The sequence below is a fragment of the Microcaecilia unicolor genome, chromosome 1 (genome assembly GCF_901765095.1).
Source record: "Microcaecilia unicolor chromosome 1, aMicUni1.1, whole genome shotgun sequence".
NCBI classification, from domain to species: domain Eukaryota; kingdom Metazoa; phylum Chordata; class Amphibia; order Gymnophiona; family Siphonopidae; genus Microcaecilia; species Microcaecilia unicolor.
In genome coordinates, this window is record NC_044031.1 from 3829694 (window position 1) to 3901782 (window position 72089).

Genomic DNA, 72089 nt, shown 5'->3' on the forward strand with positions numbered 1-72089 from the left:
GGTGTAGCAACTCATTCATCGGGTTGCTCTGATTATTTATTTTATTAGGAACGTTATATCTCAATAAAAGTCAATTATTTTTATATATTTTTTCTTTATTAATTTTCTTGTCCCCAACCAGTCTTGATTGCATAATCCCTGCCTTACTCTTATTTATATTGTCTCAATGTACATAATAATATGAGGCAGCTACCATAAGCAATCACTTATCTGAGTCGTGCATCTGAATCTTCTTATCACGACCACATGGTGTGTTACAATATATATCCGCATTCCTCCATGTAACTGGGGATCACATTTAATCCTTCGCCTTCCCCTGAACGCGCCCAACACCACAGGTTTCACTCTTCTTTCCTCAGGGACTAGGGTTAAGGCGGCCTTCTGCTCCTCATTATTTCAAAACATCAACTGCAGTAAGAAGTGAAGCAGGGAGTCCAAAGCGAGGCTTGGCTTCAAGGACACCAAAGCAAGGCATGGCTAACAGGAAGAAGAACAGGAAATGAAGCAAAAGCAGGGAGACCAAAGCGAGGCTTGGCTTCAAGGACACCAAAGCAAGGCATGGCTAACAGGAAATGAAGCAAAAGCAGGGAGACCAAAGCGAGGCTTGGCTTCAAGGACACCAAAGCAAGGCATGGCTAACAGGAAGAACAACAACAGGAAATGAAGCAAAAGCAGGGAGACCAAAGCGAGGCTTGGCTTCAAGGACACCAAAGCAAGGCATGGCTAACAGGAAGAACAACAACAGGAAATGAAGCAAAAGCAGGGAGACCAAAGCGAGGCTTGGCTTAGAGGAAGAACAACAATAGGGAAAAAGGCAGACTGGAGAGGCCACAGAGCTAGATACAGAGAAACAGTAGGTTTGAACATAAGGGCACGGCCACAACCGTGACAATTTAACCCTTCTCTCTGTGTTCTATCCTTTAACCCTTTGGTTCCCAAACCTGGTCCTGGAGGCACCCCAGCCAGTCAGGATTTGGGGATATCCACAATGAATATTCATTAGAGACATTTGCATGCACTGCCTCCAGTGCATGCAAATCTCTCGCATGAATATTGATTGTGGATATCTCAAAAACCTACTGGCTGAGGTGCCTCCAGGATCAGGTTTGGGAACCACTGCTTTAACCAGTTTTTAATCCACAATAGAACACTACTTCCTATCCCATGACTCTCCAATTTCCTCTGGAGTCTTTCATGAGGTACTTTGTCAAACGCCTTCTGAAATTTCAGATACACAATATCAACGGCTCACCTTTATCCACATGTTTGTTCTCCCCTTCAAAGAAATGTAATAGATTGGGTGAGGCAAGATTTCCCTTCACTAAATTCATGTTGACTTTGTCTCATTAATCCATGCTTTTGAATATGCTCTGTAATTTTGTTCTTTATAATAGTCTCTACCATTTTGCCCAGCACCGACCTAAGACTCACCGGTCTATAATTTCCCAGATCCCCTCTGGAACCTTTTTTAAATATCAGTGTTACAAGGGCTACCCTCCAATCTTCCGATACCACACTCAGTTTTAAAGATAAATTACATATTACTAACAATAGCTCCACCAGTTCATTCAACATACTTTATCTACGGAAATGGAGGACAAAGATCTCAGGAGCGGTAGACGTTCTGAAGATCAGTGGCTTAACACACCTTACAGACCAGCGGCAGTTCCGAATTGCCAAGCAGCAAGCCTGCAATAGGCTTTCTGCACTTCAGTAAAATGGTCCCTTTATACATTTAGGCCCAGATGATCAAAAGCCCTGTGCTGTTCCAAACAGCGCCCTAATAATAGCGCCGGGACAGCGCAGGGCTTTTCTGCATCGATGATCAAAGATAATGCATGCAAATCTAAGCAGCGCTATTATCTTTGATCATCATGTTTTAGAGCGGGAGAATTGTGCCGAGCGCATCCCGCACTTGTTTGACAGGGGGGGCTGGAGGTTCGGTGGAGGGAATCGCTCCCTTACATGGTCTGTAGACCCGCCCACCGCATCCCAGGATGCAATGGGCAGGGCTGGGCGCCGCCATTTTGCAGCAGCGTCGACAGAAAGAGGAGGGAGGCAGGCAGGCTGCGTCCCTCCTCCAACAAAAGGTAGGGGGGCCAGCCAGGGGGGCCGGCAGAGAGGGTGGGTGACCACGGACCACCAGGGAACCAGAACGCTGGGGGGACCATGGGTTCAGAACGCTTGGGGGGGAGGAGTTGGGGTGGGCTGGAGACCCACCGAACCTCCAGCCCCCCCCCCCCCCCCCGTCGCTGAGTGGGAAGGAGGGTGGGATAGCATTTGGCCAGAGGCGGCCACCACGAGTTATGGGGGTTCGGGGGGGGCTGGAGACCCACCAGATCTCCAGCCCTCCCTGGGCATGGAGGGGCTCGGATCGTCGGGGGGACCGGAGGTCCACCGGACCTCCAGTCCCCTGTTTGCGTTTGCTTTGGGGGGAAAACGGGGGCCTGCCAGCATGCAACTGCATGCTGGACAGGGCTCACCATTCCTCCCCAATGATCCGCAAAGTCTAACGCCAGCTCAGAGCTGGCGTTGATTTTGCCGCGGCCAGCGACCCAATATTTGGCGCGCTGGCCGCTGATCATTGGGGATGAATGCTGGAAGCCCTGTTTAGCATGCATTTGCATGCTACTTGCGCTAAGAGCCCTCAAGTGCGTTGTTGCAGGCGCTCGAGGGCTCTGATCATGGGTGGTTTGCAAACTCCGGCGCTAGTATGGCGTTAACAGCCTCTAGCACCGGAGTTTGCTTTTGATCATGAAGCCCTTCCTATTTAAACCATTTTTCTATCTGGTGAGACCCTTTAGGCCATTGCAGCTGGGCTTCACTTCTTAAACATTTAGAACATTTAACTGGTTTCTCTCTTGTATGACTCATTATATACCGTTTGCATCTCGGCCTTTGTAACCAGCAGGGACTAGCCCACCGTACACTCACTGTGAGGTTTAACCTCTTCACACCACATCTGTGATGGGGAAGTCTTACCCAAAACATTCTCACACATCCAGCTGTCAAATTCAGCAAGATTCTCTTTATTTTTCTTACTTCAAGCAGCAGACAAAAGTCATAAGAAAGGGCAGAGTGCAATCAGCTACTGAAGCATAGAAGAGAAAGATTAGGAGGGGAGCTCAGCTAGGGAAGATAAGACTCCCCTCGACCTAAGGGTGGATCCCCCTTTTGTAGGTCTTCTATCTCTCTATCTGTCTTCTCCTTCTCATTTGCTTATCTGTCTTTTTCACCTATCTTCTCTCACCTAGTTTCCATCCCTCCCATATTCCATAACCCTCTTTCCCATCTTCTAACTTGTTTCTGTGTCATTTTCAGCTTTTTCTCTAAATTCATAACATTGCAGAGACAGTTTGCTCCTGGTACCTTCCTTATCTGCTTAGAATAAAGCTTAGAAGCAGTGGTAATAATGAACAGAATAAATATTAAAGGACATATCTCCATACAGGCTTCCCTTAATGGAATTCATATATGTAAGGCTAATATAATTCATATTTTTTACTGCTGAAATTGCCTTAAGACATGGAGGAGTAGCCTAGCGGTTAGTGAAACAGACTTTGATCCTGGAGAACTGGGTTCGATTTCCACTGTGCCTCCTTGTGACTCCGGACAAGTCACTTAACCCTCCAATGCCCCAGATACAAATAAGTACCTGTATATAGTATGTAAACCGTTTTGAAAGTAGTTGCAAAACCTACAGGAAGGCGGTATATCAAGTCCCATTCCCTTTCCCTAAACTATGTGACAGGACTCCACAATCCTTCTGTTCAGTTCTTCATATTGTTTGTCCAGGTCATTGGCCTGCTCTGACCTTCCTCTCTGACAGTAACACCCTGTTTTTGAAACATTTATAATATCTTGACTATTTAAATGGTTTGTCTACTGCGATTTGTTGGAGGCCGAGTCAGATCACTCTACCCTCTGAAACATTACATTCTAAACATTTAAATGGTTTCTCTCCCATATGAGTCCTTTCGTGCTTATTCAATTGGGCCTTCTTATTAAAACATTTACATTTAAATGTTTTTTCTTCCATATGACTTTTTGTGAGCTTTCACCCTAGACCTTCCTACTGAAACATTTATCACATTTGGAACACTTATGGTTTCTCTCTCGTATGAGTCTTTTTGTGAAGTATCAGGTTAGCCTTGGTTCTGAAATATTTATCACATTCTGAACATTTAAATGGTTTCTCTCCTGTATGAATCATTTCATGACGTTTTACCTCGGCCTTGGTTTTGAAACATTTATCACATTCTGAACATTTAAATGGTTTCTCTCCAGTATGATTCATTTCATGCCATCCTAACTCAACCTTGGTTCTGAAACATTTATCACATTCTGAACATTTAAATGGTCTCTCTCCTGTATGAATCATTTTGTGGCAATCCAGGTTTACCTTTTTTCTGAAACACTTATCACAATCTGAGCACTGAAATGGTTTCTCTCCTGTATGAATCATTTCATGACGTTTTACCTCGGCCTTTGTTTTGAAACATTTATCACATTCTGAACAGTTAAATGGTTTCTCTCCAGTATGAATCATTTCGTGCTGTTCTAACTCAACCTTGGTTCTGAAACATTTATCACATTCTGAACAGTTAAATGGTTTCTCTCCTGTATGGGTCACTTTATGACGTTTTACATGAGTCTTGGTTCGGAAACACTTATCACATTCTGAACATTTAAATGGTTTCTCTCCTGTATGATTCATTTCATGCTGTTCTAACTCAACCTTAGTTCTGAAACATTTATCACATTCTGAACAGTTAAATGGTTTCTCTCCTGTATGAGTCATTTTATGACGATTTACATGAGCCTTTGTTCGGAAACACTTATCACATTCTGAACATTTAAATGGTTTCTCTTCGGTATGATTCATTTTGTGCCGTTCTAACTCAGCCTTGGTTCTGAAACATTTATCACATTCTGAACAGTTAAATGGTCTCTCTCCTGTATGAATCATTTTGTGCCATTCTAGGTTTACCTTAGTTCTAAAACACTTCTCACAATCTGAACACTGAAATGGTTTCTCTCCTGTATGAATCGTTTCATGACGTTTTACCTCAACCTTTGTTCTGAAAATTTTATCACATTGTGAACATTTAAATGATTTCTCTCTATGACTCACTTCATGAAGCTTCACCTCAGCCTTGGTTCTGAAACACTTATCACATTCTGAACATTTAAATGGTTTCTCTCCAGTATGACTCATTGAGTGCCGTTGTAGCTCGACCTTGGTTCTGAAACATTTATCACATTCCGAACAGGTACATGGTCTCACTCCCGTATGAATCATTTCATGCTGTTTCAAATACTTTTTGAAGCTAAAGCATTTATCACATTCTGAACAGTTAAATGGTCTATCTCCTGTATGAATCATTTTGTGGCATTCCAGGCTTGCCTTAGTTCTAAAACACTTATCACAATTTGAACATTTAAATGATTTCTCTCTATGAGTCAATTCATGAAGCTTCACCTCAGCCTTGGTTCTGAAACACTTATCACATTCTGAACATTTAAACGGTTTCTCTCCAGTATGAATCATTTTGTGCTGTTTCAGATGCTTTTTGAAGATAAAGCATTTATCACATTGTGAACAGTTAAATGGTCTCTCTCCCATATGAATCATTTTGTGGCATTCCAGCATTGCCTTGGTTCTGAAATACTTATCACAATCTGAACCATGAAATGGTTTCTCTCCTGTATGAATCATTTCATGCCGTTTTACCTCAACCTTTGTTTTGAAATATTTATCACATTCTGAACAGTTAAATTGTTTCTCTCCTGTATGTGTCCATTCATGAGGTTTCACCTGGGCCATAGTGCTGAAACATTTATCACATTCTGAACAGTTAAACGGTTTATGTTCCATGTGACTTGTTTTATGCAGTTGTAGGCTCCTTTTCACACTGGAACATTTATCACATTCACAACGTTTACATGGTTTTTCACAGTTTCCACAGTATCCTGATGGGTCAGTTTTGTGCATACCTTGACAGTCATGAACTTCAGTCCTAAGCCCACTTATGTGGTGCTCAATAAAATTGGAGTCAGTAGTAAAGGTTTCCCAAACATCAGCACTTTTAAAATCTCTCTCACCATTGAGTCTTCCAGGTTGTACAAATCTTGGGAAAAAGCTACAGTTTCTCTTTTGTCTCTCTAATCTTTCTTCTTTCTCTGCTGCTGCTTTCTCACTGGTTGCTATTATGCCACCGATACCTGCTTCACAGTCTGCTGAAGGATATGTGCTGTCTCTGGAGGAGTCTTCGTGTTTCCATTCCTCTTTCTGCTGCTCATCACACATTCTCACTCTTTCACTCTCATTCCCAAATCCATCATCTGTTGGATAAAATAGAAGAGTACAATCATTCATTTTACAGCTACGGAAAAGGATATACTTAAGGTCGGCAAGAGCGAGGAGAATGTACTCCTACCCCAGAAAATCCACTGGAGCACCTGGGCTAGAGGTAGAACCGGGGGGGGGGGGGGGGGGGGGGGGGGGGTAGAGAAAGGATGGAACATTGTGAGGAGAGCTGGGGCGGGGGGGGGTTTGAAATTTAAAAAAAAACAAAGTTATGTGGGTGCCAGCCCGATATTCAGTAGTTCATGTCCTAAGTGAGCCAGCCGGCACCCGCATAACCCTGGGCTCCTCCTATATGCCTCCCCCTTATTTTGTGAGTGATCACAGGCAATATTCAGGGTACCGGTACTACCTGCTTTAATGCCACTGAGCATTGGGGGTTAGGCAGCCCCAGGGGATTCTTGAGAATATGGCCTAGTAAATATGAAGGGTACAGATTTACAGGCGTGAAGATATTACATACATTTCTCTTACTGTGGATTAAACAAAACACAAAAACATTCCCCTGCACTACTCAGACCAAAGCAATTAAATTACCTCAGAAGAAACCTCCCCCTTTCCCTGAGAGGAACTCGCCACCACCCTCCCTGGCTGGAACGGCCTGGGTGCGGACCGACGGCAACCACTGAGTCCAACGCTCGCAGAGGACACAGAAATGACCCGATCTTACCAACCAAAGCCAAAATCAAAGCAGTAGCAGGGGTAATTCGCAGCTGCACCCCACGACCACGGATGACCACCCAACCCGGTACCTGACTCTGAACACAGCGCCATTGGTGACTAGGCATCGCCACGAGGACAACACTGAGCCCATTCACGTGGCTTCGAGAACTGCCCCGACCACACACCAGATGCGCCCATCCGACAAGGCAGGGAGAGTACGTAAAGCCCGAACCTCCGACACCGGTGTCGACCGAGAACTTGGCGAGACGCAGCACTCCAGCGAGCCAGACCTAGCCACGTTGCCAACGACACATCCGACCACCCACCACAGTCTCAGCCACCCACTTCCTCGACTTCAGTAAGGGGAGTTGCGATCCGAAACGATCTAGCCAAAGAAACACCAAGTACAACTTAAAGGGTACTACCTATCTTCAGAGCAAATTACCACAAATCAATTCCTTCGTTCTGATGCATGCTTGTATTGAAATAACTCTCTGTATCACTTTGCCTAAACACTAAATCAGTAAGTTTTCCTCATATGCTTTTACTTATCCTTCTGCACCGCTCTGCGATGTAAGACTGCAGCCAGTTTAAACTGTCCACGTGGACTTTCTGCTTGTATTGATATAACTCCCTGAGGACTGGCGTGATCTTTGCCTACACGGGGGGGGGGGGGGGGGGCCCTAACAGCCCATACGTTGCAGCTTATACCAGCCCTGCTGCCCCAGCCTACTCCTGCCCATCTGCTCCATATTGTTCCAGTCCGCCTGATCCAAACAAGGCACCCGCAAACACCGCAGCCACTGCTCATGGGCCCCCAGTACAAATTCTTTTCCTTGCCCTGTCCCTTCCTAATCTTTTCCCCCTCTCCCTACCACTGCCTACATCAGGAACTCACTGCCCACCCAGGTCCCCTCCCATCCTGCTCACTACTTCAATACCCCACCCACCCCTCACCACCTCACCATCTCTCCTATCTCCCTCTTTCTTCCTAGCTCTCAACCTTCAACACTTCCTTCCTGCCATTAACCCATCCCCTTTCCTCCTATACGCATCCCGACTTCGTCGCCTTCGCCACCCTACCACCACCACCCTCCTCCGCACTCTCTTGCTCCTCCTCCTGCTATCCGCGGGAGACATCAATCCCAATCCAGGTCCCCAAACCTGTCCCTGCCCTATCCATGCAAATGATCCCGGGATGTCTCCAATCTCATCTCTATTCCCCTCCTCCCCCCTCTTCCCTCCCCTTCTCGTGTGCCCTGTGGAATGCCCGCTCTGTCTGCAACAAACTTCCCTTCACCCATGATCTCTTCATCTCCTGTTCCCTTCAACTGCTCACCCTAACTGAAACTTGGCTCACTCCTGACGACTCTGCATCAATCGCGGCCCTTTGCCATGGAGGTTATTTCTTCTTCCACACTCCCCGCCCAGCTGGCCGTGGAGGAGGCGTCGGGTTTCTACTCTTGCCCTCTTGTAGTTTTCAACCCCTAATCCTACTGCAGTCTCACTGCTTCTCATCCTTTGAAGTTCACTCCATCCGTCTTTTCTACCCACTGCCACTCAGAGTTGCAGTCATTTACCGCCCCCCTGACAAGTCCCTCCCTTCCTTCCTTACTGACTTCGATGCCTGGCTCTCGGTCTTTCTTGAACCCTCATCTTCATGCCTCATTCTTGGAGACTTTAACAGACATGCTGACGACCCATCCAATTCTTATGCTTCTCAGTTCCTCACTCTGACATCCTCCTTCAACCTCCAAGTGAGCTCCACCGCCCCTACTCACCATTCTGGCCATTGTCTTGACCTCGTCCTCTCCTCTTCCTGCTCACCCTCCGATTTCTGCACTTCTGCTCTTCCTCTCTCAGATCACCTTCACACTTCATCACCCCCCCTCAGTCCCGCCCATTACTAACCACCACTTCCAGAAATCTCCAGGCTGTTGATCCTCTCACCCTTTCCTCCCAAATCTCCAATCTCCTCCCATCCATCATGTCCTCCGAATCTGTCGACAAGACTGTCTCTACTTACAATGCCACTCTCTCCTCTGCTCTGGATACCCTTGGACCATCCATCTCCCGTCCCACAAGATGTACTAATCCCCAGCCCTGGCTGACCCCTTGCATCCGTTACCTTCACTCCTGCGCCCGATCTGCTGAACGCCTCTGGAGGAAATCTCGCACCCTTAGTGACTTCTGTCATTTCAAATTCATGCTATCCTCCTTCCAGTCCTCCCTGTTCCTTGCCAAACAGGAATATTACACCCAACTGACTAATTCTCTCAGCTCCAACCCTCGTCGTCTCTTCACCACCCTTAACACCCTCCTCAAAGTGCCCTCTGCTCCCACCACCCCCCCCCCCCCCCCCCCCCTCATCTCTCCTCAATCAGTAGCTGACTACTACCGCATCAAGGTGCAAAAGATCAACCTCGAATTCGCTACCAAGCCACCTGCTCCTCCTCAACCTTCAACCCACTCCCTCAACCAACCAACCCAAGCCTCCTTCTCTTTTTCTGATATCACCGAAGAGGAAACAGCCCAACTTCTCTCCTCCTCGAAATGCACCACCTGTTCCTCTGATCCCATCCCCACCAACCTACTAAACTCCATCTCTCCTACTGTCACCCCCCTCCCCCCATCTGCCACATCCTCAACCTCTCTCTCTCCACTGCAACTGTCCCTGACTCCTTCAAACATGCTGTTGTCACACCACTCCTCAAAAAACCTTCACTTGACCCTACCTGTCCTTCCAACTACCGCCCCATCTCCCTCCTACCCTTCGTCTCCAAGATACTTGAACGTGCCATTCACAGTCGCTGCCTTGATTTTCTCTCCTCTCATGCCATCCTCGACCCGCTTCAATTCGGTTTTCGCCCTCTAAACTCAACAGAAACGGCACTCACTAAAGTCTGTAATAACCTGTTCCTTGCCAAATCCAAGGGTCACTACTCCATCCTCATCCTTCTTGACCTATCCGCCGCTTTTGATACTGTTAATCATAATTTACTTCTTGATACACTATCCTCATTTGGGTTCCAGGGCTCTGTCCTCTCCTGGTTCTCCTCCTATCTCTCCCACTGTACCTTCAAAGTACACTCTCATGGATCTTCCTCCACCCTCATCCCGCTCTCTGCTGGGGTTCCTCAAGAATCAGTCCTTGGACCCCTTCTTTTCTCAATCTACACCTCCTCCCTGGGCTCACTGATCTCATCTCATGGTTTCCAATATCATCTTTATGCCGACGACACTCAGCTTTATCTCTCCACACCAGACATCACTGTGGAAACCCAGGCCAAAGTATCGGCCTGCTTATCCAACATTGCTGCCTAGATGTCCAACTGCCACCTGAAACTAAATATGGCCAAGACTGAGCTCATTGTTTTTCCACCCAAACCCACCTCTCCTCTCCCTCCACTCTCTATCTCAGTCGATGGCACCCTCATCCTCCCCATCTCATCTGCCCGCAACCTTGGAGTCATCTTCGACTCCTCCCTCTCCTTCTCTGCCCATATCCAGCAGACAGCCAAGACCTGTCGCTTCTTCCTCTACAACATCAGCAAAATTCGCCCTTTCCTCTCCGAGCACACCACCCGAACTCTCATCCACGCTCTCATTACCTCTCGCCTTGACTACTGCAACCTACTCCTCAATGGCCTCCCACTTAACCATCTATCCCCCCTTCAATCCATTCAGAACTCAGATGCGCGTCTCATCTTCCGCCTGGACCGATATACTCATATCACTCCTCTCCTCAAATCACTTCACTGGCTTCCGATCAGGTACCGCTTACAATTCAAGCTTCTCCTACTAACTTACAAATGCTCTCAATCTGCAGCCCCTCACTACTTCTCTACCCTCATCTCCCCTTACGCCCCTACCCATAACCTCCGATCACAGGGCAAATCCCTCCTCTCTGTACCCTTCTCCACCACCGCCAACTCCAGGCTCCACCCTTTCTGCCTCACCTCACCCTATGCCTGGAATAAACTCCCCGAGTCCATTCGCCAAGCACCCTCCCTATCCATCTTCAAATCCTTACTCAAAACCCACCTCTTCAATGTCGCTTTTGGTACCTAACCATTGTACCTTTTCCCAGGTAATCTAGACTGTTCCAATTTAATTGTCTGCTCTCCTTGTCCTTTAGATTGTAAGCTCCTTTGAGCAGGGACTGTCCTTCTTTGTTTTTGTACAGCGCTGCGTAACCCTAGTAGCGCTCTAGAAATGTCAAATAGTAGTAGTAGTACAGTATAATTTATGTCCACGACTAGGTTTGATCAAAGAGGGAAACAGCTAGAGAGAAGGAAGCAGGTGGCCATTGTTTCCATCAGCGCTATATTATGGCTGGAGGGTTATGGAGGGAACAGGGCAGGTGAAGTGACCTGGGTGCCTTAAGGTGAGAGAGAAAAGATGGAACAGTAAAACCAACTAGTTCCTCAGAACCATGACCCCTTACCTTCTATAAGTGCGATAAGAAGTTCTAACAAGAATGGGCCCAATTGGGTCCCAGAAAATGCATCTTTTATGTGCCTTCTCAATCAAAAATAAAATTACATTTTACAGAAAATGAGGGAGAGAAGAGACATTGCATGGGACAGAAAGAGAGAGAAAGAGACAGAAGAGGCTGGATGGCAAGGGGTATAGAGAGAGAGAAGAAGCAGCTTTACTGCAGGGGGCAGAGAGAGAGACAGAGAGTGAGAGAAGAGGCTGCATTGCAACGGGCACAGGGAGATTGAGACGAGGCTAGGGTGGAAGTGCAGAGGAAAGAAGGGGAGAAATGGGACGGGGGAGGAATGGGGACACAGAAGGCAGATATTGAACATGGGAATAGGGACAGAGACACAGAGGAAATGATGGTGGAAAAAAAAGTCAAATAGACAAGAGATCCTGGAAAGCAGAAAATGGATGAAACTGGTGTGGGGGGAGGAAGGAAGGAAGGAGCAGAAGATGGATGGGGTGGGGAGGAGCAGGAGGCAGATGGGGCTAGGGGTTGTGGGAGAGGGGGAGGGGGTTGGAACAGGAGATAGGGCTAGGGGGTGTGGGTGTGGAAGGGAACAGAGCAGAAGATGGATGGGGTGGGGAGGAGCAGGAGTTAGATGGGGCTAGGGGTAGAGGGGAAGGGAATGAAGTAGAAGATGGGACTGGGGTGGGGAAGGAGCAGTAGGTGGATGGGGCTAGAGGGTGTAGGTAGAGGGGAGGGGAACAGAGTAAAAGTGATGGGCAGACTCTTCAGGTGGCCGCAGGGTAACCCCAGGCAGGCGCTAGGTGTTTCAAGATACAGACGTACTGGTTTTGGTAAAATGGGGGAATATCTGAAGAAGGAGCTGACGGCATGGGTATAAATTCAAGTGGAAGTGCAGTGGTCCAAAGTGAAAACTGCTATAAATATGACAACTGACCTTTACACAAGGAAAGTAAACAAAAACAAGAGAAAGAGGAAGCCTATGTGGTTCTCCAAACAAGTAGCTGAGTCTGCCCAGCACTATCCCTGCCTCCCAACCACCAGTCCCGCCTCCCACCACCGGTTCTGGCACAGACCGTATAAGTCTGCCCAGCACTATCCCCACCTCCCAACCACCAGCCCCGCCTCCCACCACCGGCTCTGGCACAGACCGTATAAGTCTGCCCAGCACTATCCCCGCCTCCCAACCACCAGCCCCGCCTCCCACCACCGGCTCTGCCACCCAATCTCGGCTAAGCTCTCTTCAGTGTTCACGGAAGAAAATTCTGGAGAAGGATCATAGTCAGTTGAGGAGGGAATATCTGAGAATGGAGTGGATCCTGCGCCGTTCATAGAAGAAAGCGTTTATAAACGGCTTGAAAACCTGAAAGTGGAAAAAGCTACGGAGCCGGATAGGATACATCCCAGTGAGGGAGTGTTTTCTGCCTTTATGTCACTCCCTCCCTCACAGCCCACTATAATTAACCCTGATCAGGTAGGATTTATTACTGGACGGCAACACCAGATGGTAGAACAGTACTTTCCATCTATGAAGGGTGAAACACAAAAGAGGTGTATAGACTCTTTGCTTTCGTATCAGACTGCTAAAATAGACAAGGAAATTTCTTCCTGGATAGTTCAGGCATCAAGCTCAAAATATGAACATATCAGGAAATGAACATATCAGTTTTAATTCATGATAATGTTATGCTGTAACTTCTGGTTTGTCTAGTCTCGTTTTGTATGTAACCCTCATAGAACTGCGAGGTATTGTGGACTATAAAAACAAAGTGTTATTGTCATGGAACGCCTAGCGCCTGCCTGGGGTTAACCTTGTGGCCACCTGGAGGGTCTGTCTCCAACATTGCTCAGGACTGCCTGCACCTGGACATGTGCTCTATACTAGCACCCTCCTCCCACCGACTGTGTCCTGCTTGCCTCTGAGCTAGTCTCCCGCTCTCAGATTATTTATTTTTATTTTTCTTACATTTGTACTCCGCGCTTTCCCACTCATAGCAGGTTCAATGTGGCTTACATATTATATACAGCTACTTATTTGTACCTGGGGCAATGGAGGGTTAAGTGACTTGCCCTCTGGTGATTTCTAGGACACTGGGGCCACACTCCAGGAGTCCCACAGTTTCTAGCAAGCAAACCCAAAAACATAAACCAGGATTCTTAGTCAGTCCAGGATGGCAGAACTAATAAACTATAGGTTTATTATCATGATAAAGAACAGTGAATGTTTGAAAAACCAGATGAAAAAGTACAGCAAGCAATAACAGATAACCACAAAAACAAGGCCAACAGTAAAACTATCTAACACTTATTACTACCTGGGTAGCACCTGGGGAGTTCAGGAACTTAACTGATCACAAGAATTGAACAGGATCTCAGGACAGAGACGTTCCTCCTCTGTACCCCCACACTGAGAATAAAGAAAAATCCAGTACCTCCTGGCTAGTTTGAAGTCCAGGGCTAATCAGAGCCCCAGGACATCAACTTTGAAAGTATCTGGCCAATGATTGCAGATTGCCTTTCCATAAGCTTAAACTGGAAAAGAGAAAGCATTTTTTTTCTGCTAAAGCTTTAAAACTCAAAACAAGAGCCATCTGCTGGCCAACTAGTAGAAAAACAACCTAACCTGGCCTCCTTCTCCTCCTTCCCTGAGATCACCGAGGAGGAAACTGCTCGCCTTCTTTCTTCCTCTAAGTGCACCACCTGTTCCTCTGATCCCATTCCCACCAATCTGCTTAACAACATCTCTCCTACAGTTATCCCCTCAATCTGTCATATCCTCAACCTCTCTCTCTCTCCACTGCTACTGTCCCTGACACCTTCAAGCACGCTGTAGTCACACCACTTCTCAAAAAACCTTCACTTGACCCCACCTGTCCCTCCAACTACCGCCCCATCTCTCTTCTACCCTTCCTCTCCAAATTACTCGAACGCGCTGTTCATAGCCGCTGCCTTGATTTCCTCTCCTCTCAGGCCGTCCTCGATCCGCTTCAATCCGGCTTTCGCCCACTACACTCGAAAGAAACAGCACTCTCTAAAGTCTGCAATGACCTGTTCCTTGCTAAATCCAAAGGTCACTATTCCATCCTCATCCTCCTCGACCTATCTGCCGCCTTTGACACCGTCAATCATAATTTACTTCTTGACACACTGTCCTCATTCAGGTTCCAGGGCCCCATCCTCTCCTGGTTCTCTTTGTATCTTTCCCAATGCACCTTCAGAGTATTTTCTAATGGCTCTTCTTCCACCCCCATCCCGCTCTCTGTTGGGGTTCCTCAAGGATCTGTCCTTGGACCACTTCTTTTCTCGATCTACACCTCTTCCCTGGGCTTGCTGATCTCATCACATGGTTTCCAGTACCATCTCTATGCTGATGACACCCAGCTTTATCTCTCCACTCCCGACATCACAGTCGAAACTCAGGCCAAAGTTTCGGCCTGCCTCTCTGACATCGCTGCCTGGATGTCCAACCGGCATCTGAAACTGAACATGGCAAAAACTGAACTCCTTGTCTTTCCACCCAAACCCTCTTCTCCTCTTCCCTCACTTTCCGTCTCTGTTGACAATGCCCTCATCCTCCCCGTCTCTTCAGCCCGCAATCTCGGAGTCATCTTTGACTCCTCCCTCTCCTTCTCTACCCATATCCAGCAGACAGCTAAGACCTGTCGCTTCTTCCTCTATAATATTAGCAAAATGCGCCCATTCCTCTCTGAACAGACCACCCGAACCCTCGTCCACTCGCTCGTTACCTCTCGTCTTGACTATTGCAACCTTCTTCTCGCTGGCCTCCCGCTTAGCCACCTATCCCTCCTTCAATCTGTCCAAAATTCTGCCGCACGGCTTATCTACCGTGTGAACCGATACTCTCATATCACCCCTCTCCTCAAGTCGCTTCACTGGCTCCCGATCCGCTACCGTATACAGTTCAAGCTTCTCCTATTGACCTTCAGGTGCACTCAATCTGCAGCCCCCCATTACCTCTCTACCCTCCTCTCCCCGTATGTTCCCACCCTTAACCTTCGCTCTCAGGACAAATCACTCTTATCTGTACCCTTCTCCACCACCGCTAACTCCAGACTCCGCCCCTTCTGCCTCGCATCACCTTATGCCTGGAACAGACTTCCAGAGCCTATACGTCATGCGCCCTCCCTCCCCATTTTCGTCCTTACTCAAAGCCCATCTATTCTCCCTTGCTTTTGGCGCCTAACCACCCTCCCCATTCATGTTACCTACACTGACTACATAGTTTGTAACCTTTAGATTGTAAGCTCTTTCGAGCAGGGACTGTCTTTCCCCATGTTAAACTTGTACAGTGCTGCGTAACCCTGGCAGCGCTATAGAAATGCTAAGTAGTAGTAGTAGTAAAAACATTTCATGAAATAATAGTTTTCAGGCTTAGAAATCCAGTGTTTCATCACAGTTATGTTATCTTTTGGAAGGCACATCAAGAGTGGATACCTATGATAGCAGTAGCAGTGTCGCCCCTGTTGCTTACCTTGGTGGTAGAACCTCTGGCACAAAAGTTTAGGGGAATTAAAGGACTTATAATAGGAGATAAGGATCATAGAGTCTCCTTGTTTGCAGATGATCTTTTGATATTGACTCAAGGTACAGAAAAAGCCCAAATGGCAGAATATGGAAGCTTGTTGGGATTCAGAGCTAACCCCACTAAGACAGAGATTTTGAATATATCCCTTCCAAAAGGGGAGGAGACGAATCTTAGGAAATGTTTTCCCTTTCAATGGGTTTAGTATTTCGGTATCAAACTTGGGGAAGACTAGGAGACATCTGTAGTTGGTACCGAGATTTAGAGAGGTGGGATTAATTAATACTGTCCAGGATAGGAAGGATGGAGGCAGTGAAAATGATGGTTCTCCTTAAATTTTTATATTTATTCCAAGTTCTCCCTGCTGAACTACCTCATAGAAAGATATTTTGCTTTATATAGGGAAGGAAGAGATCCAGAGTAGCCCGGGAGGCTGTGTTCCAGTCTAAAGGGAATGGGGGGATGGGTATACCCAATCTGGAAAAATACTACCAAGATGCACAACCTAAGGCAGTGTTAGAGTAGCAGTTACCCCCAACCCAACCCAAACAATGGGTGCTAGCAGAACAAGAGGCTAGTACGTTTCAGTTGAAGTTTCTCTCCTGGGCAGCTAGCATGCTCAAAAACACTCAAGAGGTCCAAAACCCGTTTATGAGGGCCACTAAGAATAAGACATGGGACATACGGATAAGTTTGTACCTGAGCTAGGCAATAGCTTGTTTCAAAGATGGAAAGACATGGTCTTCTCTATTTTGGTCAATTTATAGGAGATGACCAAATTCTACATTTTGGAACGTTACAAGTTCATTATCAACTGGTAGCTAGAGATGTTATTTCCTTACCTTCAAGATAAACATTTCATTCAGGTAGAACAACAAATAGCAGGGGGTGGAGGCCTTAAGTCAGCTTTTGAAACTTTAGTGGGTGGACAAGTTGGTAGGGGTTATATATCTTTTGTTTATGGGATCCTCAACACCTTAGATAAATGGAAGGCTACCTACAGGGGGGCATGGGAGAGGGATCAAGAGAGTTTTCTGACGAGGAATGGGAAAATGTCTCAATGCGATCTCATAAATTGTCACATGCACCTCAGATTATTGAGACCAGTCTTAAGGTACTGGTGAGATGGCATTACTCTCCATCTAGACTGCAAGCCATTATGAGGAAAGGGGATGGTTTATGTTGGAGAGGGTGTAGCCGGAGGGGGACGTCTGGTGGGAATGTCCTAAGGTCCAGAAATTATGGAGGTATCTGCATATGGGCAACAGTTACTTGAGACTCGTATAGCGTGTACTACGGAAAATGCCCTACTAAGTGGGAGAGTGGAAGGGATAACAGGAGCTATGGATAAATTAATGCTATTGGTTTTTACAGCAACCCGGCCGCTGATTGCCTCACATTGGCATACACGGGCCATGCCAAACCAAGCTGTATATTATATGCAAACGATATAGACTGACTACCTTAAAATCTAATAAATGCAAATATCAAGAAATGTGAGGCGATTTCTCCAATTGGAAGGACAATCTGAGTTTTGGGGAGGGGAGTGAGGGGAAGGGGAGAGGTAAGAGATGATGGGGAGGGTCTACTTTTAGTTTTTCATTATTTGAGGTGGCAGTTTGTTGTGTAACACAATGTACACTTGTTCTTAATTTTTTCTGTTGAGAGATGCTGTCAGTTACTTTGCTAGAAAATTAATAAACATAAAGTTAGAAATGGCAGTTGCGACTTCCCATGGCAGCCAGCAGGAGGTTGTGGCCGCCATTTTGGAATTGGGAATGGCATGAGTAGGATGCCATTTTGGAATTGGGAATGGCATGAGCAGGGTGCCATTTTGGAATTGGGAATGGCATCATTACGATAAACTGCATTATGTACTGTGATTTGCATTAACCTATCAGAAACACAAAATGTCCATGACTAAGTCAAACTGTACCATGAACATCAGTCACGTTCCTCCACAACAGTGCAACCCTCCATCTCCGGAAGCAGAGACAAGCCCGGGCAAGCCCAGAAGAGGAGAGAGGGAGCTGCAGATTGAATCCCCTGGAGGGGGAAGGGAGAGAGAGAGCCCTTGTGTACAAAGGTTCAATGGCAAAAAATGGCCGACAAGTAAGGAGCTCCGGAACAAGCAAGCTCCGAGAGCCCGAGGAGGAGGGCTTGCCTGAGCCATCCAGGACCCACCAGAACTGAACCAGAGTGAACCGGAGCTAGAGGTGAGCCGACTGGAGAAACATCAACAGACCGGGAGGATCGAGAGAGCGATCTGCCTCGTGGCTGCGGTGGGTCCAGACCACGAGTGGCTTGTTCGGGTCAGGCCACCCTGGTCCAAGTCGAAGTGCTGAACCCGACTGGCAAGGAATCGGTGGACGAGATTGACCGACCTTACCAGCCAACGACCTCGCAGAAGACCGCTGCGAGTCTGACCACTCGGATCCACATCAGAGGGCTGGAAAGGGGCCCTCGGAGATCGCGCGCACCCGGAAGGGGCGCGACGTGAAGAGATGCCGAATCGAACCAAAGTGGAGGGAGCATTGCATGGTCGGCCACACGGGATCGCGGGCCCGAGACAGACGGGAACTGATGGTGGACCGCCCAGACGCGGCGGTCCATTACGGGAGTACTCGAGATAAGTGCCCGGGGAGTTGTGTTGCCATCGAGCTACTTGCGACCTGCTGCTTGCGTGCAGTCAGGATGCATACCATTCTATTCCCTCACCTTGGGAGCTCTGTGATGAGGGATACGCGGAGACCCGAAGAAGACTACTGATGCTAGGCTACCGATGAAGATTGCTGCAGATGAGACCCTGCTTGGGCACTGCTCCAGCGACCCAGAACACACTGCACTTTGTCTGTTCTGTCTACTTGCCTGTTTGGTATGCTTGCTCTACCTAGACTGCTGCTGCTGCTGAAGATTGCTGTCGAAGAGACCCTACTCGGGCACAGCCCCAGCGACCTAGAGCACACTGCAGTCTGTCTGTTATGTCTATTTACCTGTTTGCATGCTTGATCTGCCTGAATGCCATGTAGGATCACAGTGATAGGTGAAGTCCATTTTCTTACTTATCTAATCTCTGACCAGTATCGCCACTCTGCTCTCTAATTATAGGACACTGCTTTATTTTGTGGGGCACTACTGCAGCGACCCAGAGCACACCTGCAATTGATTTATCCTTATCTATATGACGTCTAGCATCCTTGCTCTGCCTGATCTAATCATTACTATATGTCCATTGCATGCCCATGCTGTACTAATTAGTGTTGCAGCAAAACAAGAACTAGCTTGATCTGCCTGAGGACATTGATCACAATACAAAAGACTCTGTTTGTTTAATCGCTAGATCTGCTTGCTACTCTGCCTGAGTGCAAAGTAAGCTCATATTGTTAGTCACAGTTCTATCTTTACATGTCTCAATTGCACTGCTTTAGCGTCTACTTATAATTGTTTCTAAATGTATTGCTTTTAATGCTTGATTATAACTGTCTCTAAGTGCACTGCATTATAAATATGAATAACAACAAACTACTGAAAATAATCTACCTCATTCCCATAATCTACCACGCATGGACCACCCCCAACATCAACAACAACCCAACCACAACTCACCAACTCTATGTACAACCTAACAACAACTCACCAGACCAAAAACACAATAACCAACCGAAAGGAAAACCCCCCACATACGAACACCACCAACAGAAAGAGAAAAAAAGAAAAACCAATAATGACAAATTCAACCGCAGAGAAAACAGACAATTATTAAAGATAAAAACATCTAACCTCCCTATAGAACCATACCGCTCAATCCGAATAACATAGTAACATAGTAGATGACGGCAGAAAAAGACCTGCACGGTCCATCCAGTCTGCCCAACAAGATAACTCATATGTAATACTTTTTGTGTATACCCTACTTTGAGTTGTATCTGTGCTCTTCAGGGCACAGACCATATAAGTCTGCCCAGCACTATCCCCGCCTCCCAACCACCGGCTCTAGCACAGACCGTATAAGTCTGCCCAGCACTATCCTCGCCTCCCAACCACCGGCTCTGGCACAGACCGTACAAGTCTGCCCAGCACTATCCCCGCCTCCCAACCACCAGTCCCGCTTCCCACCACCGGCTCTGGCACAGACCGTATAAGTCTGCCCAGCACTATCCTCACCTCCCAACCACCGGCTCTGGCACAGACCGCATAAGTCTGCCCAGCACTATCCCTGCCTCCCAACCACCAGCCCCGCCTCCCGATCTTGACTAAGCTCCTGAGGATCCATTCCTTCTGCACAGGATTCCTTTATGCTTATCCCACACATGTTTGAATTCTGTTACCGTTTTCATTTCCACCACCTCCCGCGAGAGGGCATTCCAAGCATCCACCACTCTCTCCGTGAAAAAATACTGACATTTTTCTTGAGTCTGCCCCCCTTCAATCTCATTTCATGTCCTCTCGTTCTACTGCCTTCCCATCTCCGGAAAAGGTTCGTTTGCGGATTAATACCTTTCAAATATTTGAACGTCTGTATCATATCACCCCTGTTTCTCCTTTCCTCCAGAGTATACATATCTCTCCACTCTCATCTCTCCCTACATTCCTCCCCAGGAACTCCGTTCAGTGGGTAAATCTCTCTTATCTGCACCCTTCTCCTCCACCGCTAACTCCAGACTCCGTTCCTTTTATCTTACTGCACCATATGCCTGGAATAGACTTCCTGAGCCAGTATGTCAAGCACCATCTCTGGCCGTCTTCAAATCTAAGCTAAAAGCCCACCTTTTTGATGCTGCTTTTAACTCCTAACCCTTATTCACTTGTTCAAAACCCTTATTTTATCATCCTCACTTTAATATTCCCTTATCTTTTGTTTGTCCTGTTTGTCTGTCCTAATTAGATTGTAAGCTCTGTTGAGGCGGCACTACCGAATGCCTTAAAAACAACGCACGATCTGACAGCCTTCCAGAAGTTACTGAAGACTAACTTATTCAATAAGACTTATAAAAAGAATCCTTCATAAAAGACTTACCATCAAAACTGTACCAGAACTAGTCAACATTGAACTCTTTAATTTGGTTACTTTAATCACATTGTTATTATTGAACGTTATACTTTATCCTAGATCTCACCATAGGATACATCAACGCGAGATCAGCAGTAAGCAACTCAGTAGACATACTAGACTGGATCACCACAGATAATCTAGACCTTTTATTCATCACGGAAACATGGTTCCACAGCCCTACAGACCCCGCCATCATAGAGACATGCCCACCAGAATACAAAATAACCCACTGGACAAGAAATGGAAAAAGAGGTGGCGGAATAGCCATAATTTATAAATCCGAATTCACCATCACAACCACTGGCGAATCCACCTCACCACAACTCGAAATCGTCTCGACAAAAATCAATCATCCAAACCTACAAGGACACCTCAGTGCAATCCTATTCTACAGACCACCAGGAAAATGGAAAGACTCCCAAACGCAACTCATGGACTTTATCTCGAGTACATGTGTCTCTGCATCAAACATCCTCATAATAGGAGATATCAACCTACACCTCGAAGACGACACCTCAACAGGCACACAAGAATGCAAAGAATTCTTAAAACTTTGGGATTTACACACACCTAATACTCAGCCAACGCACGCCAAGGGACACACACTAGATATCATCACACACAAATTCGACTCAGACTCAACTCTCCAACTTACAGACACAAGATGGACACCCGCAGTATGGACAGACCACCACAAAGCACATGTCTCCCTCCACTGGCGAAAAATGCACAAAAACGCAATCAACAAACATGAACAAACAACATACACCACGAGAGGAAAAATAGACCCCACAACATTCTGGCAGCAGGTTTACCAAAATGAATGGTCAACAAATACAGACACCATCCAATTCCTCCAAGGATGGGACGACATATGCAAAACAACATTGGACACAATTGCCCCAATCCAAACCAGAACATCACGCAGGAAAAAATCAAATCCATGGTTCACCGAAGAGCTGAAAAAACTCAAAACACAAGTCAGAAAGCTATAACGCGCATAGAACAAAAAGAAAGATGAACACACACTAAATGACTGGAAATCACTTCGGAGGAAATACAAATATACCATAAAACAGACTAAAAGACTACACTACAAAACAATAATTGGACCAAACTATAAAGACACACACAAACTCTTCTACCTTGTAAACAAATTGCTAGACACCACACCAGTTACTAACAATAGCAAAGATACACCAGGGGTCGACGACCTTGCTAAATACTTCAAGGAAAAAATTATACAATTATGACTCAAAATACCCACCAGCCCTACTGAATACGCCACATTCCTAAACTGTCTAGACCCAGAAGACGGAATATACCCAGCAGACAGGATCTGGACCGAATTCGAACCACTGTCAGAGGACCTCATCTCTAAAACGCTCAAAAGATTCGCCAAATCCCATTGCAAACTAGATATCTGCCCAAACAACCTCATGAAATCAGCTCCTCAACAATTCATAATAGACCTAACGAACCACGTGAATCTCATGCTACAAAAAGGACTTTTCCCAAAAGAAAAAGGGAAAATTTTACTCACCCCAATACCCAAAGACACAAAGAAAAACGCAAGTGAAATAACAAATTACAGACCAGTAGCATCTATATCACTAATAACAAAAATAACCAAAGGGATGGTAACAAAACAACTCACAAATTATCTCAACAAGTTCTCAATACTGCATGATGCCCAATCAGGATTCCGGTCAAATCACAGCACAGAAACAGTACTAATCACCCTTATGAACAAATTCAAACAAATGATTGCTACAGGCACCAACATACTCCTCTTACAATTTGACATGTCAAGTGCCTTTGATATGGTTGACCACGGAATCCTATTACACATACTTGAATATTTTGGCATCGGAGGCAATGTCCTAAACTGGTTTAAGGGATTCCTAACCTTGCGCTCATACCAAGTCACATCAAATTCAATAACGTCTGCTGCATGGACACCGGAATGTGGAGTACCGCAGGGATCCCCCCTCTCACCAACTATCTTCAACCTAATGATGATCCCCTTGGCAAAACTATTATCAAATCATAACCTTCACCCTTACATATACGCAGATGATGTAACGATATATATTCCTTTCAAACAAGTCATTAACGAAATCTCCAACGAAATCAACCAAAGTCTACACATCATGAATACTTGGGCAGCTGCATTCCGACTGAAACTGAATGCAGAAAAAACTCAATGCCTCATACTCACCTCCCAATACAACACGAAAAAATTTACCGCTATCAGCACACCTAAACTACAACTGCCAATCTCCGAAACGTTAAAAATCCTTGGAGTCACTATCGACCGCCACCTAACACTTGAGACTCACGCAAACAACACAACCAAAAAGATGTTCTACTCCATGTGGAAACTGAAAAGAATAAGACCATTCTTTCCAAGATCTGTCTTCCGCAACCTAGTGCAATCACTCGTACTCAGTCATCTAGACTACTGTAACTCACTATACGCAGGCTGCAAAGAACAAATACTGAGGAAACTTCAAACAGCTCAGAATACAGCAGCCAGACTCATCTTCGGAAAACCAAAATACGAAAGTGCAAAACCCTTACGTGAGAAACTACACTGGCTCCCACTCAAGGAACGTATCACCTTTATGTTTCAACAATTTTTTATTGATGAGGTCACATGGTATACAATTCCATCTCAGTCAATATAAATCGTATAATAGAAAAGTCTAGTACATATTACTAAACCTGAAATGTCCATCATCAATGTTTTCCAAACTTTTCTCCCCTATCCCTTCCTTCTTGTCTACTCCTATATCTATAATGTGTACATGTATAATTACTGTACAATGCGTAACTATTAACAATAAACTTTTATATGAAATTCCAATATTTATAACTCGTGTTTTACTCAGTGTATTATCCCAACAGGATTTACTGGCGGGTCCTCTTAATGTGCTCCTTCAAAGGATTGTTCTCCTATCTAATAATACACATGTCCCTCTATTATGCATTGAACATTACCCTTCCCACTCCTATATGGAACGTATCACCTTTAAATTATGCACCTTAGTCCACAAAATAATCCACGGTGAAGCCCCTGCATACATGTCTGACTTAATAGTCCTGCCACCCAGAAACGCTAAAAGATCATCCCGAACTTTCCTCAATCTCCACTTTCCTAACTGCAAAGGCATAAAATACAAAGTACTGCACGCGTCAACCTTCTCTTATATGAGCACGCAACTCTGGAATACACTACCACGCAACCTGAAAACGATCTACGAACTAACGGACTTCCGCAAACGATTAAAGACTTATCTCTTCGAGAAAATTTACTGCAAGGATCAAAACATATGAAGTCCACACACACTAACAGAAATGCATCAACACACCCTCTTCTGAATTCTCCTACCCGTATCTTTACCACAATTAATACCCCACCCACTTATAAAATTGCTACACCCTAAGGTTGTCATGCTATTGTTATATTGCCCTATCTTTTCCCCATTGTAACATTCTACTGTTTATACATTCTAAATGTTGTTTTGACTTGACTTTGTCTTCCCACAACTCCTCATAATGTAACCCATAATCGTACTGTAACAAATTGTATTTCCATCATTCACAATGTATTGTAAGCCACACTGAGCCCGCAAATAGGTGGGAAAATGTGGGATACAAATGCAATAAAATAAAATAAATAAATAAATAAAATAAGACACTCTACGATGAAGGGTTTTGCAGACCTGATCCCACCCCTGGGATACCCACCTCTATCAGTGCCTCCTCCATCTCCACAGACAGTTTAATCTGTCCAGACAGAGGGAGGAGAAGAGGAGATGACAACCTTTTATCCCATCAGCGCTGAATTCCTGAATTGTCCCAGCTGACTTCAGTAAAGATGTGAAGGAATTTTATACTTACTTGTTACAGAAGGACGAATCTGTTCAGACATCTCTGATTCAGGATTTTCTACTGAGGGGACATCTTCCTCTTGCTTAATACTCAGTGACAACACAGATGTTACAACTGGAAGGTCTGTGATGAGAAAACACATTCACAAGGATTCACAATATCTGATAATACTATATTAGGAAACTGATTTTAAGTGTCCGAATGTTCGATGTGAATGACCCATCTCCTGTCATCTAAAAATGCAAAGCCCATTAAATCCAAAACATTTACTTACTGTTGGTGGAGTCATTTGGATTTTCTTTTCCCTCCCACTCAAATTGTTGAGTGAAATATTTCTCATCTTCCATTTTAATCTTGAATATAACATCAGGATTAAGAATTGAATAACCTGTTGATAAGAAGTAGGAAAATTACACTGAAATTGTATTTGTTGAATCCCTCGGGAGGTTCCCTCTGCTTCATATTTTGATGGAGCAGTGCGTGATTTGTGCATGGAGGTCTGTGTATAGGTATCTTGGGGTATGTGTATTTGTCTGACAAAGCTTGGAGAGAAGAGGCAGCAGTGGTCCGACACTTGATTAAGATTATATCATAGAGGTTTTTTGGTATAGAGAATTCTTTTCATTTCCCTCCTAGGTGGAGGAATTGCAGGAGTCAATCTTCTGGTTACCATTTAGAGGGGTTACATGTTGTACAGTATAGTTGACTTGTGTGCAACTGATATGTCATGACATTATGCAGAAGTCGCAGAGGAAATCTGATAGGTAAATCCTCTCTCTTTTCTTCTGTGCCAAAATATTTTGTATAGGAATGGGAGAGAGATTCCAGGTGGTGTTGTGTGAAGCCTCTAGTTTAAGGTCTACATTTTATGTTACAACAGAGAGCAGCATCTTTTGCAGATCCTGTAGCAGTGGAGTCTTTCACAGGCTCCTATTGAATATGGGATGGCATCAGAAGCCAAGATCTAAATTTCAGGTGCCCATGGTATCTAGTTCCTGTGATTTTTATGTGCTTGTTTGGTAGATGACAGAGAAACATATTTACCTCGTGAGATGAGGATGTCATGAATCTCCTTGATGACCTTCTTGTACAGCTCCTTCTGCCGTTCTCCCAGAAGGTCCCAGTCCACGTCCAAGAAATAAGCAGCAACATCCTTGAATGTGACCAAGGCCTAGAACAGCAAACAGGACACCCTACATCAAAGTGTCATTATTTCTTCATTTCATTTTATTAACTATACACCTATCAACATAATTCTAGATGGTTTACAACAAACATATGTAATAGTTCACATAAAAAGAAATAATAGAAACAGAAAATCATTCAAAATAAAATTGTTAAGCAGACGAAAACAGTGAAGGCTTGATTTTTTTTCCAACTGTTCCAGCTGTGTAACATAGTAACATAGTAGATGACGGCAGAAAAAGACCTGCATGGTCCATCCAGTCTGCCCAAGACAAACTCATATCTGTATACCTTACCTTGAATTTATACCTGTCCTTTTCAGGGCACAGACCATATAAGTCTGCCCAGCAGTATTTCCCACCTCCCAACCACCAGTCCCGTCTCCCATCACCGGCTCGTCTGCCCTCCACTATCCCCTATCATAGTGAAAACACACACTGTCTCATGGAAGTTATATAAACCACAGCGCTGCTAAGGGTGATTGAAAGGAGAGGCAGGCAGCAGCTGAACAGGTGGGGGAGAGACAAGCTGGTCGAATACTGTCTAAAGGCAGGAAAGTGGAGAGTGCTGGGATCAGCCCTGAGGAAAAGAGAGCAAGTGTAATTTATTTGCAGTTCAGTGAGAAACAAACATAACATAAAAGCATAAAATATACCAAATAATCTTAGGTACCCCTACTCTCTTAGCGTGGTTTTTTTATTTTGTTACATTTATACCCCTCACTTTCCCACTCATGGCAGGCTCAATGCGGCTTACATGGGGCAACGGAGGGTTTGAATAACTAAACAACTCACCAATACTAAGATGCAGACAGTGGTCCTCAGAAGCTTAGCTTAGCTACAATTGGGTGGCAGAGCAGGTGGGGGGAAGAGGGGTTGGTGGTTGGGAGGCGAGGATAGGGGAGGGCAGACTTATACGGTCTGTGCCCTGAGAAAGACAGGTACAAATCAAGGTAAGGTATACACATGAGTTTATCTTGGGCAGACTGGATGGACCATGCAGGTCTTTTTCTGCCGTCATCTACTATGTTACTATGGTCTAATAGCAAGATGGGTGCTATCCAGTCTTTTGAATTAAGGGGAAAGGGAAGGGAAATGGGACTTGATATACTGCCTTTCTGAGGTTTTTACAACTATATTCAAAGCGGTTTACATATATTCAGGTACTTATTTTGTACCAGGGGCAATGGAGGGTTAAGTGACTTGCCCAGAGTCACAAGGAGCTACAGTGGGAATCGAACTCAGTTCCCCAGGATCAAAGTCCACTGCACTAACCACTAGGCTACTCCATGTGTATGCTTATCTCCCAGTTGGTGAGAGATCATATGTGTGTACTCAGTGCAAAGAGCTCCTGGTTCTCAAAGACCGAGTCTGATTTGTCAAGGATAGAATACCAGATTTGGAAGCACTGAAGCAGACAGAGAGTTATATAGAGGAGCCCAACGGGGACATAGTAGAGAAGTCCCATCTCTAGTCTGGCAGCCTCTGTGCTGTCTTGGAGGTCAGATCACATAAAAGGGAAGCATCATTTTGGTCAGGCAGGAAGTGATCCAATACCCAGGATCTAGCCTCCAAAGGAAGTAATATCCTCACGTACTGAGCGTGTGTTTCCAGGACTTCTGCTATGGAGAGAAGGGAAAGGATGGGATGAAGGTGGCAACCCTCACACTGTGGGAGCAAAAGGGTCCTTCATGAAATATTATAGCACTGTGCAACAATTCATTCAAAAAGGCAGTAAATAAATCCTAATAAATAAAACCTGACATCAGAAATATAGGCTCTGGCTAACATCATTTTTCATGCTGAGGCCGGCTGCCTGAATAGGCTTCAAGCTTACATGCAGCCACAGAAGAACATCGCTAAACATGGCCAAGGCTACAAGAGAATGAGAATGACAACAACACTTTTTTTTTTAACTGGAACAGTGCATGTCATGGTTAGATTGACTTTGCTACACGGCTCTTGTGAACTAGTGTTATGGTTCCCTAAGCTACAAACTTGCTGTTCCAGACTTTGAGGCTTGAGTCACCCAAGAAATGGTATAAGAAGCCTCTAAAGAAACATGAGGTTATCTGGAGTAGTTATCCGAGAAACTGCCGTCAGTAAACCAGGTAACTACTACTACTACTACTACTACTTAGCATTTCTATAGCGCTGCCAGGGTTACGCAGCGCTGTACAAGTTTAAACATGGGGAAGGACAGTCCCTGCTCAAGAGAGCTTACAATCTAAAGGTAAAAACTAGGTAACAGCCCTGATCCGAGCTGGTCACACCACAAACACATCTAAAGCTCATTAAACATGGTCTGCTGCCTGCCTGCTGGTTGCCTACGGACCCTGCCCATCCTCTTGAGAGACAGCACTTAACAGCTCCCTGATTGCCCCTGCCTCAATTGTCCATGAGAGTGAGACAGCCCTCCTTCACCTGTCAGGTTGTAAACTGCTGAGGAGTTTTCAGGGCTTAGGGTTTATAGTGTGGGTTCTCATTCTCACTATCCCTGGTCCAGAGGAGGCACCTTTCTTATAAGAAAACTTTGTATCACCTCATTACTAGCTTTAATCGTAGCTTCATCACATGCTTCAGGCAGTTCCTCACATCTGCCTGTTGTGGTCAGATTTCCTGTTTCCTCAGATCCCTGAGGCTCAGTTCTGAATCCTTTTTGCTCAAATTGGATTAAAATGTCAGGCCTGACATTGTGAGAGTCTATGAAAAGATAAAGATAGTACAATTAGTTTAAAAACACAGTTAACACAGAGTCTATAAGGGTGCAGAATTGTATTGTTTTCACAGGCTTGCCAACTGGTACAGAACCAAAAACAGAAGGGTACTGCTGTACTGATCATCATCAGAAATGTATTCCAGAAATACTTTTCTCAACAGCTAGAAACAGCGTCACCTAGATAGGATTTTAGATAGTGCTGGGGATGAGTCGGCTGTCTTGGTACATGTGGGATAGAGGTTCTGGAAGCCAAATTTACGCTCTTAGGTAGAAAGCTCAAATCCAGATCCTCTAGGGTAGCATTTTCTGAAATGCTACCTGTTCCACGTGCAGGGCCCAAGAGACAGGCAGAGCTCCAGAGTCTCAATGCGTGGATGAGACGATGGTGCAGGGAGGAGGGTTTTAGATTTGTTAGGAACTGGGCAACATTCTGGGGAAGGGGGAGCCTATTCCGAAAGGATGGGCTCCACCTTAACCAGGGTGGGACCAGGCTGCTGGCATTGGCATTTATAAAGGAGATAGAGCAGCTTTTAAACTAGAAATGGGGGGAAGGCCGACAGTCACTCAAAAGCGCATGGTTCGGGAAAAGGTATCTTGCAAAGATACCTCACAAACAGGGAAGATAGGGTTTCTGGATAGTGAGGTTGCACAACAGACCGTGGTAGGCCAGGTGCCCTTAAATACAACTAAAGATCAGACAAAAGATGTCAAATCAATAGTGTCAGGTACTAAGCATCATGCAAATAAGAACAACAAACATACTCTGAAATGTCTATATGCAAATGCTAGGAGTCTAAGAAATAAGATGGGAGAGTTGGAATATATTGCACTAAATGAAAAATTGGATATAATAGGCATTACTGAGACCTGGTGGAAGAAGGATAACCAGTGGGACACTGTCATACCGGGGTACAAATTATATCGTAATGATAGGGTGGACCGGACTGGTGGAGGGGTAGCATTGTATATTAACGAGAGCCTTGACTCAGATAGAGTACAAATTCAGCAGGACACAAATCACACCTTTGAATCACTGTGGGTTGAAATTCCATGTATAAAAGGGAAAAAAATGGTGATAGGAGTGTACTACCGTCCGCCTTGCCAGGATGAGATGGTAGACGCAGAAAAGATAAAAGAAATCAGAGACGCGAACAAAATGGGCAATGTTATAATAATGGGTGACTTCAATTATCCAAATATAGACTGGGTAAATGTAACATCGGGACACGCTACAGAGGTACAATTCCTTGATGAAATCAAGGGCAGCTTTATGGAGCAGCTGGTGCAGGAGCCGACGAGAGAAGGAAAAATTCTAGACTTGGTCCTTAGTGGAGCGCATGATCTGGTGAGAGACGTTATGGTACTGGGGCCGCTTGATAACAGTGATCATAATATGATCAGTTTTGATATCAACCTTGAAGTAACTGTACACAGAAAGTCAAATACGTTAGCGTTTAACTTTAAAAAAGGAGACTATGATAAAATGAGAAGAACGGTAAAAAAAAAAACTTAGGGGGGCAACTGAGAGAGTAAAAACTGTATAACAGGCGTGGACGCTGTTCAAAAATACCATCCTGGAGGCCCAAGCCATACATATACCCTCATCTCCCCTTACGTCCCTACCCGTAACCTCTGCTCTCAAGGCAAATCCCTCCTTTCAGTACCCTTCTCCACCACCTCCAACTCCAGACTCCGCCCCTTCTGTCTCGCCTCACCCCATGCCTGGAACAAACTCCCTGAGCCCATACGCCGTGCCCCCTCCATACCCATCTTCAAATCAATGCTCAAAGCCCACCTCTTCAATGTCGCCTTCGGCACCTAATCACTACACCTCCTCTCAGAAAACTTATCTACCCCAACTTGACATTTCGTCCTTTAGATTGTAAGCTCTTCCGAGCAGGGACCGTCCTTATTGTTAATTTGTACAGCGCTGCGTAACCCTAGTAGCACTCTAGAAATGTTAAGTAGTAGTAGTAGTAGTAGTAGTAATTAGAAAAGAAAGACGGAAGTCCAAAAGACAGCCGGTGTGGTTGAAAAGTGAGGTGAAGGAAGCTATTAGGGCTAAAAGAAACGCCTTCAGAAAATGGAAGAAGGAACCGTCTGAAAATAACAAGAAGCAGCATAAGGAGTGTCAAAGCAAATGCAAGGCGCAGATAAAGAAGGCCAAGAGGGATTACGAAAAAAAGATAGCATTAGAGGCAAAAAAATATATTAAAAAATTTTTTCGGTATATTAAAAGCAGGAAGCCAGCAAAAGAATCGGTTGGGCCGCTGGATGACCGAGGGGTAAAAGGGGCGATCAAGGAAGACGTAGCGGAGAGACTGAATGAATTCTTTGCTTCGGTCTTCACCGAGGAAGATTTGGGTGGGATACCGGTGTCGGAAATGATATTTCAAGCGGACGAGTCGGAGAAACTTACTGACTTCATGGTAAACCTGGAGGACGTAATGAGGCAGTTCAGCAAACTGAAGAGTAGCAAATCTCCAGGACCGGATGGTATTCATCCTAGAGAGTACTGATAGAACTGAAAAATGAGCTTGCGGAGCTACTGTAGGTAAATCACAGATGATATTTATGAGAAAAACCTCCCACCTGTCTCATCTGCGCCCAGATTCCCAATACCAGAATTATTTGCAAGCAAAACACTCTGATCTCTGTCTAGGGAAGAAGGGAACCTGGATTGGCACCAAGCCAATGCTTCCGATAGAGAGAAACGAAACTGAAGAAGTCAGCTGAAATATATATTAGATTTTATTATAGATATATAATAGAAGATATACAAAAAATAGAAACTCTGTAGTTAGCTTAGCCAAATCCAAAAGAATAACTTTTTTTTTTGTTACATTTGTACCCCGTGCTTTCCCACTCATGGCAGGCTCAATGCGGTTTACATGGAGCAATGGAGGGTTAAGTGACTTGCCCAGAGTCACAAGGAGCTGCCTGTGCCTGAAGTGGGAATTGAACTCAGTTCTTCAGTTCCCCAGGACCAAAGTCCACCACCCTAACCACTAGGCCACTCCTAGAATTACCAATCTAGATTGTCACTAACTAACACTGTTCTTACTGGTTACTAGGTAAAATTACACACCTGATTTGTAATACTGACACTGTTATGAGGTAGTACAGTTATTAGCAGCAATCTCCTGACCACGGTTATGACTCTAACCAGCCTTTGCTGAGGTAAAAACCACTCACTAATCCCAGACTAATAGGAAATAAATCACTGTATCTCTCACCAGGCTGACTCTTGGGCAGTCTCTCGGATGAGGCTGGCACAGGTTTTTCCTTCTTAGACTCGAGTTGTCTTTCCCAGCGAGTCTCAGAAAATAGCACACGGTCTCTGCAGCAAGCAGGGGCACAGTCACTCCGTGCTGGTACAGCTGAACCAAACAGTACTTTCTCCCGATACACAGTTCATAAGGTTGTGGACCACGTCAGGTCTCACTAGTCTTCTTGCTAGCTACCACTTCTTCCAACGGATCCAGATTTACTTCTTCTTGTTCCCGCTTTCTTAGCCCCTGATTCTCCAGTGACCAGCAGGACCAATCCATGCTCTTGTCCAGCTCATTCCATGAGCAAGAAATGACCGTTGTTCATGACCTTGAAACTGTTACTTCTTGGTATGCATTTCTGTTTCTCAGACTAGGCTTGTTGGAGCCATGTCTCACTCCCTTTCAGCTTCCCAGGGAGATAAAGGGAGGGGGGCTGGTTGCCCACAGCATGTCCTTGGTGTTACAGGCCTGCCAGTAATTTTCCACAAGCAGAAAGCTGAATTTTCTGGCTCACTGCTGTACAGGACATAGTTTGTAGACTCCATCTTGATGTAATAGTATTGCACGGGCTGAGACCAGCAAGGTGAGACACACAGGGAAATAGCCCTACACTACTGTTAGTGATATACAATTTATCCTTAAAATCGAGTGTGGTACCGGAAGATTGGAGGGTGGCCAATGTAACGCTGATTTTTTAAAAAGGTTCCAGGGGAGATCCGGGGAAATTACAGACCGGTGAGTCTGACGTCGGTGCCAGGGAAAAGGGTAGAGGCTATTATTAAAAACAAAATTACAGAGCACATCCAAGGACATGGATTACTGAGACCGAGTCAGCACGGCTTTTGTGTGGGGAAATCTTGCCTCACCAATTTACTTCAATTCTTTGAAGGAGTAAACAAACATGTGGACAAAGGGGAGCTGGTTGATACTGTGTATCTGGTTTTTCAAAAGGCGTTTGACAAAGTACCTCATGAAAGGCTACAGAGGAAATTGGAGGGTCATGGGATAGGAGGAAAAGTCCTATTGTGGATTAAAAACTGGTTGAAGGATAGGAAACAGAGAGTGGGGTTAAATGGGCAGTATTCACAATGGAGAAGGGTAGTTAGTGGGGTTCCTCAGGGGTCTGTGCTAGGACCGCTGCTTTTTAATATATTTATAAATGATTTAGAGATGGGAGTAACTAGCAAGGTAATTAAATTTGCTGATGACACAAAGTTATTCAAAGTCGTTAACTCGCGACATGATTGTGAAAAATTACAGAAGGACCTTATGAGACTGGGCGGCTAGAGGGCAGATGACGTTTAATGTGAGCAAGTGCAAGGTGATGCATGTGGGAAAAAAGAACCCAAATTATAGCTACGTCATGCAAGGTTCCACGTTAGGAGTCGATAGTACACTGAAACCTTCTGCTCAGTGTGCTGCTGTGGCTAGGAAAGCGAATAGAATGTTGGGTATTATTAGGAAAGGTATGGAAAATAGGTGTGAGGATGTTATAATGCCGTTGTATCGCTCCATGGTGCGACCGCACCTTAAGTATTGTGTTCAATTCTGGTCGTCGCATCTCAAGAAAGATATAGTAGAATTGGAAAAGGTGCAGTGAAGGGCGAATAAAATGATAGCGGGGATGGGACGACTTCCCTATGAAGAAAGACTAAGGAGGCTAGGGCTTTTCAGCTTGGAGAAGAGACGGCTGAGGGGAGACATGATAGGGTATATAAAATAATGAGTGGAGTGGAACAGGTGGATATGAAGCGTCTGTTCACGCTTTCCAAAAATACTAGGACTAGGGGGCATGCAATGAAACTACAGTGTAGTAAATTTAAAACAAATCGGAGAAAAGGTTTCTTCACCCAACGCATAATTAAACTCAACGCATAATTAAACTCTGGAGTTCGTTGCCGGAGAACGTGGTGAAGGCGGTTAGCTTGGCAGAGTTTAAAAAGGGGTTAGACGGTTTCCTAAAGGACAAGTCCATAAACCGCTACTAAATGAACTTGGGAAAAATCCACAATTCCAGGAATAACATGTATAGAATATTTGTACGTTTGGGAAGCTTGCCAGGTGCCCTTGGCCTGGATTGGCCGCTGTCGTGGACAGGATGCTGGGCTCGATGGACCCTTGGTCTTTTCCCAGTGTGGCATTACTTATGTACTTATGTACACACTGCTACTGCATAAATACAATGGAAATGTCTGTGATCAGGAGATATTTTTTCTGGCAAAGGCTGTTCTTCATCTAGTTTCTGTAGATTAGAAATCAGATTCTACTGGACACCAGTGGTGGGTTGAGATCCTGGGGAACTGGGTTCAATTTTCACCGCAGCTCCTTGTGACCTTGGGCAAAACCCTGCATTGGCCCAGGTACAACTAATACTTGTGAGCTCATTTGGGGCAGAAAGTACCTGCATAGTTGCCTTTACCAAGTGCCAAAAACAAATAAAACTGGAAAACGAGGTAGATATTCAATATAGTTTAAAAAAACAACAACCCAGCAGCCAATAACACCTACAGTAGGCCACAAAAGGGAAGACTAAGGGGCGTGGCACATCTCAGAAGCAGCGTGCCTTCGCTATGCAGCGACTCGGCTGATACTGGTGATGTAGTTGAAAGGGGCAGGGCAAAAGCCGTACCGCCAAGCTCCCCAGAGAGTAGAGATGGAAAAAGTACTGTGTACATTTAGTAGCGCTATAGAAATGATAAGTAGTAGTACTAGTAGTAGGAGACAGGAACTGTCTCTTACATTTCTGTGCACAGCGCTACGGGACACTTTAGAAATTTTAAATAGTAGTACTAGTAGTAATAATGCTGCTCAATCAGACACCCCGGCAGTATCTGCTTTACAGAGAGGATAATGGCTTCTTATCCCACCAGATCTCAATTCCTAAATAATCCCGGCTGATTTTATTAAGATGTGCGGGAGAAATTTTATACTTACTTGTTACAGGAGGCTGAGTCTGTTCAGACGTCTCCGATTCAGGAGGATCCATCAAGGGGGGATCTTCCTCTTGTTTAACACCGAGTGAGATCACAGACGTTATAATCGGAAGGTCTGTTAAGAGAAAACACATTAGAAGGATTCAGCAAGGATGTGATAATACTAAACTAGGAAATGGATTTTAAGAAGGTGCTGTTGGCATGGGAAGGCGTAGGAGAAGTGGAAAATCAGTGGTCAAAAACAAGAGAAACAGGAAGCCCATGTGGTTCTCCAAACAAGTAGCTGAAAACATAAGAGCAAAAGAGGTTTTGTTCAAGAAATACAAAAGAACGCAACGAGAGGATCACAGAAAAGATTATCGGATTAAACTCAAAGAAGCGACGAGGGAAATACGGCTAGCGAAAGGGCAAGCGGAAGAAAAAATGGCTAAAGATGTAAAGAGAGGTGACAAGACCTTTTTCAGATATAGTGGAGAAAGGAGAAGAGACAGGAATGGAATTGCAAGACAAAAAATAATGAGAATGGCTATGTGGAGAGTGATGAGGATAAAGCGAACACGCTAAAGAATTACTTCTCTTCGGTGTTCACGGAGGAAAATCCTGGAGGACTGCGGTCGGCTGCCGAAGGAACATCTGGGAATGGAGTGGACACTGTGCCGTTTACGGAAGAGTTTATAAACAGCTTGGGAATCTGAAAGTGGACAAAGCTATGGGGCTCTTAAAGATTTATTTAATAGATCTTTAGAGATGGGAGAGGTTCTGCAAGATTGGAGATGAGCAGATGTGGTCCCTCTTTACAAAAGTGGAGACAGGGAAGAAGTGGGAAACTACGAACCGGTAAGTCTCACATCGTTGGTAGGTAAAAATAATGGAGTTGCTTCTGAAAGAAAGGATAGTTAACTTTCTAGAAGCCAACGGGTTACAGGACCTGAGGCAACATGGCTTTACCAAAGGAAAATCCTGCCATACAAATCTGATTAACTTGTTTGACTGGATGAAGGATGTACACTAGATGTAATCTACTTGGACTTCAGCAAAGCCTTTGATACGGTCCATCACAGAAGACTCACGAATAAGCTGAGAGGGCTGAACTTAGCACCAAAAGTGGAGAACTGGATAAGAAACTGGTTGAACGATAGGTGGCAGAGGGTGGTGGTAAATGGAATCCGCTTGGAGGAAAGGAAGGTGAGCAGTGGAGTTCCTCAGGGGTCAGTGCTGGGGCCGATTCTGTTTAATATATTTGTCAGAGATACTGCTGAAGGTTGGAAGGAAAGGTTTGCCTTTTTGCAGATGACATGAAGATAGCCAATAGAGTGGATTCCCTGGAGGGAGTAGAAACAATTAGAAGGGATCGCCAAATGTTAGAAGAATAGTCAAGGGTCTGGCAGTTAAAATTTAATGGCAAGAAGTGCAGTGATGCAGAAACTCAAAAGAGAGATACCGGATAGGAGGGGAGAGTTTAGTAAGCTGGACTCAGGAGAGAGACCTTGGGGTGTTGGTGTCCGAGGATCTGAAGGTGAAGAAACAATGCGACAAAGCAACGGCCATGGCCAGAAGGATGCTAGGCTGCGTAGAGAGGGGCATAACCAGCCCCTTTACAAGTCGTTGGTGAGGCCCCACTTGGAGTATTGTGTTCAGTTTTGGAGGCCGTATCTTGCTAAAGATGTAAAAAGACTGGAAGTGGTGCAAAGAAAAGCTACAAAAATGGTATGGGATTTGCGTTACAAGACGTATGAGGAGAGACTTGCTGACCTGAACATGTATACCCTGGAGGAAAGGAGAAACAGGGGTGACATGATACAGACGTTCAAATAGTTGAAAGGTATTAATCCGCAAACTAACCTTTTCCGGAGACAGGAAGGCGGTAGAACTAGAGGACATGAATTGAGGTTGAAGGGGGGCAGACTCAGGAGTAATGTCAGGTAGTATTTTTTCACGGAGAGAGTGGTGGATACGTGGCTCCCACAGGAGGTGGTGGAGATGAAAACGGTAATGGATTTCAAACAGGAATCCTGTTTAGAAGGAATGAATCCACGGAATCTTAGCAGAGATTGGGTGGTAACACCGGTGGGGCTTCAACGTTAGCTTCAGAACTTTTAGTACAAGAACAGTGCTGGGCAGACTTCTACGGTCTGTACCCTGAGAATGGCAAGGACACATCAAACTCGGGTATACATATAAAGTATCGCATACCATGTAAAATAAGTTTATCTTGTTAGGAAGACTGGATGGACCGTTTAGGTCTTTATCTGCTGTCATTTACTATGTTACTATATGCAAGTCTCCAAAACATCTACTTACTCTTCATGGGATCATCTGGGTTTTCTTTTCCCTCCCACTCAAAATGTGGGGTAAAATATTTCTCATCTTCCTTTTGTATCTTGAATATAACATCAGGATTAACAATTGAATAACCTGTAAATAAGTAGGAAAATGGCATTTAAATTTATCTGTAGAAGGTGTTGGGGAAGGTTCCATCCGTTTCCTGTTCTGAATAAGCAGTACATGAGTGTGTCTGTGTACATAGAAGACTAAGTTCTGTATATGGGGCCAAAAAACTGACTCTGATAAAAATTGGAGCTAATCCCTATTCTATAAACAGTTCTGGCTATAGACCTTTTTGCATATGTGCAATTGCGCCACTATCAGGTGAATTTTCGAAAGAGAAGGGTGCCCATCTTCCGACACAAATCGGGAGATGGGCCTCCTTCTCGCAAGGTTGCCCAAATCGGCATAATCGAAAGCCGATTTTGGGCGCCCTCAACTGCTTTCCGTCGCAGGGATGACCAAAGTTCACAGGGGCGTGTCGGCAGTGTAGCGAAGGCAGGACTGGAGCGTGCTTAGGAGATTCATCTAACATTAGCCACCCCATTCGCTGAAAACAACATCATACCGATACTAAACAACTATCAAAGACTGCCCAGATACCCCACAACCCACCAAACCGACAACAACCAAAACAAAGGAAGAATACCAACTTGTGGACAACATCAACAGAACAGAAAGAAAGGTCAAAACAACCACACTCTCACAAAGAATCGACAACTAACAAAAATCCACACGACACCAAACCTTGAAGCCCCACACCAAAGAATTCAAATAGGTTACACCAACGCCAGATCCGTTGTGAACAAAACTACAACAATAACAGACTGGATTACGTCATAAAACCTTGATCTTATTTTCATCACCAAAACTTGGATCCATGATCAAAAAGGACCCCATAATCCTCAACCTTTGCCCCCCAGGAAACAAAATTACTCACTGGACCAGAAAGGAAAAGAGAGGCGGAGGTATAGCTTTAATATACCGATCCCACTTTACCATCAAAACCACTGCTGAGTCAATAACAAACCACCTTGAAATTGCCTCAATAAGAATACACAATAAATCTCTACTCGATCACTCTAACTGTGTCTTGTTCTACAGACCACCAGGACTTCATCTCAAATACCTGTGTTGCCAACTCCAATATACTAGTACTAGGAGACATCAACCTTCACCTAGAAGATCTAAACTCCACCAACGCACGCAAATGCAAGGAATTCCTCCACCTATGGGATCTCAAATGGCCACACATGCAAGCAACCCACATCAAAATGCACACACTCGACCTCATTGCATACAAATGGTCCACAGACCAGAACCTAACAACAACAGACATTAAATGGTCAGAAACACCTTGGACCGATCACTACAAACTAAACCTATCCCTAAACTGGTGGAAAAAGGGCTCATATCATACACAAGAACATACTACCTACAACACAAGAGGCCAAATAGACCCAAAAATATTCTGGCAACAGATATACAATAATGAATGGATAGCACAGACGGACTCCACAAACTACCTCTCTGAATGGGACAAAAGATGCACAAGTATACTAGACGAAATAGCACCCCTACGAACAAGAACATCACGAAGACAAAACCCAATCCCATGGTTCAACGACAAACTGAAAAAGCTAAAAACACAAACCAGGAAGCTTGAACGAGAATGGACAAAAATAAAAGACGATCACACACTCAACACCTGGAAACAAATGCAAAGAAAATACAAATATGCAATAAGATAGACCAAACTAAAATAAGACCAGACTTCAAAGACTCGAAAAAACCATACCAACTCGTACACAAACTACTAGACACTACCTTGGTCACCACAACCAAATCAGACATCCCATCGGCAGACAAACTTGCCAATTACTTCAATGAAAAAATCGTAAAACTGCGTAACACACTCCTCCATAATACTACCGATATCGAAAACTCCATCAATGGTCTGGACCCAACCCCAGGAGAATACCCAGCGGACCGAACCTGGTCAAACTTCAATCTCCTCTCGACTGAAACAATTACCCATGCGATCTGCAGGTTCTCCAACAGTCACAGCAAACTGGACGCCTACCCCAGCTACCTAATAAAATCCGCCCCTGACCGCTTCATAACAGACCTCACATCTCACCTAAACTTAATGCTCCAACAAGGTCTCTTCCCCAAGGAAAATGGTAACATCCTACTCCCCCTGATACCAAAAGACACTAAGTAAAATATAAATTAACTCACCAACTACTACCGCCCAGTAGCATCCATCCCACTAGCAGTTAAACTGATGGAAAGTATGGTAACCAAACAACTTATGGATTACATAAACAAATTTTCTATATTACATGAATCACAATCTGGATTTCACCCCCTCCATAGCACCGAAACAGTACTTACTACTCTCCTAGCCAAATTCAAGCAGGAAATAGCAACAGGCAAAAGCATACTTCGCCTCCAATTCGACATGTCTAGTGCATTCAACATGGTAAACCATAATATACTATTAAGACTCCTAGACTACTTCGGGATTGCTGGAAATATATGTAGCCGGATCAAAGGCTTCCTAACTACCAGAACGTACCAAGTGAAATCAAACTCAACCATATCATCCCCGTGGAAAGCAGACTGCGGAGTACTGCAAGGATCACCACTATCACCAATCCTCTTCAACCTAATTTATTTATTTATTGTTTATTGTTTGCATTTGTATCCCACATTTTCCCACCTCTTTGCGGGCTCAGTGTGGCTTACAATAAGATATGAATAATGAGAATACAGTTGTTACAAATTGGTTATGGGTTACATTGTACAAGTTATGCGAGATAATCGAAGTATCATTAGGAATATCACAATGGGACATCAACATTGAGACTTTGGGAGGAGACAATGGGAAGCTTAAGGGCAGTGTTAAGACAAAGGGGCACATGGTGTACATATTTCTGTAAGTATATGTATGAGTAATGTGGAATTAGGGGGGATGAGAGATCATAAGTGGATGTGTGATGCATTGATGTAAGTGAGTGTGGACTCTATGTGTTTTGGTTTTTTCCGTAAATTGTCTCAAACAGATGGGTCTTCAGTAATCTGCGGAAGGATGCTTGTTCGTGGATCGCTCTTAAGTTGCATGGCAGTGTGTTCCAACGCTGCGTGCTCGTGTGAGAAAATGATGATCCCACTAGCAAAATCCTTAGCCACCCAAGGCCTCAACCCATTCATCTATGCAGACGACGTTACAATATTTAGTCCTTTCAAACACGACAGAAATCACCAATGAAAGCACGTACAGCTTAAATACTATGAACTCATGGGCAAATGCATTCCAATTAAAATTCAACACAGAAAAAACACACTGCCTCATCCTCTCATCCCAACACAACACGAATAAACCCACAAACCTAAACACCCCAAATTACACCCTCCCTATCTCAGACAGCCTGAAAATTCTCGGGGTCACAATCGACCGCAACCTTACACTCGAGAGCCAAGTGATCTCTACAACCAAGAAAATGTTCCACTCTATATGGAAACTTAAACACGTGAAACAATTCTTCCCGAGGGAAACTTTTCGCAACCTGATACAATCAATGGTACTAAGCCACGTTGACTACTGCAACAGAATCTACGCGGGATGCAAAGAGCAACTCTTAAAGAAACTCCAGACCGCCCAAAACACAGCAGCCAGACTTATATTTGGAAAAGCGCGATTCAAAAGCGCCAAACGCCTCTGAGAAAAACTACACTGGCTTATAATCAAAGAATGCATAGCTTTCAAAATCTGCACCCTAGGCCATAAAATTATCTATGGCGAAGCCCTGGGTTACATTGTCGACCTCATAAACCTCCCAACCAGAAACGCAGTTAGATCAACACGAATATACTTAAACCTCCACTACCCAAGCTGTAAAGGACTCAAATATAAATCAATCTATGCAGCCAGCTTCAAAAGCTGTGAAAACAATGTACGACCATCTTAACTTCCGGAAATCACTAAAGACCCACCTGTTCAAAAAGGCATATCCTACCGACCCAACTTAAGTACCCAAATCCTGCAACACAACGTAACCCAAGCTCATAATGAACACTATATACATATCCTCTTCTCTACTATTCCCAATCAATGTAAGAAATAAATAAATAATGAAAAAAAGAAGGGCGTCCCTGACGAGCACTTGGACGACTTTACTTGGTCCATTTTGTTTCACGACCAAGCATCAAAAAGGTGCCCGAACTGACCAGATGACCACCGGAGGGAATCGGGGATCACCTCCCCTTACTCCCCCAGTGGTCACTAACCCCTCCCACCATTAAAAAAAAAGTTCAAAAATACTTTTTTGCCAGCCTCAAATGCCATACTCAGGTCCATCACAGCAGTATACAGGTCCCTGGAGCAGTTGTATTGGGTGCAGTATACTTCAGGCAGGCGGACCCAGGCCCATCCCCCCCTACCTATTACACTTGTGGTGGTAAATGTGATCCCTCCAAAATCCACCACAAACCCACTGTACCCACATCTAGGTGCCCCCCTTCATCCCTAAGGGCTATGGTAGTGGTGTACAGTTGTGGGTAGTGGGTTTTGGGGGGTGGGTTTGGCGGGCTCAGCACACAAGGTAAGGGAGCTATGCACCTGGTAGCAATTTTTGAAGTCCACTGCAGTGCCCCCTAGGGTGCCCGGTTGGTGTCCTGGCATGTGAGGGGGACCAGTGCACTACGAATGCTGGCTCCTCCCAAGACCAAATGCCATGGATTTGGTCGTTTTTGAGATGGGCGTCCTCGGTTTCCATTATCGCTGAAAACCGGGGAGGACCATCTCAAAAACGACCTAAGGACGACCATCTCTAAGGTCGACCTAACTTTCATGATTTGGGCGTCCCCGACCGTATTATCGAAACGAAAGATGGACACCCATCTTGTTTCGATAATACGGGGCCGTCCTGCGAAGGCGCCCTCATGAAAACTTGGGCGCCCCCTTCAATTAGGCCCCTCTATGTCACAGCTTTGGGATGGACCAACCTGACAGAAGACGTTCAAGACACCTTAACACAACGTAACGCAGGGTGCGCAAACATTAGTGCCTTTGCAATGTCATCATAGATACCTATTGGACTCTACAGAAGAACTGAATTATAGCCACTTTACAAAGATTTGGTTGGCAGAACTTGCAACAGTACTGACAACGGAACAATTTCAAGTATTCGTTTTGAACACCTTGAAACATCTTCCATTCACTCGTTGTGTGGAATTACAATACAAGTTTGTGCTGAGACTGTACACTTCGCGGACAGTGAAAATGCCCAAAATGTCATCAGAGGCTAGTGAATTGAAGCCATATATTTTGGAATTGTCCGGTAATCAGCCACTTTTGGGCACACCTGTTGCAGGCCATTTCCAATCTTTGGAAATGTACAGTGGTACAAAACCCGTTACTTCTTTTCAATATAACCCAATGTCAAAAGTCCAGTCCACCAGGCTTCACGTCATTTTTATGTCAGGCAATGCTCATGGGGAAGAAAGTGATATTGTTGTGTTGGAGGCAACCTTGTACGCCCACTTTGGCAATGTGGCGTACTCATATGATTGACTTAAGTTAGAGCACGTTGGAATTAGCGACATCAACTCAAAACAAGGCGTGAGATTTCAGCGCACCTGGAAGCGATTCTGGGACACATTACACCTCACGGCTCGCAGCTTAATTTTCCTATAATGTAGTGTACTTGCCCAATGGTGTACAAGGTATAGACTATGGAAGGTTTCATGAAGGGGGAGGGAGAAGGGAAAAGGGGGGTGGTTGTGGGAGGGAGTTTTCATCGTCATTTAAAATTTATTGTTAGATAACATCCTGTGTATGGGAATTAAATGCAAGTGATGTTTGTTGATGACCATCGATTGTTTTAATAAAGATGATTTAAACATAAAGAGTTCTCAGAGTTAGGCGCTGTTGTTTTGTGCCGGGATCCGCAACCAATTTCGGGTGTGAGGATTTACACCAACTGGATATTCTCACGCCAAAATTAGGCGCGAGTCTCCCTTATTCTGTAACACTGCGTGCAAATTCCAGGAACGCCCCTGATCCAACCCATGCACCTCCCGTGTCCACACTCCCTTTCTGGATCCACGTATAAGTTTAAATTAATGCCAAATAGTGATGATAATTGATCATTAGTGCCCAAGTACCGGTGCTAATTGGCTAATTATGCAATTAAATTACATGTGCCCAATTTCCCATGGGACCAGGTACCTGTGATTTTTCTACCACTGATTCCATAATGTGTGCTACATGATAGAGAAGACACATTTACCTCGTGATTTGAGGATGTCATGAATCTCCTTGATGACCTTCTTGTACAGCTCCTTCTGCTGTTCTCCCAGAAGGTCCCAGTCTACTTCCAAGAAATAAGCAGCAACATCCTTGAACAAGGCCTGGAACAACAGACAAGACACCGTCAGTCACAGTTTCATTATAATGTTGGGTAGACTGGATGGACCATTCAGGTCTTTATCTGCCATCATCTACTATGACCTCTGTCTGCAAGATCAGAGCTCCAGTACATTATAGTATGAAGTATATAGTACGAATTCTGTCCCCTTAAATCTCCAATATTTTGAACAGACTTCCTGGTCCTTACACTGGAAATCTCTCATGTTGACTGATGTAGCAAATCCTAGTCTCGCTTAGTGGCCCTATTCTCACAGAAGCAGGTCTGCAGTGCATGCACACTCTTTCTGCGGCAGCATTCGCTCTCTACATTCCAACTCCCATAACATTCCACTCCAGTCCCTCACCCATACACAGGCACTTTAACACTGGCTTGACCTTTAAGTACCCCGGATCCCAGACTAGGGTCTCACACAAGCAGTTACCCACTAACTAACAGGCATTCCCTCCTGTTATTACCCCTCAGGCAAACAGAACCTCCTATTTCTAATTTTCAATTTTTTTTTAAATAACAACCTCAACCCCAGCCCCCAGGAAACTGACATTCAGGCTTTCACCACCACTCCTTTCCCTCACTCCCACCTCTTACTGTCAATCAGTGACTTAAACTCTCCAGCAATGATCAGCCAGTCCCAACCACACTGCAGCACACAACCTCTCCGTCCTCTGCTGACCAGCAAGCTGGTTCCCAGACAATAGAATCTCAGCTCTCAGCACATTCTAAGGACTGCACTGCTGGCCACAACCCAACTCTGAGACAACTCAGGCAATTGAATTTATTTAAAAAAAAAATAATTATAACCCCTTAGGGTTACAATAGCAAGCAAGACGCTCTTTAACAAAATGGGGGAATACCTGAGGAAGGAGCTGATGGGCTGCGAGAAGGACAGTGGTCCAAGCTGAAAGAAGTAATAAAAAGGGCCACAGACCTTTATGTAAGGAGGGTAAATAAAAGCAAGAGAAAAAGGAAACCGATATGGTTTTCAAAGCAAGTGGCTGAGAAAATAAAGGCTAAAGAGTTGGCGTTCATGAAATACACAAAAACTCAAGAAGAGGAACACGGGGAGGAATACAGGATGAAACTGAAAGAAGCCAAGAGAGAGATACGTCTGGCGAAAGCACAAGCGGAAGAAAAAATGGCTAGAAATGTACGGAGGGGTGACAAAAACTTCTTCAGGTATATTAGTGAAAGGAGAAAGACTAAAAAGGGGATTGTGAGACTAAAAGATACAGCAAAACGCTATGTAGAAAATGATGAAGAAAAAGCCAATTTGCTAAATAGATACTTTTGTTCTGTTTTTACTGAAGAAAATCCTGGGGAAGGACCGAGAGGGACTGGCAAAAGTACACCTGAAAATGAAGTGGATAGAGCACCGTTCATGGAAGAGAGTGTGTATCAACAACTTGGAAAGCTAAAGGTGGACAAAGCCATGGGGCCGGACGGGATCCACCCCAGAATACTGAGGGAGCTCAGAGAGGTTCTGGCGGGTCCTCTTAAAGATTTGTTTAATAAATCCTTGGAGACTGGAGAGGTTCCGAGGGATTGGAGAATGGCGGAGGTGGGTCCCTCTTCACAAAAGTGGTGATAGGGAAGAAGCTGGAAACTACAGGCCAGTAAGCCTCACTTCGGTTATTGGAAAAGTAATGGAAGCAATGCTGAAGGAAAGGATAGTGAATTTCCTGGAAGCCAATAAGTTGCAAGATCCGAGACAACATGGTTTCACCAAAGGGAAATCGTGCCAAACGAATCTCATTGAATTCTTTGACTGGGTGACCGGAGAATTAAATCAAGGACGTGCTATGGACGTCATCTACTTAGATTTCAGCAAGGCTTTCGACACGGTTCCCCACAGGAGGCTCTTGAATAAACTAGAAGGGCTGAAGATAGGACCCAAAGTGGTGAACTGGATTAGGAACTGGTTGATGGGCAGATGCCAGAGGGTGGTAGTGAATGGAGTTCGCTCGGAGGAGGGAAAGGTGAGTAGTGGAGTGCCTCAGGGATCGGTGTGGGGCCCATTCTGTTCAATATATTTGTGAGTTACATTGCCGAAGGGTTACAAGGTAAAGTTTGCCTTTTTGCGGATGACACCAAGATTTGCAACAGAGTGGACACCCCGGAGGGAGTGGAAAACATGAAAAAAGATCTGAAGAAGCTGGAAAAATGGTCTAACGTTTGGCAATTAAAATTCAATGCGAAGAAATGCAAAGTGATGCATTTAGGGAGTAGAAATCCAAGGGAGGCGTATGTGTTAGGTGGGGAGAGCCTGATAGACATGGACGGGGAGAGGGATCTTGGGGTGATAGTATCTGAGGACCTGAAGGCGATGAAACAGTGCGACAAGGCGGTGGCCGTAGCGAGAAGGTTGCTAGGCTGCATAGGGAGAGGTGTGACCAGCAGAAGAAAGGAGGTTTTAATGCCCCTGTATAAGACGTTGGTGAGGCCCCACCTGGAGTATTGTGTTCAGTTTTGGAGGCCGTACCTTGCGAAGGATGTTAAAAAAATGGAAGCGGTGCAAAGAAAAGCTACGAGGATGGTATGGGAGTTGCGTTCCAAGACGTATGAAGAGAGACTTGCTGACCTGAACATGTATACTCTGGAGGAAAGGAGGAACAGGGGTGATATGATACAGACGTTCAAATATTTGAAAGGTATTAATCCGCAAACGAATCTTTTCCGGAGATGGGAAGGCGGTAGAACGAGAGGACATGAAATGAGATTGAAGGGGGGCAGACTCAGGAAAGATGTCAGGAAGTATTTTTTCACGGAGAGGGTGGTGGATGCTTGGAATGCCCTCCCGCGGGAGGTGGTGGCGATGAAAACGGTAACGGAATTCAAACATGCGTGGGATGTGCATAAAGGAATCCTGTGCAGAAGGAATGGATCCTCAGAAGCTTAGCTACAATTGGGTGGCAGAGCAGGTGGGGGGAAGAGGGGTTGGTGGTTGGGAGGCGAGGATAGGGGAGGGCAGACTTATACGGTCTGTGCCAGAGCCGGTGATGGAAGGCGGGACAGGTGGTTGGGAGGCAGGAAAAACTGCTGGGCAGACTTATACGGTCTGTGCCCTGAGAAAGACAGGTACAAATCAAGGTAAGGTATACACATGAGTTTATCTTGGGCAGACTGGATGGACCGTGCAGGTCTTTTTCTCCATATACCACATCTGCATACCATATATGGGTCATATAGTTTCATTTCCTCATAAGTTACAGCTTATCATGTGACTTACTGTAAGTGCATAACAACACTTCATATTTAAAGGAAAACAAAACTTATGCTTAGTTTCTGGAACAGAAAGCTTATGCCCTCTATACACAAGCAGCAGCAGAAGGGAGAAATATACACAACACTTATATTCATGTGCATTTCCCCCTCTTCCTTCCATCCATATGCACTTTTCCCTCTGCCTTCTCTTCTACACACACTTTCCTTCTATCCTCAAAATTGTCTCCTCTCCCTTCCCTGAGCATTTCCCCCTCACCTCTTTCTTTTCCTCCTTGTGGATCTCCCACTTCCCTTCCATCCTTGTGCAGTTTCTGATCCTCCCCTGTTCCCCCCTAGGGGTCCCACATGCCTTCCTACCTCCCACTGTCCCCGCTCCTCAGCAGTGTTGCCAGGTGGGCAGTTTTACCGCCCAATTGGGTGGTTTTCTGCGACCCGCCGCGGGAAATTTTTGCCCGTGGCGGGTTGCGGTTTTTTGGGCTGTTTTTTGGGCTTCAGGGCGGTTTTTTGTGCGGCTTTTTCGGCCGCGGGGGGCAGGGTTAGTGACGTTTTGGGCGGGGTTAGTGATGTGGGAGGCGGGGCCTATGACGTGGGAGGCAGGGCCGATGACGTGGGAGGCGGGGCCGATGACGAGGGAGGCGGGGCCGGTGATGGGGGAGGCGGGGCCAGTGACGGCGGGGGCGGGGTTGATGACGGCGGGGGTGATGACGCGGGGGTGGGGGTGTCAGGGATGGGGTTTGAGTTTGGGCGGGTTTTGTGCTGGATTGGGTGGGAAAAAAATTTTCCACCTGGCCAGTGTTGCCAGGTGGGCGGTTTTACCGCCCAATTGGGCGGTTTTCCGCGACCCGCCGCGGGAAATTTTTGCCCGCGGCGGGTTGCGGTTTTTTGGGCGGTTTTTTAGGCTTCCGGGCGGCTTTTTGGGCGGCTTTTTGATTTTTTTTCGGCCGCGGGGGGCGGGGTTAGTGACGTTTTGGGCGGGGCCGATGACGTGGGAGGCAGGGCCGATGACGTGGGAGGCGGGGCCGATGACGGGAGGCGGGGCTGATGACGGGGAGGCGGGCCCGATGACGTGGGAGGCGGGGCTGATGACGGGGAGGCGGGCCCGGTGACGGCGGGGGCGGGGCCGGTGACGCGGGGGTGGGGGTGTCAGGGGCGGGGTTTGTGTTTGGGCGGGTTTTGGGCTGGTTTCTGGCCCGGATTGGGCTGGAAAAAAAATTTCTACCTGGCAACCCTGCACCTGGCAACACTGCTCCTCAGCAGCATTGGCTGGTAGAGTTGGCAGTCTTGCTCTCTCCAGCTGGCCTGAAGTTTTCCCTCTGCTGCCTCCTTCCCACATTACAACAGAGGGAAGGACCCTGGGGCTGGATGGAAACAGCTTTGATCTTTTGTTTAGCTAAGCAGAATTAATATTGTTTTAATAAACATAAACTAGACCTACTCTTCACTGAAAACAGACAAGGAGAGAGAAGGGAAAGGAAACCACAAAGATCAACACATGTGAAACTCCCCACATATATCCAGAAATGTTTAATAATGCCTTCTGTTATATTACTATCATGTATTCCATTACTATGCAACCCAAAATCCTTCTGTAACACCAAATGCCTATTCTCTTCTTATTACCACTATCCATGATGTATTGTAAGCCACATTGAGCCTGCAAAGAGGTGGGAAAATGTGGGACACAAATGCAATAAATAAATAAAAAAAATAAGCTGGAAAAGCTGCACAGAAATATTTTCCTGTTAGTGCTGGAACCCTGGAGGAGAGAGAATCATTTCTTACCTGATCAGAAACCAGGGCAGACATTTCCCTGCTGGAATAGATTCAAGCTGGAGATCTCCCTTTTCCTGCAAAGACAAATAAAACAGGAGGAGGCTGAGTCAATTCTAGGGATCAGATAAATTCCCTGTGCAGATCTGGGACTGGATCTTGCAGGGATTTCCAGACCCCAGAGACAGAAAGTTTTTGCTTTTGTTCTGAGTCTTTTTTCCCTCTTTGCACCTCTTGCAGACACTAGACAAAGAAAGAACAGACATACAGAGCATGCTCAGAGCTCCTCCCCCTGGTGTGGTCCAGGAAGTTTGATTACCAGCAGATGGCATGATGTCACAAGGCTGAAGCCACTTCACCCAAGGAGGTGCCAAATGCAGCCACTGCCATCTTGGTACACCCACAACTATGTACTTGATAGGGTGACAAGCTCTGCCAGCCTACAGTACTGACTTCAGCTCAAATAATGGGTCATGCACACTCCAGGGCAGACATTTATTTCCCTGCTGTTTCCCCTCTGAATTGTGCAGCTACTGGGCTGGAGATTTCCCTTTTCCTGGACAGATGAATAAAACAGGAGGAGGCTGAGTCAATTCTAGGGATCAGATAAATTCCCTGTGCAGATCTGGGACTGGATCTTGCAGGGATTTCCAGACCCCAGAGACAGAAAGTTTTTGCTTTTGTTCTGAGTCTTTTTTCCCTCTTTGCACCTCTTGCAGACACTAGACAAAGAAAGAACAGACATACAGAGCATGCTCAGAGCTCCTCCCCCTGGTGTGGTCCAGGAAGTTTGATTACCAGCAGATGGCATGATGTCACAAGGCTGAAGCCACTTCACCCAGGGAGGTTCTCATTCTGCCAAAAGTAGCCACCGCCATCTTGGTACACCCAAAACAATGGACGTTTAATAGACAGGAGTGGAAGTGAGCCAATCTAGTCCACTGTAAGCAAGGAAGCCCATTTGGGTCTTGCAGGGATTCCAGGCCCCAAAGGCAGAAAGTTTCTGCTCTTGTTCTGAGCCTTGTCTCTTCCCTCTTTACAGCTCTGCAGACACTTTAGATAAGGAAAGAGCAGAGCATGTTCAGAGCTCCTCCCCCTGGTGTGGTCCAGGAAGTTTGATTACCAGCAGATGGCATGATGTCACAAGGCTGAAGCCACTTCACCCAGGGAGGTTTTCATTCTGCCAAATGTAGCCACCGCCATCTTGGTACACCCAAAACAATGGACGTTTAATAGACAGGAGTGGAAGTGAGCCAATCTAGTCCACTGTAAGCAAGGAAGCCCATTTGGGTCTTGCAGGGATTCCAGGCCCCAAAGGCAGAAAGTTTCTGCTCTTGTTCTGAGCCTTTTCTCTTCCCTCTTTACAGCTCTGCAGACACTTTAGATAAGGAAAGAGCAGAGCATGTTCAGAGCTCCTCCCCCTGGTGTGGTCCAGGAAGTTTGATTACCAGCAGATGGCATGATGTCACAAGGCTGAAGCCACTTCACCCAGGGAGGTTTTCATTCTGCCAAATGTAGCCACCGCCATCTTGGTACACCCAAAACAATGGACGTTTAATAGACAGGAGTGGAAGTGAGCCAATCTAGTCCACTGTAAGCAAGGAAGCCCATTTGGGTCTTGCAGGGATTCCAGGCCCCAAAGGCAGAAAGTTTCTGCTCTTGTTCTGAGCCTTGTCTCTTCCCTCTTTACAGCTCTGCAGACACTTTAGATAAGGAAAGAGCAGAGCATGTTCAGAGCTCCTCCCCCTGGTGTGGTCCAGGAAGTTTGATTACCAGCAGATGGCATGATGTCACAAGGCTGAAGCCACTTCACCCAGGGAGGTTTTCATTCTGCCAAATGTAGCCACCGCCATCTTGGTACACCCAAAACAATGGACGTTTAATAGACAGGAGTGGAAGTGAGCCAATCTAGTCCACTGTAAGCAAGGAAGCCCATTTGGGTCTTGCAGGGATTCCAGGCCCCAAAGGCAGAAAGTTTCTGCTCTTGTTCTGAGCCTTTTCTCTTCCCTCTTTACAGCTCTGCAGACACTTTAGATAAGGAAAGAGCAGAGCATGTTCAGAGCTCCTCCCCCTGGTGTGGTCCAGGAAGTTTGATTACCAGCAGATGGCATGATGTCACAAGGCTGAAGCCACTTCACCCAGGGAGGTTTTCATTCTGCCAAATGTAGCCACCGCCATCTTGGTACACCCAAAACAATGGACGTTTAATAGACAGGAGTGGAAGTGAGCCAATCTAGTCCACTGTAAGCAAGGAAGCCCATTTGGGTCTTGCAGGGATTCCAGGCCCCAAAGGCAGAAAGTTTCTGCTCTTGTTCTGAGCCTTGTCTCTTCCCTCTTTACAGCTCTGCAGACACTTTAGATAAGGAAAGAGCAGAGCATGTTCAGAGCTCCTCCCCCTGGTGTGGTCCAGGAAGTTTGATTACCAGCAGATGGCATGATGTCACAAGGCTGAAGCCACTTCACCCAGGGAGGTTTCATTCTGCCAAATGTAGCCACCGCCATCTTGGTACACCCAAAACAATGGACGTTTAATAGACAGGAGTGGAAGTGAGCCAATCTAGTCCACTGTAAGCAAGGAAGCCCATTTGGGTCTTGCAGGGATTCCAGGCCCCAAAGGCAGAAAGTTTCTGCTCTTGTTCTGAGCCTTTTCTCTTCCCTCTTTACAGCTCTGCAGACACTTTAGATAAGGAAAGAGCAGAGCATGTTCAGAGCTCCTCCCCCTGGTGTGGTCCAGGAAGTTTGATTACCAGCAGATGGCATGATGTCACAAGGCTGAAGCCACTTCACCCAGGGAGGTTTTCATTCTGCCAAATGTAGCCACCGCCATCTTGGTACACCCAAAACAATGGACGTTTAATAGACAGGAGTGGAAGTGAGCCAATCTAGTCCACTGTAAGCAAGGAAGCCCATTTGGGTCTTGCAGGGATTCCAGGCCCCAAAGGCAGAAAGTTTCTGCTCTTGTTCTGAGCCTTTTCTCTTCCCTCTTTACAGCTCTGCAGACACTTTAGATAAGGAAAGAGCAGAGCATGTTCAGAGCTCCTCCCCCTGGTGTGGTCCAGGAAGTTTGATTACCAGCAGATGGCATGATGTCACAAGGCTGAAGCCACTTCACCCAGGGAGGTTTTCATTCTGCCAAATGTAGCCACCGCCATCTTGGTACACCCAAAACAATGGACGTTTAATAGACAGGAGTGGAAGTGAGCCAATCTAGTCCACTGTAAGCAAGGAAGCCCATTTGGGTCTTGCAGGGATTCCAGGCCCCAAAGGCAGAAAGTTTCTGCTCTTGTTCTGAGCCTTGTCTCTTCCCTCTTTACAGCTCTGCAGACACTTTAGATAAGGAAAGAGCAGAGCATGTTCAGAGCTCCTCCCCCTGGTGTGGTCCAGGAAGTTTGATTACCAGCAGATGGCATGATGTCACAAGGCTGAAGCCACTTCACCCAGGGAGGTTTTCATTCTGCCAAATGTAGCCACCGCCATCTTGGTACACCCAAAACAATGGACGTTTAATAGACAGGAGTGGAAGTGAGCCAATCTAGTCCACTGTAAGCAAGGAAGCCCATTTGGGTCTTGCAGGGATTCCAGGCCCCAAAGGCAGAAAGTTTCTGCTCTTGTTCTGAGCCTTTTCTCTTCCCTCTTTACAGCTCTGCAGACACTTTAGATAAGGAAAGAGCAGAGCATGTTCAGAGCTCCTCCCCCTGGTGTGGTCCAGGAAGTTTGATTACCAGCAGATGGCATGATGTCACAAGGCTGAAGCCACTTCACCCAGGGAGGTTTTCATTCTGCCAAATGTAGCCACCGCCATCTTGGTACACCCAAAACAATGGACGTTTAATAGACAGGAGTGGAAGTGAGCCAATCTAGTCCACTGTAAGCAAGGAAGCCCATTTGGGTCTTGCAGGGATTCCAGGCCCCAAAGGCAGAAAGTTTCTGCTCTTGTTCTGAGCCTTTTCTCTTCCCTCTTTACAGCTCTGCAGACACTTTAGATAAGGAAAGAGCAGAGCATGTTCAGAGCTCCTCCCCCTGGTGTGGTCCAGGAAGTTTGATTACCAGCAGATGGCATGATGTCACAAGGCTGAAGCCACTTCACCCAGGGAGGTTTTCATTCTGCCAAATGTAGCCACCGCCATCTTGGTACACCCAAAACAATGGACGTTTAATAGACAGGAGTGGAAGTGAGCCAATCTAGTCCACTGTAAGCAAGGAAGCCCATTTGGGTCTTGCAGGGATTCCAGGCCCCAAAGGCAGAAAGTTTCTGCTCTTGTTCTGAGCCTTTCTCTTCCCTCTTTACAGCTCTGCAGACACTTTAGATAAGGAAAGAGCAGAGCATGTTCAGAGCTCCTCCCCCTGGTGTGGTCCAGGAAGTTTGATTACCAGCAGATGGCATGATGTCACAAGGCTGAAGCCACTTCACCCAGGGAGGTTTTCATTCTGCCAAATGTAGCCACCGCCATCTTGGTACACCCAAAACAATGGACGTTTAATAGACAGGAGTGGAAGTGAGCCAATCTAGTCCACTGTAAGCAAGGAAGCCCATTTGGGTCTTGCAGGGATTCCAGGCCCCAAAGGCAGAAAGTTTCTGCTCTTGTTCTGAGCCTTTTCTCTTCCCTCTTTACAGCTCTGCAGACACTTTAGATAAGGAAAGAGCAGAGCATGTTCAGAGCTCCTCCCCCTGGTGTGGTCCAGGAAGTTTGATTACCAGCAGATGGCATGATGTCACAAGGCTGAAGCCACTTCACCCAGGGAGGTTTTCATTCTGCCAAATGTAGCCACCGCCATCTTGGTACACCCAAAACAATGGACGTTTAATAGACAGGAGTGGAAGTGAGCCAATCTAGTCCACTGTAAGCAAGGAAGCCCATTTGGGTCTTGCAGGGATTCCAGGCCCCAAAGGCAGAAAGTTTCTGCTCTTGTTCTGAGCCTTGTCTCTTCCCTCTTTACAGCTCTGCAGACACTTTAGATAAGGAAAGAGCAGAGCATGTTCAGAGCTCCTCCCCCTGGTGTGGTCCAGGAAGTTTGATTACCAGCAGATGGCATGATGTCACAAGGCTGAAGCCACTTCACCCAGGGAGGTTTTCATTCTGCCAAATGTAGCCACCGCCATCTTGGTACACCCAAAACAATGGACGTTTAATAGACAGGAGTGGAAGTGAGCCAATCTAGTCCACTGTAAGCAAGGAAGCCCATTTGGGTCTTGCAGGGATTCCAGGCCCCAAAGGCAGAAAGTTTCTGCTCTTGTTCTGAGCCTTTTCTGTTCCCTCTTTACAGCTCTTCGGACACTTTAGATAAGGAAAGAGCAGAGCATGTTCAGAGCTCCTCCCCCTGGTGTGGTCAAGGAAGTTTGATTAACAGCACATGGCAGCCACCGCCATCTTGGTACACCCAAAACAATGTACTTGATAGGGTGACAAGCTCTGCCTACTGACTTCAGCTCAAATAATGGGTCATGCACACTCCAGGGCAGATATTTCTTTCCCTGCTGTTTCCCCTCTGAATTGTGCAGCTACTGGGCTGGAGATTTCCATGGACAGATGAATAAAACAGGAGGAGGCTGAGTCAATTCTAGGGATCAGATAAATTCCCTGTGCAGATCTGGGACTGGATCTTGCAGGGATTTCCAGACCCCAGAGACAGAAAGTTTTTGCTTTTGTTCTGAGTCTTTTTTTTCCCTCTTTGCACCTCTTGCAGACACTAGACCAGGGTTGCCAGGTGGAAAATTTTTTTCCAGCCCACTGGAGCCCAAAAAAACAGCCCAAAAACCGCCCAAACACAAACCCCGCCCCTGACACCCCCACCCCCGCGTCATCACCCCCGCCCCCGCCGTCATCAACCCCGCCCCCGCCGTCACCGGCCCCGCCTCCCACGTCACCGGCCCCGCCTCCCCGTCATCGGCCCCGCCTCCCCATCATCGGCCCCGCCTCCCCGTCATCGGCCCCGCCTCCCACGTCATCGGCCCCGCCTCCCACGTCACTAACCCCGCCCAAAACGTCATTAACCCCACCCAAAAACGTCACTAACCCCGCCCCCCCGCAGCCGAAAAAAACGCCCGAAGCACAAAAACCAGCCCAAAAAACCGCAACCCGCCGCGGGCAAAAATTTCCCGCGGCGGGTCGCGGAAAACCGCCCAATTGGGCGGTAAAACCGCCCACCTGGCAACACTGCACTAGACAAAGAAAGAACAGACAGAGCATGCTCAGAGCTCCTCCCCCTGGTGTGGTCAAGGAACTATAATTAACAGGATGCGGCATGATGTCACAATGCTAAAGCCACTTCACCCAGGGAGGTTTTCATTCTGCCAAATGTAGCCATCGCCATCTTGGTACACCCAAAACAATGGACGTTTAATAGACAGGAGTGGAGGAGTGTGGTAGCCGTGTTAGTCCACTCTTAAGGTTATCAACAGAAATCAAACAAAATAAAACATGGAAAAGAAAATAAGATGATACCTTTTTTATTGGACATAACTTAATACATTTCTTGATTAGCTTTCGAAGGTTGCCCTTCTTCCTCAGATTGGAAATAAGCAAATGTGCTAGCTGACAGTGCATATAAGTGAAAAATTCAAGCATTAGTATGACAGTCTGACAGGGTGGGAGGATGGGGTGAGTAGGAGGTATGCATGGGGACATCAAAGCATATCATTGATATTCTAACAGGATGGGTGTGGATAGGTGAGGGGTGGGGTGATCAACAGAGACATACAGCTTTATGATTTATAATGGGCTAGGAACCCCAGGTCCTTGTTAAGTCCTTTCTGTTGGGTGTTAAAATATTCAATCATTCTGATTCAGAAAAGAAATTGTATGCAAATGAGCTGCATGGACTTTTATCGTGCACCCTTCTCCTCCACCGCTAACTCCAGACTCCGTTCCTTTTATCTTGCTGCACCATATGCCTGGAATAGACTTCCTGAGCCAGTACGTCAAGCTCCATCTCTGGCCGTCTTCAAATCTAAGCTAAAAGCCCACCTTTTTGATGCTGCGTTTAACTCCTAACCCTTACTCACTTGTTCAGAACCCTTATTTTATCATCCTCACTTTAATATTCCCTTATCTCTTGTTTCTCCTGTTTGTCTGTCCTAATTAGATTGTAAGCTCTGTCGGGCAGGGACTGTCTCTTCATGTTCAAGTGTACAGCGCTGCATACGTCTAGTAGTGCTATAGAAATGATAAGTAGTGGCTGCTACGTGCATGCCTAGAACCGTTCCACTACGCACATCTTTTGTACATGCATATGAGCTGTGCGACGCCATGTGAGGTCATCAGAAGGCCCAAGAAGTCCTGATTAAAGATCTTGGAAACCTAAGGAATAAACCTGAATCTTTTGAGAATTATATTAGGTCTAATAACCTGCATTTTCTAAATTTTCCTCAGATAGAAACTGTAACGTCTAGAGAGTGCCCAGGAGATACCTGAAAGAGGTTTTGGGGTTCCTGAAGAATCTTTACCCCTTTTCTCTCAAATATTTGCCTTCTACTACTTCAGTGAGACCTGACAATGTTGACCAAACTGAGCTTCCTCATGATGTGTCTGCTGTACTGGAGTTATCAGATGAAGAACTGGCAACGGCTTCTACATTAGTGGCTACTGTTGTGTTATCTCCTGATAAGAACTGGCTACTTAAAATGTTCTTTAAAAATAAGGATGTCTGGGGGGGCGTGTCAAGATGGCGGCACGCTGCTGATCGTGGATGAGCTGTCTCCCTGGTTGCTCTGAATTAAAGTTTTTCCTCAATCCTGATGCCTCATACTAAACACAAAGGGAGGGTTAAGGCTGGTTCCTCGATGGCCAGAACCTCCTCTCCACAGCAGCAATCAATTAAAAGGTTCGCCACGAGAACCCCCGCCCAAAACACCAGGAGGAGCCCTGCTGTTGCTCTAGGAGGAGGAGACCCTGGAGACTTGGGGCTGGATGTCACTCTCTCTCCCTCGGCTCTCAACCCACCGCCTCTCCCCAAAGGTCGCTTATCTCAATGGAGGCCTCCCGAATCGGAATGCATTGAGGGTAGGCCTCTGGATCGAGGTATTGAGAAGGCGAGTCCAGATGGATGTTTGAGGCCTGTTTGTGTCTCAACTGAGCGCGTTGCGCCAACAAAAAAGCCAGAGACGGTAAAATTGGAGAGCATATGGGAAGCTCTCCAACAATTTGATACTACAGTGGCCAAATCTACGTCTGAAGTTTCAGCTTTAGTGAGTGCTGTTGATATTCTATCTAATTCCTTAGAAGGCATTAAGACAGAATTTAATACTCAAGTGATTACAATCAAAGAAGATGTTAAGAAGTTACAAGATTTTTCAGCTACAATGATAAAAGACAAAATGATATTGCATCGAAAAGTTGAGAAGATTGAGAATTACAACCGCAGATTAAATCTTCATTTTTTGAACTTTCCAAAATCCCCAGGTGTTACCCCTTTGGAAGCGTTCAAGAAATATTCGCTGGAAATTTTGAAATTTACCCCAGAAACTATTCCTCCGATAAATCGGATATATTATATACCAAATAAAAGTGTCTTGGAGGAATCCTTGGAAATAGTTCATCAAGAAAGTAAGAAAGATTTATTGAATATATCTGAATTATTAGAAGCATCATTGTCTGAAGATTCTGAAAGAGTGACTTTATTGGTCTCATTTGTATTCGAGCAAGACTTGGAAGCGGTGAAGCGTTTATCCCTTTGAAATCTACAAACTTTGTTCCTTGGTAAACAAATTTGGATATTTCCTGATGTTACAAAACAAACACAAGAAAGGAGGAAGGCTTTCTTGGCTCTAAGAATGGAAACTTTGGCAATAGGGGCATCTTTCTGTCTTAACTATTTTTTTTGTTACATTTGTACCCCGTGCTTTCCCACTCATGGCAGGCTCAATGCGGCTTACGTGGGGCAATGGAGGGTTAAGTGACTTGCCCAGAGTCACAAGGAGCTGCCTGTGCTGGGAATTGAACTCAGTTCCTCAGGACCAAAGTCCACCACCCTAACCACTAGGCCACTCCTCCCATGTAAATTTGTAGTTAAATATATTGGGTTAAAATATGTATTTTTTCTTCCAGCACAATTACGTGCCTTTATAGATTTAAAAAGGGTGACCACAGGTAATATCCAATAGTTGAGATTATGTAATGGCTAGGGTGGGGATTGAATATTACTTTAAGCTTGTCTCCTGGGTTTTTTCATGTACACATCCCCCCATAGGTGGTCTAAAGAGGAATAATAATTATTTTATTTCCTTTTGTGAAATATGTTGGCTTATATAATGTACTTTTCCGCTTTTCTTGTTCAAGTATTTGACTTGTAAGAATAGTTTGTATAATAATAAATAAAAAATAATAATAAAATAAGGATGTCCTTTTTAGGCCTTAAGGTACGAATGTTTCCAGATGTTTCCAGGGACACTGAAACCAGGTGGGATCCAGGTTGGTGCCACTTTTTTTCTGACACAGAACAGACCTTCAGGAGCAAGCCTCTCAGGAACCGAGCCAAGCAGGGAAATCCTCTAAACAGGTAACACAAGATTAAGAGACCTCTTGCAAAGGCCATGTAGGACAGCTCCCTGGGTCCTTATAAAGGAGTAGGCTGATGATGTCACAAGTAGGAAATGAAGCAGAAGCAGGGAGACCAAAGCGAGGCTTAGCTTACAGGAAGAACAACAACAGGAAATGAAGCAGAAGCAGGGAGACCAAAGCGAGGCTTGGCTTACAGGAAGAACAATAGGTCACAGAGCTAGATACAGAGAAACAGTAGGTTTGAAAATAAGGGCATGGCCACAACTGTGACAGTACCTCCCCCTCAAGTCTCCTGTGGTCCCCACTGGAGTTCTGGGCTTCCACAGGTAACTATGGTGGTAAAACCCTGGACTGGAGCACTGACTGCAGGACTGGGATGTGAAGGCAAGATTGAAGCTGGAGAAAAAAAATAAACTGCACTGGAACTGGAAGCATGAGCTGTGCTTAGGGTTACCATATGGCTCTAGAAAAAGGAGGACGGATTGAGCCAGCCGGGTTTTACTTCCATTGCTTGAATGGAAGTAAAACCCGGCTGGCTCAATCCGTCCTCCTTTTTCTGGAGCCATATGGTAACCCTAGCTGTGCTGGAGGCTGAAGGTAGGATAAAAACTGAAGCTCGAGCTGGAAATTGGTGCTAAGCTCCAACCGGAACAGGAGCTGATAGACTGGAGTGAATCAAAACAGTAGGCAGCAAAGTTCCATGGGCTGTTCCTTTGACTGTAGGCCCAATTGGACTCAAAAAGGGGTCCTAGACCACATCCCAATGGTCTGGTTCTTCAGGCAAGGTACAGGACTTCACAATTCCCTGATACTAGAACTGGCACCACGTCTGGAAGCAAAGGATGTACTAGAAGCTGAAGGTACACTTGAAACTGAAGTTGTACTGAAAACTGGAGCTGTGTTGAAACTGGAACCAGGACTGGAACTTGTGAACTGAACTGGATCAAAAATAGTAGCCAGTAGATGCCATGGACTATCCCTGTAACCATAGACCCATTGAGAAAAATGGGGTCCTAGAGCACCGCCCAATGGTCCGGTTCTTCGGGCACGGTACTGGACTTCACAATTCCTTGATAGTGGAACTGGCACCAGGACTGAAAGCAAGAGCTGAACTAGAGGCTGAAGCTAGGCTGGAAACTGAAGTTGTGCTGGGAACTGGAGCTGCTGAAATTGGAACCAGGAGTGGACTTGTGAACTGAACTCACTCAGGACAGTAGCCAGCAGACTATCAATATAGCCGAAGACCCATCTGAAAAAAACTGGGGTTCTGGACCACCGCCCAATGGTCCAGTTCTTCAGAGACAGAACAGAAAACACCAGGTTGAAGATGTCAGTACATAGGGATTCTAGCCACAAAATTAGCCGTGGCTGAACGTAAGCAAGCTTGCTCCAAGGAAGCCTCCTTCCTAACAGGAGATCTGCAGTCTCCTATTCTACTTGCTGGAACTGCTATAAGGGAATGGCTAGGTCCTAGGCAAAACTGGACAAAAGCAGAAGGAACACTGAAGACACGACGCTATAAAGCAGGACAGCACAGAAGACATCATCAAGGTCAAGGCAGAAACCCCAACCGCAGATGACTCATCGGGCTCATGGCCTTTGCAATCTGTCACAACTGTCAGGAACAGTGAGCCCTTGGACCAAAGCCGGAGCTTTGGTAGACAAATCACCTGGGCTGAGACAGGCAAGAATCAGAACAGACTGGACTAGGATTAACTAACAGACTCAACAAGGCAGGGCAGAGGTAACTAAACACAATGGACAACACAAGAACCGGATCCAGATGAGGCAAGGAAAAGACGGCAAAGGGCCAGAACAGGAACCCAGACAGGACAAGGCAAGACTCGGAACTGGATTAAAACTGGGACTGGGACCCAAAAATGCAAGACAAGGCAAAACACGGAAGTAGATTAAAACTGGGTCCAGAAAAGGGCAAGACAAGGACAAGGCAAGGACTGGATCCGGACAGGACTAGACTGAAAGAGACAAGACAAAGCACAACTAGACAGGCAAGACAGGATAGGAGCTAGGCAACAAGAATAACAGAAGCAAGACAATAAACAATGGAGGAACACCTCTTTAACGCTGCTTTTGACTCCTAACCACTACTCACTTGCCCTGTACCCTTTTATCCCCACCTCTTTAATTCCCTTACCTCTTAGTTGTTCTGTCTGTTTGCCTGTCCTCTTTAGATTGTGAGCTCTTTGAGCAGGGACTGTCTTTTCATGTATGGTGTACAGCGCTGTGTATGCCTTGTAGCGCTATAAAAGTGATAATTAGTAGTAGTAGTAGGCATGGCTGGAACAGAATTCACGATTCTCAAACAGGCTTGGCTGGAATAGGATTCAGGATTCTCACACAGACAAAGCCTCGTTTTGGTCTCTCTGCTTCTGCTTCATTTCCTACTTGTGACATCATCAGCCTACTCCTTTATAAGGACCCAGGGAGCTTTCCTACATGGCCTTTGCAAGAGGTCTCTTAATCTTGTGTTACCTGTTTAGAGGATTTCCCTGCTTGGCTCGGTTCCTGAGAGGCTTGCTCCTGAAGGTCTGTTCTGTGTTTCTCAGAGTCTTCTGACTGGCATTGAATATCCAATTTATTTTTGGCTAGTTTCGACTTAACTGGTCGATATTCAGCGCTGACCAGTTAAGTTGAAACCTATCAAAGATAATCAAGTTATTAGCATGGCCAAATATGGCTGCCAAACTGGTGCTAAAAATCTAAATAAAATTATTTATCTTTCTGCCCTCTCCCAGGTATAAAGGTACTAGTTACCTGTAACCTGGAATGTCCAGCACTCCGGGGAATATGGTCCTAACGCCACCAGGTAGAGGGACAGAAAGACACAGAAGGCTATCGTAATAATATGAGAATAATCAGTAATTGTTTATTACACTTACCAATCAGGATACAATTAGACTACGTACACAGCAACCGGGACACAAACGTGACCTCTGACATTAGCTCTCTGATTGCCTCTGTCCGTGATTCTCCTTTATACTCTTTTCTCTCTTAGGCTAGTATTAGAAGTACAAAGTCAGCATATTCTAACATATTCCAGCATATTCTAGCAGATTCTATCTTACAGAAGCAAAGTTCTTCATAACATATTTGCTTATCATAAGTAAGGTCAGTAAGGTTATCCTACTTTGCAAAAACCATCTTCCCAGCTACCAAAGTTGTGTCTCTTCATTATCTGCTTTCATGGTCAGCGGTAAATCCCCCTCTTACATTACTACATTCATGCACAGTATTCTCCCGCCACACATATCTCTGTTATGACTCCATATCTGCCTGTCATTCCAACAGAAGGGCAAGCTGACATGAGATTCACATTCTGTTTAATTCTTATTATTTAGCTTCTCAGTGACTCTTAACCTGTTCATAGCCTGTTCACAGAGGCCTAGCGTTGCTCATAATTCTCAGTTACTGTTGTAAAGTTATTTTATGGTTCATGACCTGTATGTCCCATATAAACGATAGCCGCCATCTTGATACACTCAAAATACATTTATTTGTATGGCGGCATGCTCTGTCTACTGGCTTCAGGCCGGATAACGGGCCAAGCACGCTTCCACCGTTTCCTTTCAATTAAACCTCCTTGGTGGCAGCCGGGGAGGAAGGAAGGAGGTTTTATCTTGAGAAGGGTTAAAAATGGAGAAGGTGCCCTTGGAGGAAGGAGATTGTAACCTGAAAAAAAAAAAATGAAGTTATTCAGAACACAGTGAAGAAAGGAAGAGCTGAAACTCTTGGTGGCACAAAGGTCAATGGGTCAACCAATTTGGCTCAGATTGGTGTGGTCGTGCGTTCTAGGGTTGATGAAGTGCATGTGTGGAGTGGGAGCTGAATGTGGCAGTGTCTCTCCCCACCTGCATTCAGAGCCCCAGACGGACTCTGTGCTGGAGTTCACTGCATCCCAGAGAAATTATTTAGAGAAAATGGTGAGCCCCGGCTGCATGGGTTTCTGAGGAAGAAAGCTGACAATGCAGACATCACATCACTGAGAATGAGAGGGTAGAACAGGGGTTTCTCTGCTTCTGCTGTATATGATATCAGAGCTGGAGTACTGCAGTCCAAAAACCATCACACTAGAACACTGGGACTTCATATGCAAGATCACTGGCTATGTCACAGAGAGGCACCATCCTAGGGAAGGGGAATGGGTCATCTGAACACACTACAGTAACAGATAATCCAGTGTGATGCCCCAATGCCCAACTGAAATAACTCCTTCACATTATTCCTATGCGGGTACTGCAGAGGAAAACTGGAGGAGGAAGCTGTTCTCTCATGAGATGTCTACAAAAAGTTGGCTTGAAAACTGTAGCCTGTATGCCATAAATTAGCTTTATCCTACTCATTCTCCCCTATTCTTACATTCTTTGCCTCTTCCCTTTTTCTCTTCTTATTGCTCAGACCATGATTCTGGGACATTACATCAGATCTCAGTCTCTCAGTTTCAGCACTAGAAATCTTGGACTATGCCAGAAATCCCTCAGTTGATGTTCTGGTGCTGCTCTAGACCCCCAGCACAGACCAGCTCTCATTTCTGCTCTTATTTCAGAGACTACGTACTGAACCACTTTTCAAGTTGAGAGGTCCACAGCAACCATCTCCTCATCCCTTCCAAGGACTCACAGCAGTTGGGGCCGTGAAGTGTCTGTAGCGTGCAGTTTCTGGTGCCTCAAGAGATGACCCCTCTGGCCAAAGCTCTTGCCACAATCCCCGCACTGATAAGGTTTCTCCCCAGTGTGCGTGTTCTGGTGCATTCGGAAATGCGACTTCTGATTGAAGCTCTTTCCGCATAAAGTACATTTGAAGGGTCTGTCTCCAGTGTGGATATTCTGGTGCATTCTGAAATGCGACTGCTGGTTGAAGCTCTTACCGCACTGGGTACATTCATAGGGTCTGTCTCCCGTGTGGATCCTCTGATGCCTCTTGAGCGTCCCTGTGCGCTTGAAGCTCTTCCCACACTCGGTGCACGGATAGGGTCTTTGCCCCGTGTGAATTCTCAGGTGCGTGATCAGAGTGCCCTGCTGGATGAAGCTCTTCCCACACTCCGTACACTTATATGGTCTCAGCCCCACATGAATCCTCTGATGCGTCTTCAGCGTTCCTTTGTGATTGAAGCTCTTCCCACACTCAGGACACTGAAACGGCCTCTCTCCAGTGTGCGTGCGCTGATGCATGATAAAGTCTGACCTCTGACTGAACTTCCTCCCGCATTCACTACACTTGTGAACGCCTTCCCCCGTGTGGATTTTCTGGTGCCTCATAAAATCAGACTTTTGGCCGAAGTTCTTTCCACACACCGCGCAGTGGTAAGGTCTCTCTCCTGTGTGAATTTTCAAGTGTCGTACAAAGTCCGACTTGGGGCTGAAGACCTTATCACACTGAGGACATATAAAGGACCTCCTTCCTTTGAGCGTACACTCGTGTGAGGAAAGGTATTCTCCACGGCTCAAGCTTCTCCCACATTCAGAACAGATAAATGACCTTTGTCCAGTATGCGTTTCCAGGTGGGCTTCTAAACACCCCTTATTCTCAAACAACTCTTTACACTCAGGACACTTGAAAGGTTTCACTAGAGCCAGACCGCTTGGCTGTGCAATACTGAGCGTGAAGTCAGTCGCACGTTTCACTCCATCAGCCTTTCTCACTGCTAAGCCCTTCTGGTTGACGTTTAAGTAACTCCCACTCTCTGTTTCTCTCTTCGGACATGGAAATTTGTTTTCTGAATCATCTCCCTGACAGCCAATCTGGACGTCCCATGGTTCAGCATCATCCTCCATGCTCATTCTATCCACCTACAGCAGATAGAGAAAAAAGGAGGTGAGAACAAGAGAGGGTAGGGGGTCATTTATTCCACTGGCTGGGGACCCAGGAAAGCAATGAGAAGGGTTTAAAGGGGTTAAACCTGTTGGAAACCTCATGCAAATCGTGGGTCCTGCAGAATAATCTGGAAAAGACAAAGAAAACAAAAAGCAGATCACAATATACTCTACTTCACTGTCTCTCAACCCAATCCTTGGGGCACATCAAGCCAGTTAGGTTTTCAGAGTATCCATAATGAACTCTTACATCCACAGGGTTATTCCTTTGGTACATTGATTTATCAATTATCAACAAACAAATAATTTATGCCAAAATCTAAATCTTTATTCACAAAATCTAGAACCCATTAAAACCCAACTGCCGCCTGATCCCACCTAGGATAATAAAGGCACACGAGTAGCATACAATCTTGTCCTTAATGTTTTTTCACCGTCTTTGAATGAGATGGTTAATTCTTAAACATACATGCCATAAATGAGCACCATCTTTCTTTCATAAGCCAACTTCTAGGTATACATCTTGTTTAACTTAAGTCCTTGTAGCTTATCATGGTGAAGTCTACCTCCGACGGGCTAACAAATACTTCAATCTGTACTTGGCAGAATATCCCCAAACGAGAGTGGTGAACAGTGCTTAAAACATGTCGCATGGTCTATTTTGAGTCTCATAGTCTCTACAAGACCGCGTTTCCCAATATAAGTGTTATCAGGAAACTAAACCACATGTTAAATATCTTCTACTTGGACATTCCCAACTTGGAAACTCAACCGATGGGTCCACCTCCAACCACCTCTCAACTTGTATAATTATCCTTGTGGATATCATAAATACTCAAGTGGCTGGGCATGCCCTAAGGACTGTCTCCACTGCTGCATGTAATATGGCCTGAGACAGTTCGGCTCACAATTAAAAAAAAAAAAACAAAGAAACAAAACTTTAAAGTCACTACTTATGGTTGTGTATATTTAGGTATATAAAAGGGAGACCCTTCAACAAATGCAACCTCCAAGTGGATTCTTTTTTTACTTTTAAGAACTATTCGATGAGAGAACTCGGTTTCACATAAGTTCCGTAAGAACCATTTCTGCTAGCTGTGGGTTCTCCTTTTCTGCACCTGCCAAAATACAGTAATGTTTCCCAAGCCCTCATTTTGCAGTGCAGCAGAGGGAAGGCCTCAGAGTGCCCGGAGGCAGTAACTGAATTAAAGCAGATTGAAAAAAAGTGTTCTCAGATGATGCCTGCACCTCCATACAGGCCTGCAACCTGTCTGCCTCCTTCTCTCGCACACCTCCCACCTATCTCAGCCAGTCTGCCCCCTCTCTCTTGATATCTCTCACACATCATGCCTGCCCTCGGCCAGTTTGCCCCCTCTCTCTCTCTCTCTCTCTCCCTATCTCTAGCTCACACATCCCACCTGCCCTCAGCCAGTCTGCCTCCTCTCTCTCACACACCGGCAGGCTGGTGGCGGACAGGCAGGCAGGCCTCAAGGGAGTGTCCTATCCTCCCCTCCCTTACCTTATTATTGTGCCCTGGTGGTGTAATGGCCTCTTCAGGGCTGGAAAGAGCCCCCCTCTTTCCTGCTTGGTGCGTGTGCAGACCTGTTTCGCTCCCGGCGCCTTTTCAAAATGGCGACGGCTTCGTCAGACTTCTGCAGAAGCCTTGCAAGGTCACTGCTTGAACTCTCAGCAGCCATTTTGACGAGGCGCTGGGAGTAAGACAGGTCTACAGCCACGCCGGGCAAGAAAGACGGGGCTCTTTCCTGCCCTCAAAAGACCACTAGACCACCAGGGCACTACAATAAGTTACAGGAGGGGAGGGGTAGTGAATGGTCCTGGAGTCACATGGGTGGAGGGAGGCTGGAAAAATGGGGAGGGGATATACACGGGGGGAGAGGGAGACGGAATTTGGTTTTCTTGGGAGGGTCAAAGTGGAAGGGGTGGGGTGGAGCGAGGGTGTGACAGGGGGTGGGGTGGGTGATAATTTGTGTCCTCTTTTTTTCTTATGGCAAATATAGTAACCCTAGCCACAGTCCACCTCCGTGGAAACAGGAAGCTACATCAGAGAAGGCTGCCTGTAGGAATGGCTGAGCTACTGGGAGCAATTGCAGCTAATTAGAATGGACCACTGGAAGGGGGATGAGAAATGAGAGCTTGCTGGACCAGTGGGGGGGGGGGGGGGGGGGGGGGGAGAGGTACTATTGGACCTGGGAGAGAAGGAAGGAGAGAGGAAGGAAGATGTTCTGATGCCAACAATGGCATGGTCTTCCCCTCCCCCACTGAGATCTACACTATGTCATATATAATATGAACCTGGTATGAAATATGCACATAATTAGTCCTGATCTATCCATTGCATTTTCAGGAGTTGGCCCGTTAAGACTCTGCCCTGCTCTGGCCCTACTTCCAACCACTGGACTTCTCATTGAAACCCACTCCAGCCTGTCCTGATTTCTCTTGCCACATACATGACACAGGGTATAGAAGTCCGTCCAGCAATGGTCTCTATTCCAGCTACTGGTCTTGAAATCTAAGCAACACCTATTATAAATGAACGTCTAGCCTGCTGATGCATGAAAAAGACTTGTTTCTATATTAATACCTATTAATAAGACTGTATTATATCCCCCCCCCCCCCCCCCCCCCCCCCCCACACACACACATACATCCAGCCAACTTTCCTCTAGCATATACATATCAAGTCTCTTGGTGCAACTTTGATATGATTTTTCTCTCCTTCTCTTGACCACTTTACATTTTCCTACATCCTTAGCAAGACAACGACCTCCAGACCTGAACAAGTGGGGCTTCACCAGCGACACCTCCTTTCAGCTACTGGTGAATTCTCTCTCCACGGCCAAGCCACAGATTAAAAATGTTAATTATATTATTTTAGAGTGTGCTGCCGGGACAAAAAAAAAACACACAGAGACCCTCACTCACCACATACAGAACAACAGACCCCTACACAGAAACTACATTAACACAATATATGACCTCAATCACACACACAAACACAAGCTGAACAAGCTGAACTGTCAAAGATCCCTACACAGAAACTACACAGTAACACAATACCTGACCTCAGTCACGCACACAAAATACTGTCAGACTTTCAAACATAGAATAGGTGGGAAAATGTGGGATACAAATGTAATAAATAAATAAATGGACCACAGACTAAAAAGAGAAAGAGGCAGACAAAACCTGAACTGGAAACCGGAAGAAGCCAGACTCTGCATGCAATGCAACTGGAAAAATAGAAAGCTATCAGAGATGCACATTTCCAGGCTGGGTCCACAGATTCCCACACGGGATCCCGACCAGGGACAGGGCTGGGAAGGTGATCCGAGGTGCAGAGAAGGTAGGGAGCAGCCATGCAAGGCTGCAGCTGGAACATGCAACACAAGACAGCATGTGCAGCAAGTACAGGAAAAGCACAGAGATGCCCAGAGGACCCCCACCCCCAGCCATCTGCCCCTGCCCAGTACCTGAGGAGCCCTCCTCTCACTACACCTCAACGGTGCCTTTATGTCTCTTCCCCCTCCCTGCACTGTGACTGCATCCGCTGCAGAGGAAGCCTGGGTAAGCAAGAGGCATGCAGGGGAGGGGCAGAGGAGAGACCCAGGTCTGAAGAAGCCACGCCTGGATTTCCAACAACCCCATCAGGAACTTAAGCTCAGTATCCTGTTCCTAACAGTGGCCAATCCAGGTTACAAGTATCTGGCAAGAAAGATCCCAAAATAGTAAAACACATTCTATGCTGTTTATTCTAGAAATGAGCAGTGTGCATTTTCTCCAAGTCCATCTTAATAATGGCTTATGAACTTTTGTTTCAGGAAGTTATCCAAACCTTTTTAAACCCTGCTAGGCTAACTGGTTTTACTACATTCTCTAGCAACAAATTCCAGAGTTTAATTACATGTTGAGTGAAGAAACATTTTCTCTTGTTTTAAATTTACTACTTTGTAGCTTCATTGCATGCTCCCTAGTCCTAGTATTTTTAGAAAGCGTAAACAGATGCTACCCTCCTCAATGCCACTCCCTCCCCCCTCCGTGTCGGGCCCCCTGCACTGACCTGACAGCGCCTCTCACCTCCGTGTGAAAGCGCTACAGGCAGCAGCGGATCGCTCTGCTGCAGCCTGCAGCGCTTCTACACGGGGGCGGGAGCAGCGGCGGGGATGGGGGGGAGGGTGGAGGTTGGTTCGCGTGATGTTCATTTCCAGGCGGCAGCGGCGGCGTCCGACTCCGTTTCCCTCTCTGTTCCGCCCTCTGACGTCATGACGTCTTGACGCGAGGGCGGGACAGAGAGGGAAGTCTGTACTGCGCATTTGCAGGTGAGTCGGTCACTTGCCGTTTATATCTTTGATAGACCTCTATCATATCTCCCCTCAGCCATCTTTTCTCCAAGCTAAAGAGTTCTAGCCGCTTTAGCCTTAAGGAGGAGTAGCCTAGTGGTTAGTGCAGCGGACTTTTATCCCACTGCAGCTCCTTGTGATTGTGGGCAAGTCACTTAACCCTCCATTGCCCCTGGTCCAAAATAAGTACCTGAATATATGTAAACCGCTTTGAATGTAGTTGCAAAAAAACACAGACACACACACACAGAAAGGCAGTATATCAAGTTCCGTTTCCCTTTCCTCATAGGGAAGTCATCCCATCCCCTTTATCATTTTCGTCGCCCTTCTCTGCACCTTTTCTAATTCCACTATATCTTTTTTGAAATGCGGCGACTAGAATTGAGAACAGTATTTGAGGTGTGGTCGCACCATGGAGCGATACAAAGGCATTATAACATCCTCACACCTGTTTTCCATACCTTTCCTTTAATTTTTTTTAAAGCTCAAATCTCTTTTATTGAATATTTATAAAAGATACATAAAATATAACCAAACAATAACAAAACAAACATGTAAGACAGTGGCATAAGTAAAGTATTAACCTCCGGGTACTATATATAACAACTAAAGTTCTGGGTGCAAATTTGGCAGCGTCACCCAATTAACCACGCAATTTACATACATAGTAACATAGTAGATGATGGCAGAAAAAGACCTTCACGGTCCATCCAGTCTGCCCAACAAGATAAACTCATATGTGCCACTTTTTGTAATTGTTTAACAAGCCAGTTGATGGCAATAATCAGCAAATAAACAATTATCAGCACTAATTAGAATTTACATGTGCAACTTTCTAAGCGTATTCTCAAAAGAGGGCGTGGGCTTTTCTAGAAATTACATGCGCTGTTATAGAATGCGCCCAGTCCATGCTTCAATTTAGTCACGGGTTCAGGCACTGTGCGTATTCTATAAACCATACCTGATGTTAGGCGCGGTTTACAGAATAGCGCTAAATGTGTTTTTCTGCACCAGTTTTTTCAACGCCATATACAGAATTTGATCCTAATTTATTTTATTTTTTATTTTGGTACATTTGTACCCCGCGCTTTCCCACTCATGGCAGGCTCAATGCGGCTTACATGGGGCAATGGAGGGTTAAGTGACTTGCCCAGAGTCACAAGGAGCTGCCTGTGCCTGAAGTGGGAATCCAACTCAGTTCCCCAGGACCAAAGTCCACCACCCTAACCACTCGGCCACTCCTCCACTGTTGCTACTATTTGAGATACTACATGGAATGTTGCTATTCCACTAGCAACATTCCATGTAGAAGTCGGCCCTTGCAGATCACCAATGTGGCCGCGCAGGCTTCTGCTTCTGTGAGTCTGACGTCCTGCACATACGTGCAGGACGTCAGACTCACAGAAACAGAAGCCTGCGCAGCCTTCTACATGGAATGTTGCTAGTGGAATAGCAACATTCCATGTAGAATCTCCAATAGTAGCAACATTCCATGTAGAAGTTGGCCCTTGCAGATCATCAATGTGGCCGCTCAGGCTTCTGCTTCTGTGAGTCACGTGCAGGACGTCAGACTCACAGAAACAGAAGCCTGCGCAGCCTTCTACATGGAATGTTGCTAGTGGAATAGCAACATTCCATGTAGAATCTCCAATAGTAACAACATTCCATTTAGAATCTCCAATAGTGGCAACATTCCATGTAGAATCTCCAATAGTATCTATTTTATTTTTGTTACATTTGTACCTTGCGCTTTCCCACTCATGGCAGGCTCAATGCGGCTTACATGGGGCAATGGAGGGTTAAGTGACTTGCCCAGAGTCACAAGGAGCTGCCTGTGCCTGAAGTGGGAATTAAACTCAGTTCCCTAGGACCAAAGTCCACCACCCTAACCACTAGGCCACTCCTCCACTGTTGCTACTATTTGAGATTCTACATGGAATGTTGCTATTCCACTAGCAACATTCCATGTAGAAGTCGGCCCTTGCAGATCACCAATGTGGCCGTGCAGGCTTCTGCTTCTGTGAGTCTGACGTCCTGCACATACGTGCAGGACGTCAGACTCACAGAAACAGAAGCCTGCGCAGCCATCTACATGAAATGTTGCTAGTGGAATAGCAACATTCCATGTAGAATCTCCAATAGTAGCAACATTCCATGTAGAATCTCCAATAGTATCTATTTTATTTATGTTACATTTGTACCCTGCGCTTTCCCACTCATGGCAGGCTCAATGCGGCTTACATGGGGCAATGGAGGGTTAAGTGACTTGCCCAGAGTCACAAGGAGCTGCCTGTGCCTGAAGTGGGAATCCAACTCAGTTCCCCAGGACCAAAGTCCACCGCCCTAACCACTAGGCCACTCCTCCACTGTTTACATAAAGCAGTGAGATAGGAGGCAAGGTTCTGGTGTGGATTAGGAACTGGTTATTGGACAGAAAACAGAGGGTAGGGAGGGGGGTGAACAGTAGAGTGCCGCAGGGATGCTATTTAACATATTTATAAATGATATGGAAATCGGAACAATGAGTGAGGTGTTTACATTTCCAGATGATGCAAAGCTATTCAAAGTTGTCAAAAAGCGTGGGGATTGTGAAAATTTGCAGGAAGACCTTAGGAAACTGGAAGACTGGGCATCCAAATGGCAGGTGAAATTTAATGTGGACAAATGCAAGGTGATGCTTATTGGGAAGAATAATCTGAATCATAGTTATCTTATCCTACGGTCCACTTTGGGGGTCAGCACCCAAGAAAAAAGATCTAGGTGCCATTGTAGACAATACGCTGAAATCTTCAGCCCAGTGTGTGGTGTCAGCCAAAAAAGCAAATAGGATGTTAGGAATTATTAGGAAAGGGATGGGAAATAAGACCAAGAATACTATAATGCCTCTGTATCGCTCCATGGTGCAACCTCGCCTTAAGTATTACGTTCAATTCTGTTCCCCGTATCTCAAAAAAAGATATAGCGGAGCTAGAAACAGCTCAGGGTCACGTGGTGACGAAATGCTGAGCGACAGCTCCTGACCTTGACTCCATCCTTTCCCCACATTAAATTACCCCAATCCCCCTCAGTACATTACCAGTGGAAGTGTCTTTTCCACTGGTGTGTATCGGGATGCATTGCTGCTTGTATCGTGTGTGCAGTAGATGTTACTCTTTCTTGGGAGTGCATGGTATGCCTGAGAAGACCCTACAGCCTGCTTGGTAGAGGTAATCAGAGCCCCAGAAGATGGCGTCAACTACCATGCTGCCTACATTTACTCTACAGGATGAGGGTGGGAAGAAGCTGACCCGCATCCTTTCTGCTCTCCTTGATGACCAACTCTCTAAATTGCAGGAGACAGTGGACAATCTAAAGGTCAGTTTAGATGGGCATAGCCAGCACCTGCAGATGCAGAGGATCTGATCTCTCGACAGGAGGACATCTCGAGCACCTTGGAGTCACAGATGCAGGCCCTGGAGACCCAATGCACTTCACTGCAGGCTCAACTCAAGGACCAGGACAACCGGGGTTGCCGCAACAACATTCATATTCTGGGGCTTCCCGAGGTTCGTGATGCTCAACTATGGTC

The 72089-nt window shown here is 45.7% G+C and overlaps 3 protein-coding genes across 3 annotated transcripts; all 3 read right to left on the reverse strand.

Moving 5' to 3' along the window:
- Positions 1–3700: 3700 nt before the first annotated feature.
- On the reverse strand, positions 3701–25273 carry LOC115462018 (oocyte zinc finger protein XlCOF6-like). Its single transcript, XM_030192069.1, has 3 exons — positions 25251–25273; positions 24986–25099; positions 3701–6345 (listed from the first exon to the last, which is right to left on the reverse strand). Exons 2-3 carry the CDS (start codon positions 25014–25016, stop codon positions 4103–4105), a joined length of 2274 nt encoding a protein of 757 aa, XP_030047929.1. The 5' UTR covers positions 25017–25099; positions 25251–25273; the 3' UTR covers positions 3701–4102.
- On the reverse strand, positions 25085–37421 carry LOC115460287 (zinc finger protein 316-like). Its single transcript, XM_030190084.1, has 6 exons — positions 37386–37421; positions 35086–35199; positions 28703–28863; positions 26021–26147; positions 25342–25364; positions 25085–25099 (listed from the first exon to the last, which is right to left on the reverse strand). The coding sequence occupies exons 1-6, from the start codon at positions 37390–37392 to the stop codon at positions 25085–25087; spliced, it is 447 nt and encodes a 148-aa protein (XP_030045944.1). The 5' UTR covers positions 37393–37421.
- Positions 37422–61729: 24308 nt separating this feature from the next.
- LOC115462114 (zinc finger protein 239-like) lies at positions 61730–67716 on the reverse strand. Its single transcript, XM_030192155.1, has 2 exons — positions 67655–67716; positions 61730–64139 (listed from the first exon to the last, which is right to left on the reverse strand). Exon 2 carries the CDS (start codon positions 64128–64130, stop codon positions 62967–62969), a length of 1164 nt encoding a protein of 387 aa, XP_030048015.1. The 5' UTR covers positions 64131–64139; positions 67655–67716; the 3' UTR covers positions 61730–62966.
- Positions 67717–72089: the final 4373 nt, after the last annotated feature.

Excerpts from the sequence above, each read along its gene's own strand:
- LOC115462018 (XM_030192069.1), bottom strand. The coding sequence starts at position 25,016 with ATGTCTGAACAGATTCGTCCTTCTGTAACAA. Across the intron at positions 6,346-24,985 it reads GATTCGTCCTTCTGTAACAA|ATGATGGATTTGGGAATGAG; the intron begins GTAAGTATAAAA and ends TTTATCCAACAG.
- LOC115460287 (XM_030190084.1), bottom strand. Across the intron at positions 28,864-35,085 it reads GACTCAGCCTCCTGTAACAA|ACTCTCACAATGTCAGGCCT; the intron begins GTAAGTATAAAA and ends ATCTTTTCATAG. Across the intron at positions 26,148-28,702 it reads CGATTAAAGCTAGTAATGAG|GCCTTGGTCACATTCAAGGA; the intron begins GTGATACAAAGT and ends TTGCTGTTCTAG.
- LOC115462114 (XM_030192155.1), bottom strand. The coding sequence starts at position 64,130 with ATGAGCATGGAGGATGATGCTGAACCATGGGACGTCCAGATTGGCTGT.